Source organism: Drosophila suzukii, chromosome 3, assembly GCF_043229965.1.
Source record: "Drosophila suzukii chromosome 3, CBGP_Dsuzu_IsoJpt1.0, whole genome shotgun sequence".
In the NCBI taxonomy this organism is placed as follows: domain Eukaryota; kingdom Metazoa; phylum Arthropoda; class Insecta; order Diptera; family Drosophilidae; genus Drosophila; species Drosophila suzukii.
Window position 1 is genome coordinate 58953451 of NC_092082.1, and position 72089 is coordinate 59025539.

The window sequence follows — 72089 nt, forward strand, 5'->3', positions numbered from 1 at the left end:
ACTCAAACCCTTTGTTATAAATATTTAAATTATACTACATATTTCCCAGTAGCACATGAGTATAAAAAAAAACGACAACAGTGAAGAGTAAACTTTTAGAACAGTTGACGAAAAGTAGAAATTCATTAAAAAGAAAATTTGATGAATTGAAACAAATAAAAAATTAGAACGTATCAAATTTGGAGGAAACTTTTAAACCTATTACAGAACCTTTACATGAATTACTCACTGAAAATAAAAAATTGAATAAAAAAGAATATATTAATGATACACATGATATTAAAATAAGAGTACCTAAAAGTTAAAAAGAAAAAAGGGTTGTTATGTAGATAGTCTAAGGTTTTACAGGTAGTTATGAAGTTTTACCTGTACTTAAACCCTGAATCTGTTTTCAGTTTGAGTTGATATTCATATTTCATAATATTTATTATCATCATTATATATAATCACCATTTTCAACAAATATCATATAAAATATAAATAAATAAATGCATATTAGTATAAGTTCACTACTATCGAAATAGTAGTTCCTTTTAATCTGGTAATTATTTGAATGCGATAATTGAATAATTTTCTGAAATAAATAATTTTGAAAAAATAATTTGTGTATTATTCTTGGTGTTCGGGTGGGGTGGCTTGATTGCTTAAATTAGAACAACGGAGTCCCAAGAACGCAGGTACGAAACACACGGGAGTACGTTGGGGTTCTTATTGTCACTTTGAAAATTGAACTAGTAAAGCCTTACATAATTAAAGCGCTCCAGAGCGGAGCATAGCTTAGGGGAGAGATGGTGACGGAGAGCAGAGGGCAGTGCGAGCACGCGAGTTGTAGACATCTGGATAAATCTGCCGCTCGTCACTGCCCCCAGAAATTAAACACCCTTTTGGTTTGAACACTTAGGATATTAACACAAAACAAAATGATAATATATTTCTCTCTCTCTATTGGTTTAATGATTTTTCCTAATTTAATTATAAGAATGAAATTATCTCCAAAAGTAGTCTTAGACATTTTTTAACATTGATAGAAAAGAGACGGAAATATTTTGTTCTATGACGCTGTAAATCATGATTCAATTTAGGAGTAAATGTGTCTAAATGGGATGGAGTTGGCAACCATCCTTGATATAAATTGGTATTCATCGGTGGGAATCTGTGAAATCAATAAATTAGAAAATATAACTGCAAATATTAAACGGTTCTTTTCTTTAATTGTCTGATATCTTTGATTATATTCTGCTAACTACATGTTATGAGTTAGTATCTAGGATTTGGGGTGATCAATAATAATATAAAACAAGAACGGAAGTTAACTTCGGCTAGCCGAAGTTTGTATACCCTTGCAGTTATAATTATTAAATTTAATTCGAAATTCTGAAAAATACAAAAAATGATATTCCCCAAGTATGTCAAAAATACCGAAGCTGTAATTTGTTTCATATTACTTTCCCACAAATTTTCCGATCGCAGCTATATGATATAGTCTCACGTTTCTGAAATCAATTCTGGATTACATAACGTAGTGTTCACCATAATTCGTAGTCTTGAAATCATGTCACCTCGATTCATGAACATAGTTTTTGTGTTTAGAAGGTATTGAAAGTGCTGACCAATTATCTACCCTTTAAATTGTATAATAAATTGGTCAATTTCCTCATGAAATTTCATTAAATTAATTTTATTTTCTTACAGGGCCTTACACATCTAGTCTCCACTTCAAAATGACGTATGAAAAAAAATTTTTTATTGTTTTGGGGCTACTTTTAAGAAATGTCAAAATAATGTATGCATTGCTAAGAGCACAAACTCCGCCCTTAAGGTGTGTTTCACAATAGGGAAACCGGTTTCCCTTAAACCTGTTTAATGACGGACAGCCCATTTCCTCGATATTAATGAGCTGACGACTCCTAAAAAACGTCTGTAGAAATCGTTTCTTTTCCACACCTTTACAAATAGTTTGTTTTCCGCTTGTAATTGTCCTTAGATACTTTCGAGTTTGTGGAAAATATTTTCTCCATCGTTCCAAAAAATTTTGTGATGTGTATTGGTTAACCAAATTGCAGTCTTTCGAGATTTTGTATTTAGCAAAGTAAAATCATATGGTGGTTCTATTAAAAAACTATTATTCAAGCTTGGATCTTTTTGAATACAATTCCAATTTCCTTTAGAATTAAATTATTATTATTATCAAAGAAACCTTGAACATCAATCGAAACAGTATCTTTCAACATTTTTCTAATGTTAAACAACTCGTTGTACTATTTGGGTATTTTCATGACTTGGTGTCTTTAGTTCTATTGAAATTCTCACATCAATAAGACCAATTTTTACTGATTCGTTTTGATATGGAAGATCAACCACAATAATAGGGTTCTTCAATTTAAATTCATTTGGGGTCAAAAATGGTTGTGATTCACGACTATAGTAACTAGATTAAAATCTTGTATACATTTCATACAGCTGAGCATACTGATTCTTACTAAAATCAACATTCAGATTATCATATGGATATGACTCAGAATTCAAGTGAACTTTCAAGTTTGATAAGTTATTTGTGATAAGTTCTCCATTTAGTGTAAATCCAAGTATGGAAAATCTTGGATTTCGCGGTTAGCCGACAATTTCACATTCCAGCTCTGTTGACTCCCATACCCAATTTGGGGTTAACATGTAAATCCCAACTCTGGAATGCGATTGGTAGGTTTAGACCACCTTTAATAATATCGTACATCTTAATTTTTGTAAAATCGCTCAGAGTTACATGGGGAATTTTCCAGGTTTTATTCGTAATTTCCAGTTTAAAAGTTTGTTCATTTCTGGTTTGTTCAAGATTTACCGAGATTCTTAGTTAGCATCAACACTAGTTCGTGTTTACAATTTAACAAAACTTTTTTATAATCCTCAGCAAATCCCAACAAATTTTTTAATGGTACAGAAAAGTTAAAGGTGGGTCCCGTACAAAATTTCATTTCCACTGCTCCATCCGGAATTTAATAGATTTTGACTTTGAAGATTATCCAGAGATATATAATTTTTTAGGGTAGTACTCATATTGACATCGACTTGACACGTTGAACACGTTGTATTTAGTTGTTACCTAGCAGTATTTTGATGGTTACTTTCTGTTCAGTCTTGTTTTTGGATGGTTACTTTTGTATAGTACCTGTACAGTACTTGGTTTTGGATGGTTACTATCTGTACAGTATCTGTAAAGTACTTGGTTTTAGATGGTAACTAAATGTTAACAAGTATTATAGTTGCTATAGTCTCTTATTAAGAATTATCAAAGTACACAAGTTAAAGTTTCTAAGATGTGTTAGTCAATCACACTTGCAGTGAACTATCATTACCTTACCGTCATCAAAGTCACATGTCCAAGACCCAAGGACATTGAATAAAATACTTCCCCTTCATTTGTACCTGTAGTTTTAATTACAGTCAGCAACAAAATTTTTAGGATCACTCAATATTTTTTTATATATTTTATTATTGTAAACATATTTCATTAAATTCATAAATAATTATATTTAATATATATTTGTATATAATTAATTTTCTTACTCCATCGCTCTGTAAGAAACATGTCGGTTATTAATCTTCGTTCCAAACGCAGATTTTCGCTTGGTTCCCATAGATAGATGTAAAATAGTTCTCACAATGTAATCTTTCTCAGATGTCAACTATTTTTCTAGTTCTAGTTTTCTAGTTCTATTCTATTTGTATACTATTTGTATGAGTATGACATCATTGTCTAAGATTCTGAATAAGTTTAATAAACTCTTTAATTACAATACTCATCTGGTTTTCGTGATTCATGATGAGCTGCTTGGACTTTGATTACTTGCTGTTATAAACTGTTATGAGCTATTCTTAGATGGTTACTATCTGCTTGGTAGATGTCTATTAGTTGCTTACTAGTTTATATTAGCTGGTTACTATATGTTTAGTAGATGTATACAAGATGTTTAGTATCTGGTTTCTATATGTTTAGTAGATGTATACAAGTTGTTTACCAGATGTATCCAAGTTGCTTACTAGCTATTTAGTATCTGGTTTCTATATGTTTAGTAGATGTATACAAGTTGTTTACTAGCTGTTTAGTATCTGGTTTCTATATGTTTAGTATCTGTTTACTTGATGTTTACCTATTATTATTAGCTGGTTACAAGTTGTTATTAACGTCTTCGAGCTTTTGTAGTCTTTTGTTAAGAACGATCAAAAATTCCTGATCACTAGACGACTTTCGATGTGAAGTAAAAACTTACACTCTGATTTTCAATGTGTTTGCTATGTACGTGAGAAAGAACGCAAAGCCAAAATATCTCAAGATTTATATATAAAACTTAGAGGAACATATCCGATTATGTTGGGGGAAGATGTATCCTGTGATTGTAAAACTAATTAAGAAATAAATTGTTCACAAGCTGTCTAAAAGCTGTTTAGAAGCTGTTTTGATAAACAATTTTGATTCATAATGACAGATACTAAGAATATATATTAATATCATCCACTTTAACTAGTATATTGTTAAAATAAAACATTTCCATTTTTAATGTTCTTGCATCTTATGTAGGTATAATAAATTAAATCTTAACTACGATAGCTAGCCTTACATCCCATAACTATAGTTATTAGCTACAATAAAATGTCTAGAAAGAACAAAATATATGAATGTCAAAAACGATTTAAAACTAACTATAATTGTGAAAGTAATTGAAATCGCTCCGACGTAATACAGTAAAAAACAAAAAACACTGTGATTATCCCATTTTCTATCACCATAACAAATGTGTATACCCACACCTAAATGACCAATTGTATCCTTTCTCCAAAAATGTCACCGATAATTTAAATCCCATTAAGCAAACCACCCATTGCTAACCGTACCATAACCCCAGAGTCAAGTTGGTTACCTACAATAAACACCGATGGTGGTGTAAAGGATTGCTAAAATGCCTCGACGCAGGCGCAAAGGTCATAAAAAAAGGTCATAAAATATATAATTAGGAAAGTATTTTTTATTTGCGAACAATTTATAACTGTTACCAACAACACTAATACTTGTTCCAAAGGATTTGCTTAAATGCCTCGACGCAGGCGCAAAGGTCAGGTATTGGAAAAAATTCATGGAATATTATCCCTTCTAAAAGAGGTCATAAAATATATAATTAGGAAAGTATTTTTTATTTGCGAACAATTTATAACTGTTACCAACAACACAAATACTTGTTACAAAGGATTGCTAAAATGCCTTGATGCAGGCGCAAAGGTCAAGGTAATGGAAAAATTCATGGAATATTATCCCTTGACCAAATACGAAATTTCTTCTATTTGGATAATAAAAAAATATATATTAATTCAATGCTTTGATTTTTCCATCAAAATGCTTGATAAATCTAGTTGTATGATATTCTCTAACTAACTAACTCTCTAACTATTCTCAACTAACTAATGAAGTAATAAGTTTTCATGTGTCTATTTAAATTACCAAAAACAGTATTAGTCTTCTCTCATAAAATTGATCTTTTGGATCCCTCTTATTCCCCACCGGTGAAATGTATGTTCCTCATATTTAATAATGATGGTTTGTCAACCCCGACCAACCTCCGCAACATAGATGGATACTTGTAATTCATATTTAAGATATTTCCATCCTTCTCTAACTAACATCCTTTTATCCATCATGTAAACAGGTTTAGAATTGTATTGCATGCTTCAACCCCTAGCCACAACCACCACTGTAACAGATTTCACTTTTCCAATGGCTGCCCCAGCTACCTAAACTGTACATTTCTTTTGATTTTCTCTTTTTCTTTCTAAGCAATGAACACAATTTGTAAACTGGTTCTGACCTCCCTCTTTTATGGCATCCTCTACTTTATTTTCGTTATATTTCTGATCTTTTCCTAACAGTAGGTTGTTAAACTTTTATAATTTTATGGGATTATTGAGCACCCGAAATCCCAGATAATAACTCATAACATGTAACTAGCAGAATATAGTCAAAGATATCAGACTCTAAAAAGACAAGATTTACCTACTATTCAATTTACCATCTACAATCCCTGGAGAAGAGTTTAGTATTTGCAGTTTAATTTTCTAATCTATTGATTTCACAGATTCCCGCTGGTAAATACCAATTTTTAACAAATGGCTGCCAACTCCATACCATTCAGACACTGAATTACAACCTCATAGAACTGACTCTCAAGGTATCTGTAATGCACAATATATTTCCGTCTCTCTTCTTCTAATCAATATTAAAAAATTTCAAAAACTGGTTTTGGGGTTCATTTTATTCTTAGAATTAAATTATTAAAAATTATTAAGCCAACAGAGATAATTATGTTTTTGTGATAATATCCCATGAATAATACATAATTCTTCTTTGTATATTTTCAAAATTATTTATTTCAGAAAATTATTCATTAATCGCATTCAAATAATATTCATAATATATCTTACAATTTTTTTGATTTATCAATAGAGTTTCCCAATTATTAATATTACATGATATTGCATCATATCTATTTTTAAGATTAAATATTAAGATAGGGTCGTCCTCGCGAGACATAGCGCTGACCAACTCACATTGGTCTGCCTCACCATTAAGTTTAAGACATTCTAAGTCTGATATTGAATCCCTTATACGAAAAATCATCTCCTTAACTTCCAGTAGCAGTCGTGACAGCGGATTATTTTCGATTTCCGCATCGTGAAGATCAATTTGGTGTTGTAATTTGGTTGTCTCCATCATAAGCTCGGTGATTCGATTTTCCACGTTTTCAATATCAAAGAGATGGGAATCGATATTGTTTTCGCTCTGCAAATCCACCAAGCGCCATTTCAGGATTTCCAACTCTTCTATAGTATCGTAAAAGATACTACCGAATTCCCGTCGCAACTCCTTGGAAACCTTTAAAATTTCCTTAAAGATTTTTATTTCAATCAACAAATCTTCATTTATTTTAAAGTCAGAGTGGTTGATTTGGCTGTTGATTTCAGTCATCTTTTGTCTTTCGATTTAAATTTTGTACTGTTTTAGGTTTTGTAAACTCATCAACCAGGAAAAGTCAGAACGTAGAACCACATTTCTCCTTAACACATACATTTTTTGAAAACTTAAAAGGAAACCGTTTTCTCTTTCTATAAGCGCGTGAGAAAAAATTTTCAAATATGATTAAATAAAAACGTATTTGACTAAATAAACGATCTCATTTGTTTTTATGTATATTCTGTTAGGAACCACAACCACCACCACCATTTTGACCACAAGACCGTAGACAGGTTACACTAATAGATTTCATCTAAAACCCTAATTGAAACAAAAAAAAAAAAACGCCCACGCATAACAAAACAACGTTTTTGTGTATATTCTGTTAGGAACCACCACCACCACCAACACCCCTCTTACACTCCTACGCTCACTTTCCCATCTAATGCTCGCTAAAGAGGGGGAGGTTATCGAACTCACGCTTGTTTCACACCACAAAAGTATGCGGTCTAATATCCCTCAAACCAACACCTTTTGACCACAAGACCGTAGACAGATGTCACCTACAACCCTAATTGAATCAACAAAACGCCCACGCATAACAAAACAACTTCCCTTCCTCCTCCTCCTCCGCCTAAATATAATTTTACAAATTCATACGCATGACAAAACACCCCTTGTAAAACGAATAGTTTTCTAAAACTGAACTACTTTCCACATTTCTCCTTAACACATACATTTTTTGAAAACTTAGAAGGTTACCGTTTTCTCTTTCTATAAACGCATGAGAATAAATTTTCAAATATGATTAAAGAAAAACGTATTTCACTAAACAAACGATCTCATTTGTTTTTGTTCTGTTAGGAACCACCACCACAGTCACCATTTTGACCACAAGACCGTAGGCAGGTTACACTAACAGGTGTCACCTACAACCCTAATTGAATCAACAAAACGCCCACGCATAACAAAACAACGTTTTTGTTACACTCCCACGCTCACTTTCCCATCTAATGCTCGCTAAAGAGGGGTAGGTTACCAAACTCACGCTTGTTTCACACCACAAAAGTATGCGGTCTAATATCCCTCAAACCAAAACCTTTTGACCACAAGACCGTAGCCAGGTGTCACCTACAACCCTAATTGACTCAACAAAACGCCTTCTAACCCAAGTTAGAAGCAACATAGTGACCTGTGTGCAACCATTGCACTCCACAAAATCCTACGCATGACAAGACACCTCCTATCACACACGCAAGCCAGGTGTCACCTACAACTCTAATTGACTCAACAAAACGCCCACGCATAACGCCTTCTAACCCAAGTTAGAAGCAACATAGTGACCTGTGTGCAAACATTGCACTCCACAAAATCCTACGCATGACAAGACACCTCCTATCACACACGCAAGCCAGGTGTCACCTACAACCCTAATTGACTCAACAAAACGCCCACGCATAACGCGTTCTAACCCAAGTTAGAAGCAACATAATGACCTGTGTGCAACCATTGCACTCCACAAAATCCCACGCATGACAAAACACCCCTATCACACACGCACCTTTAGCGTGAGAAAAAGACAAGACAAAACAAGACATCAAAACACCACTCTCTCACACTCCTACACACCACTTTCTAACCTCATTAAGTGACCTGTGTGCAACCATGCTCATCTAACTAGGGTCAGCAACACCCCCCTTTTTGACTTAATTATGCTAATTAGGTCATAAGAACACCTGTGTGCAACCATGCGTGACTAATTAGGGTCACCCCCACCTCCTTTTTTGACATGATTTATTACCTAGTGAGCCAGCTCCCGTATTACCTATCTACTCATTGTTGATCTGCAAAATTTAGTTCACACAATCACACTAGTAAAAATTGAAGTTTTTAATACCAAAAAATATTTTGGTAGCAAAAATTGACGTTTTTAATACCAAAAAATAATTGATTGTGTCAATTAAATTTTGCAGATCAAATGTTAATAGTCGTTAGCGATGTTTTCGCAGTGGTAAATCTTGATCAATAAAAACATTTTTAGGATCATCAGAAAGGGATTCTATTTCTTTGAACAATTTGGAATTGATAATAAATTGCTTATTATTATTTTCAATTAATTCATTGATTTTGTTCTGAATTTTAATAAAATCATCATGATCCGGAGTTCCAGCTAACCATTTCCACACAGTATTAATTGTGATAAAATTAATTCGATTACTTCTGTGTCATATTTAATTTTCCATTGTGACCTTTTATTAGTATCCCTTTTTATATCATCTGATTCCAATTTTATTATTTCCTTATAAAAACTTAAGTTATTTACGTGGAATAATTCTGCGTATGAATTGTACGTCAATACGTCTTTATTGTCCTTATTATCTGATTTTGTTAGTAAAATAAGGAAAAGGAAAGAAATAGTAACATATTATTATTAAGAATTTTTTATTATCTTTGTGAATAATTCTATTTCTATTGTTCATTATTATTTTGTTAGGTAAATTCTCTTTAACTACTTGTTTTTTATATCTAGTTTTAAGTTTATTTCATTCCCCGTGTTTCTTTTCATGAACTATCTGTCCTACATGATATACTTTCTCTTTTCTGTTTTCATTATGTGTTTCTTACATTTGGTCTTATATATTTTTTTAAATTTGAGGAACGTTATCGTGCTCTATTTTATTATATAGTACGTCTAAAGGTTTTTGGCTCGTTGCATTATTATGATTATATTCTTGAGCGGCTCTTATTAATATTTTGGAATAGTCGGTTAAATTAAATTCTTCTTTAAAATGTGCCCTTTAAACTTGTCCGTTTGAGGTACTGTGCCTCGAGTCTGCGTAATATAAAGTTTAACCGCACCTTTGTGCAAAAGATTTAAATTGGACCGAGGTAAATCTCGGTTCATTATCGGTCTTTATTACCTTGTCTTGTGGAAATTGCTGACGAAGTGCCATTACTTTGTTTTCAATGTTTAATTTATTTTGGATTTCTTTTACTACTAAAAATTTTGAGTAAGCGTCAATACAAGTTATGAAAGTAAGACTTTGCGCGTAATATATGTCGATGTGTAAATTTTCGCCTTCTTTACTCGGGATTGGGGCTTCTCCAATTGAAATTTTAATTGGGTGCCTGTTATATTTGTTTTCATCGCAAATTCTAAAATTTTGTATATATTCTTTTAATTTTGTTAGTAAGTTTGGCCAATAAGGCAATCTACTGATTTGTTTATAGTTTTCGTCAAGTCCCCTGTTTGCTCTGCAATGTGTTTCTTCGATTATAAGTGCTCTGTCTTCAGAAAATTTATTCATAAAATTATCTTTAAGTGGTTTTTGAATTCTATAAAAGTCTGCTAAGGTACAATTAATATCTGCCGTTAAATTAGGAGGAATATATTCCCTTAAGATTGATATCAAATTTTCGGGAGTGTCAAATTCTATTATATGTCTGGTATTCTCGAATATATTAATCGACTCATGTATTGTTAAGTTAAGTTAAGTTGTTGATTTGAATCCTTGATAGGGCGTCTGCAACTACATTAGTTGTACCTGGCTTATATACGACTTTTGGAGTGAAACTTTCTATGAAGGAGTACCAGCGTTTCATTTCGATATTATGATTTTTATCAGAGATTGCGAAAGATAATGGTTGATGATCGGATTGAATTTCAATTCCAATCACTCCGTATAAGTAGTTTCTTAGATTTTTAAGAGCCCATACTATGGCTAAAAGTTCCTTCTTATTCGTTGCATAAACTTGTTCCGTTTTAGTCAAGGTTTTCGAAATAAAAGTAATTGGTTTACCTTCTTGAGATAATACTGCACCAATTGCGACGTCCGAAGCGTCGGTGGTCAGGGTGAATTTTTTATTATAATCCGATTGAACTGATTCTATTGAGCAATGCGATTTTCTTTCAGCTCATTAAAAGCTTTAATAGCTGGTTCATCCAGCTGAATTGATATTTTTGTTGACATTCTTGTTGAAATTTTGCCATTATTACCTTTAAGATATTTTGTTAGAGGTTTGGCTTTAGAGGCTTAATTTAAAACCAATTTTCTATAATAGCCCGTAAGGACTAAGAAACTTCTTAGTTCCCGAATATTTTTTGGGATCGGATATTTAATAATGGTGTCAATTATATCTGGTTCTGTCTTGATGACGTTATAAGGTACGATGTATCCTAGAAAACTGGTTTCGCGTTTAAAAAACTTTGATTTTTCTAAAGAGATTTTCATGTTTGCCCTTGAGTCGCGATCAAACACTCCCCGAGTTAAGACGTGCCTAAAATTTACGCGGAAGCTGCGCTAGCGCTAAGGCCATTATTAACAGAACACAAAAAAAAAAAGAAAACGAAGCAAATCAGTGGTTGATGACAAGCACCATCAAAGTGTTGTTGTTAACATGAACGACGACGAAGAAGAAACAACGGTTTGGAGCTGGCAGAGAGTAAAACCGAAGCCAAAGTCACTCAAGAGACCAAACCAAGTCTCTCCGATTCTACTAAAGAAAAAAATCGCTCTGGACTCTGCACCTAGCACCAGCTACAATCAATTTGCCATCCTAAGCGAAAGCACACCAAACAACGGAAATGAAGACGAAACCGAAGAACTGGACATGATAACTGAAGACACCTTAGATGAATCTGCCAAGCCGCCACCTATATTCTTATCTGAAGTTAGTGATATAAAAGGAATGTTAGCTTATCTCGAGACTAAAATCAAAAAAGAGCTTTTCTTTTATAAAGTTCAACGCGATGGCCATGTGAGAGTTATGGTAAAGACTATTGAGGAATACAGGAAACTTGTTAAAACTCTTAATACAGATTTTGTTAAATTTCACACATACCAGCTTAAACATGAGAGGGCTTTCAGAGTTGTTATTAAGAATTTACACTTCTCAACGGACATAGACTTAATTAAACAAGATGTGGAGTCCAAAGGTCACGCTGTTAGAAACATTAGTAATATTAAAAGTCTTGTAACCAAAGAGCCATTGAATTTGTTCTACTTAGACATTGAGCCCAACAATAAGAATTTAGATATTTACAAAGTTAAACACATTGGTAACGCAGTTGTCAATATAGAACCACCCCGTAAAACCAAAGAAATCGTTCAGTGCTATCGTTGCCAGGAATTTGGACACACAAAGTCATATTGTGCCAAATCTCACAGATGTGTGAAATGCTCTTTTAACCATCCCAGCAACATTTGTCCAAAAGATAAAGAGCAACCAGCAAAATGTGCCAACTGCAACGAAGATCATGCTGCTAGTTACAAAGGGTGTAAAGTCTATCAGGAACTTATAACAAAAAAACTAGTAAGCGGACGCAACCACCTGAAAAACACCAAAGATGACAACAATAAAAATGACCCTGCTACCTCTCAATCATTTGCTCCGTTTAATAATTTTAGCCAAGAACCCAAAGATTATCAATCATACGCTCAAGTTGCTGCAGGAAATAGTATCTCGAACACGTCTTTAGAAAGAATAGAACAGCTCTTAGAAAAACAATTTCAGCTCACAAATAATTTACTTAACATGATAATGTTACTTGTAAATAAGCTATGCAAATAAATCTTAACTTAGGAATATGGAATGCCAATGGGCTTTCCAACCATGTCAATGAAATATCCTTATTTTTAAAAACAATGTCATGCTTGTTTCAGAAACACACTTCACTAGCAAATCTTTTTTTAGAGTTATTGGGTACGACACAGTAAGGGCTGATCATCCGTCAGATCGAGCTCATGGAGGTGCTGCAATCATTGTCAAGCAGGGCCTTAAATTTCAAATAATGGACAGTACTAGGGAAAATGTTATGCAGGCTGCCACAATTAAAATAAAATGTATGCACGCAGATGTATCAATAACAGCGATATATCTCCCACCTAGATTCACAATAAAAGAACTCGATTTTAAAAACTTTTTCCAAGGGCTGGGAACAAAGTTTATCGTGGGAGGCGACTTCAATGCCAAACATCCATGGTGGGGATCCAGATTGACTAACCCGAAGGGATCGGAGCTATATAAATGCATACGAAACAATAACATAACAAGTTTGTCAACTGGTAAGCCCACATACTGGCCAACTGATAGTCAAAAAATTCCAGATTTGATTGATTTTGTATTATTCTCTGGAATTCCTTTATCACACATGCGAGTAATGGAGAGCTTTGACCTTAACTCAGATCATTCTCCAATAATAGCAACATATAGCACAATAGCCCATATGCTGGAAAAGCCCTATAAAGTCATAACAGCCTCTACTGACATCAACGCATTTAAAAGCTATTTAGAATCAGCTATAAGCCTGGACATTTCGTTAAAAACAGGAGAGGAAATAGACTATGCTGTGGAGCACTTTACAAATACAATTCATACAGCAAGCTATAGAAACACGAATCATGCTCTTAACCATCAACAACCAAATCAATTGTACCTTTCAATCGAACTTCGACAAAAAATACAAAATAAAAGGAATCTGCGAAAACGCTGGCAAGAAACTCGCTACCCTGCTGACAAAAGATTGTACAACAAGGCTGCTTCAGAGCTAAGGCAACTGCTGTCAAACTTACGCAATGAATCTCTAGCTGCGTATCTGAGAAATTTAGACCCTAATTCCTGCAACAACGAATACAACCTGTGGAGGGCGACTAAATACCTAAAGAGACCAGCTAAAAGAAACATAAATATTCGTAAAAGCAATGGAATTTGGTGTAGGTCTAATACTGAACAAGCTGAAGCATTTGCACAACATCTTCACTCTGTATTTCAGCCAAACGAAATAAATAATTCTACAACCGAGACTGAAGTAGAACTTACTCTTGTATTTAACGCGATCCTCAGACTAGACCACTTTCCAAGTCAATGGAAATGCGCAGAAATCATTATGATCCTAAAGCCAAACAAAACAGAAACTGAATTAACATCATACCGTCCCATTAGTCTGTTGACAATATTCTCGAAAGTGTTTGAAAAAATACTATTGAAGAGAATGTTGCCAATTTTGGACGAACTTTCCATCATTCCTGAATACCAATTCGGATTCAGGAGAGGTCATGGGACCCCTGAGCAATGTCACAGGGTCATTAATGATGTAGTATCTGCATTTGAAAACAAAAAATACTGCACAGCTGCATTCCTTGATGTTCAACAAGCGTTCGATCGAGTCTGGCACAATGGCTTATTGTACAAGATAAAGAAATGGCTACCTGCTTCGTACTTCTTATTGATCAAGTCGTATCTGACTAAAAGATGCTTTTACGTGCAACAGAAAAACGACACATCAACACTTTTCCTCATCAACGCAGGCGTCCCACAAGGAAGCGTTTTGGGACCAATTCTCTACACCCTATATACGGCCGACATGCCAGTTACAAATAACTGCACTGTTGCAACATATGCTGATGATACAGCCGTTCTGGCCACAAGCAGATCCAGAATTGAAGCTTCTGAACTCCTGCAGTGTGAGCTAAGCCTAATTGAAGACTGGTTTCTTAGATGGAAAATTAGAATCAACTCCCTCAAATCCGTCCAAATAACTTTTTCGTTAAGACAAGGTAGCTGCCCAAATGTTACACTTAACGGCTCACCACTTCCACAAAGTAACTGTGTGAAGTATCTCGGCTTGCATCTCGACCGCAGATTAACATGGAAAAACCACATTAAAGCAAAATGCCAGCAGCTCAGACTTAAAACACTAAAAATGTCCTGGTTGATAAGTCGAAAATCGGAAACCACTTTGGAAAACAAAATTCGCCTCTACAAATCCATACTGAAGCCTGTTTGGACCTACGCTATACAGCTCTGGGGAACTGCTAGCAACTCAAATATTGAGATACTTTAGCGTTACCAATCAAAAACTTTGCGACAAATTGTCAATGCTCCTTTTTACGTATCCAATGCAAATATTCATAAAGATCTTAATATTCCAACCATAAAAGAAGAAATAAATAAAACTAGTAAGAAATATATCGACAGACTTCACAACCACGAAAATAATTTAGCCTTAAGTCTAGTAGACAACAGTTTAACAGTAAGAAGACTGAAAAGATATCATATTCTGGATCTCCCTCATAGATAAATTCAACAAACAGGAAAGATGTTATATATAATAGCAGGGCTCACTGGAAAACTGCTATTTCTGTTAATTTAATATAAATTATACAATTTACTTATTGTTTAAACAAACAGATTGTAAATAAAAACAAAGATAAAAAAAAAAAAAAAAAAAAAAAAATGTTTGCCCTTAATAATATATTTATAATTTTTTTTAAGGGGGTATTCTAGTCTAGAGGCTCTAGTTTCGAGCCTTTTTTTAACAATTAATTAAAACTAAACAATTGATATTTTTAATGTCGGGTTTTTTATCATTTGTTTATTTAACTTAGAAGAGTACATAAAATAAAATTTAAAAAAAAAAATATTTTTTTTTTCGTCGAGTTATGCGTCCTTGAAGTAGAGGGGGAAAAAAAAGGCCGTGTCCTCGTCGCCATGATTTCTACCCTTGTGGTCATTTGAAAAATAAAAAAAAAAAAGATTCTTAGTCAGTACGAATGTCGCAATGTCATGAACCAGCCAAACTAAAAAAAAAAAATTTTTCATAAAATGGCGGCCACTCAAAAAAAAGGTCGATTTTTTTACTAATTTTGTAATTTTATCGAATTTTTAAAAAATATTACAAATTTTAAATTCCAATTTTTTGTTGGTTCATGCGATAGAGAGATATTGAAAGAATATTCATGCCAAATTTTAAGTAAATCGGCTGATTAGAACTTGAAATATTATGGCTACCGTATCAGAAAACGTAGTTTGGAGAAAACCGCGTTTAAAGTTTTACGTTAAATTTCAGGCAGTGTAACTGATAGAATAGCACGTATAACTTACATTCTCTTAATCAGCCATAATTTTAAAAATAATTTGAATTTTGAATAATCCGTTTAGGGAGATATTTTTAAATATCTAAACTATCGAATTATGAAAAAAAAAAATTTTCGATTTTTTCAAATTTCTAGACTAGAATACCCCCTTAAGTCTATATAATGTTGTTTAATCGAGTTTGGGAATATTATAATGTCGTGATGAAAACCTGATTCAAAATCTATTGTTATAAAATATCTTGCTTTTCCCAAATTAGATAGAATTACCGATGGGTCTTGCAATGGGTACCTGTCAGGTATGGTACTTTCATTTTATTTTTTATAGTCAATGACGAGTCTTAATTTATGGATGTCGCCTTGATTCTCTCCGTTCTACCAGAACTGGTGAATTATAGGGGCTTCGGCTAGACCTTATAATTTCTTCTGCTAACACTCTACTGATTTCGCTATTCATCAAGTCGATGACATATAAAGCATACGGATATTATTTCCCGTATGTTCACGCCAAAAGGGCGTTTAATTTCAGGAGGCAGTGTAGAGCGGCAGTTTTATCCAGATGTCTACAACTCGCGCGCTCGCACTGCCGTCCGCTCTCCCTCTCCATCTCTCCCCTAAGTCTCCGCTCTGCTCTGGAGCGCTTAAGTTAAGTTAGGCTTAAGCAGTTCATGTTTCAAAGTGTACTAATAAACACCTACGCACGTCGCGTAAAAACCCAAAAGTACCCGCGTATTTTTATGCGTACCACTCGATCTTGGGGCTTCAATTATTTCATCGATCAAGCCGCACCGCCCCAACACCGTATATTGGCCTGACGTGAATAAGATTTATTTCCCCCTTTATGACTGTTTTAAAAAGAATTCGCATATTTATCTTTGAATGGTCTTTTTCGATATAGTGAACTGTTTTTTCCATTAGTCCGTCTTATTGATCAGTACCTATATTATTTGTCTGTTTTTTGTCGGATAACTCAATAACGGCGGGCTTGAAATTTGTACATTTCAAATCATTTTTATTTATTTGATTTTTGACGGTATTTACTTCGTCGGCACTTTCAGGATTTTTAATTCCCAAGATATTTGTATTTGTATTGTATTATCGGATATTTCTACGTCGGCACTCTCAGAATTTTTAGTTCCCAAGCTTTTATCATTAAAATATTTCTTTATAATGAATTCTTTTAACGAAAGAATATTATTTTCTTCAATTAAACTTATTTCATTTTTTCCTCATTATCATAATATTTTAACTTTTCAGTTTTCCCTTTATATACCAAGACTCCCTTCTCTATATTTATTATAGCTCCAGTTTTTCTTAATAAATTTAATTCAATTAGAAGATCAGATTCTAATAATATTATAATAATATTTTAACTTTTCTTTTTTCCCTTTATATTCCATGACTCCCTTCTCTATATTTATTATAGCTCCAATATTTCTTAATAAATTGATTCCAATTTGAAGATCAGATTCTAATTCTTCAATTTCATAAAATATTTGTCTTGTTTCAAATATAATAATAAAATGGTAGTACCTAATTATTGAATACCCATGAACTGTAGTTACCTTTTTGTATATTGATAACTCATTTTTATTTTCGAAAATTCCGTTTTTTATATAACAAGCAGTGGCTCCTGTATCTATTAAAATCTTTAACTGCTTCTTGGTTTTTCGGTCTATCCTATTTTAATAAGACATTCCCCTGTAGGGGTCTGGTCTAAAAAATGATCTTCGTTGATATTGTTTAATCTGGTTACTTTATTAGCTGGCTGATTTACTGTTCCTTTTAGTTCCCTTTTCTGAGCTTGAGTTTGCTCTTTATTTTGATTAGGGCGATAGTAATTTGATCGATTATTATTTTGATAATAATTATTATTGTATCTACCTCGATTATTATTTGCCTGGCAATTATTATTCAGCTTCTGGTGGATCTGGTGGATTTAATGAGAAAAGAGTTTCTGAGATAGATCCGTTTAGCCCGGATATAAATATTCGTATAGCATTGCCCCTTATTGTTTTGTTTGTTTCCTTTATAATTACGCTGTCTTTTCCATATGTCATTAAGGTTTTGTTATACCCGTTACTCGTAGAGTAAAAGGGTATACTAGATTCGTCGGAAAGTATGTAACAGGCAGATGGAAGCGTTTCCGACCCCACAAAGTATATATATTCTTGATAGGGATCACTAGCCGAGTCGATCTAGCCATGTCCGTCTGTCCGTCTGTCTGTCCGTCCGGATGAACGCTGAGATCTCGGAAACTATGGTAGCTAGGCTATTGAGATTTGGCGTGCAGATTCCTGAGCTTCTTACGCAGCGCAAGTTTGTTTCAGCAATGTGCCACGCCCACTCCAACGCCCACAAACCGCCCAAAACGGTGGCTCCTACAGTTTTGATGCTAGAATAAAAATTTTAACTGAAATGCATTGTTCTCATCAATACCTATCGAATGACCCAAAAAAAAACCGCAAAAACCTGTGACGTCCACAATTTTCATGCTAGATAAAAAATTTTATCTGAAATGTATTGGTCTCGTCGATACCTATCGATTGATCCAAAAAAAAACTTTTGCCACGCCCACTCTAACGCCCATAACGCTTAAATCTGTATACCGCCGGTAGGTGGCGCATTTTAATCTCGCTTTGCTGCTTGCATATCTCCATTTAGCTGAGTAACAGGTATCTGATAGTCGAGGTACTCGACTATAGCGTTCTTCCTTGTTTATTATTAAAGTCATTTTTGTATTGACCATTATAGTATTCTGTAACTGTCATTCGTGAGGATACTTAGTTTTGACTCGAGAATATGTATTGGTCGTTTATCGCTATATAAAGGCCAATCTAGATAAGATTGCTCGAAAGTTTAAAACGGAGCCAAGATTGGTAAGAGCATCATCGGCAGCTCCAATAATTTTATTTCGTAAAATTGTTAGGGCGATAAAATATTGTTCACTTTGAATTCTATAAAGACTCATTACAGTTTCTGCGCCTTCCCTTCACTTACATATTGTGTTGGTTCCTCGGAGAATTTTGGTAAAGATTTTACCACTTCAAGTGTTGTATCACATTTCATAGTTGGGTCTATTGTTTGTATTTTATAATCCTCCACAGTGTTTGCATCTCCTATTTTCCTGCTCACTTTATTTAATTGAACATTTATCAATCTATTTGTTAATTCCACTGTTAAGCCGCCGGCTGTGGCTATACTAACTGCAGAAAAATTTGGTGCTGAGCCTCCGGTTGCCATTGTTAAATTTAATTCACCAAGGCTATTTATCAAATCTTCCAGATTGTTACTTGATATTATTTATTAAATCGCGAATCTATCTTATTTTTTATCAATGTTTAAATAATATATTATTTTTCTCAAATTCCCTCTCTTAAATTATAATCTTTAATTTTTTATTATTGTACATTAATTCCTCATGAGACTGTCCCGATGGGGTCTTCCGTCTTTGAGCTTGTGGGTTGATCTTCCTTCCTGGATTTAGTGTAGATTAATGACGATAGAGTGCCTTTCCTTCCTTCTTCAGTTTTTCTTTTTTTAGCGTGTTGTGTTTTTTTTTGTTGTTGTTGTCAGTTCTTGTTTGTTTATGTGTTTAAGTTTAATGCGTTTCTGGTTTTTAATAATTATTTGCGATATTTTTAAATTATTTTATTTATTTTGTGTTCTTGTATTGTTTGATTTAAGATTTTGGCCCACCTTTATTTTAAATTCACCTTTTAATGGATTATTTCATTTATTAATTTCCATTTAATTGTTGTTAACGATCAATGTCACTTTGTTGTGTCGTTTGTTGGATTTTAAAATGTTTCCACTAAAAATTTTTGTGTTGTTGGCCGCGCGAGCTCCGTTTATATTTAATTTATTTTTCATTAAACAATTTTTGGAACTTTTTTTTTAACGCGGCCCCACGTTGATCGCCAATTAAACTCGTTGTTTGAAAATGATTGTAAAATATGTATTTTTTATTTTAAAACTCGGGTGTTAACCTTTATTCTTAATACAAAATGAATACAAGACACTTTTAATACTTGTGAACCGATCGCCGTCTCGGACAAAATAGAACTGACTTCTTCATTTCTTAATCTGATCCAATGAACCTCGGCCAGGAGCTTATCTTTTTGAATTTTTAGAAATTCAATTTATTGAATTCTCATTGTGAAATTCAATTATGCTGACCGATGCAATTTAGTGGGAAGTTGAAACGCAAAAGGCGCAATTGATTGGGCTTCGAAAGGAAGCTGATGTTTACTTTAATTTTGATTTGTTAAACTTAGCTGGGAACCAAGATCGGACCTCAAACAAAGGCAATGCAGAGTTTGAAAAGGCGCAATTGATTGGGCTACGAACGGAAGCTGATGCTTACTTTAATTTTGATTTGCTTAACTAAGCTGGGGAACCATGATCGGACCTCAGAGCCAAAGGCAAATACAAAGGCAAATGCAGAGTTTGAAAATGTTGTTTATAAAAGCCATAAGAGGCCTAGTTTCACGGGTTGGATAACTTGCATGAATATGTTTTTTCTTTTTTTATACCCTTGCAGAGGGTATTATGATATCAATGAAAAGTTTGCAACGCAGTGAAAGAGACGTTTCCATTAAGTATATATATTCTTGATCAGCATCACTAGAAGAGTCAATCTAGCCATGTCCGTCCGTTTCTATGCAAACTAGTCTCACAGCTTAAAAGCTATCGGGCTGAAACTTTCCCAAAAGTGTTCTTTCTTTTGCAGGTAGTATATTAGTCGGAACCAGCCGAATCGGGCAACTATATCTTTTAACACCCATAGAAATAATCGAAAAAGGATTTTAAAAAATAATATCTTTGGTGTTTTTATACCTGTTTCTCGTAGAGTAAAAGGGTATACTAGATTCGTCGGAAAGTATGTAACAGGCAGAAGGAATCGTTTCCGACCCCATAAAGTATATATATTCTTGATCAGGATCACTAGCCGAGTCAATCTAGCCATGTCCGTCTGTCCGTCTGTCCGTGTGTCCTGATGAACGCTGAGATCTCGGAAACTTTAAGAGCTAGGCTTCTTACGCAGCGCAAGTTTGTTTCAGAAATGTGCCACGCCCACTGCAACGCCCACAAACCGCCCAAAACTGTGGCTCCTACAGTTTTAATACTAGAATAAAAATTTTAACTGAAATGTATTGCTCTCATCAAAACCTATCGATTGGCCCAAAAAAAGTTTGCCACGCCCACTTTAACGCCCGCAAACCACCCAAACCTGTGACGCCCACAATTTTCATGCTAGATAAAAAATTTTAGCTGAAATGTATTGGTCTCGTCAATACCTCTCAATTGATCAAAAAAAAAAAAAAATTAAAACGCCCACTGTAACGCCCAAAACGCTTAAATAAGTCCACCTCCGGTAGGTGGAGCATTTTAATCTCGCTTTACTGCTTGCATATCTCCATTTCCGTTGGTCCCTTTAGCTGAGTAACGGGTATCTAATCGTCGGGGCTCTCGACTATAGCGTTCTTCCTTGTTTAACATAAGATCTACTACGCTTGGAAATAACATTTTCTAAAAAGATCTGAATTTCGAATGTAATTTGATCAAAATTGGACGACTATATCATATAGCTGTCATAGGAACGATCGGAAAATTGGTGGGAAAATAATATGAAACAAATTATAGCTTCGGTGTTTTTTGACATATTATATTATACTATTGGGAACTTCATTTTCTGTATTTTGAGAAATTTCAAATAAACTTTTATAAACATTGGACGACTCTAACATGTAACTATCAAAGAAACGGTTTGAGAAAAAATGAAATAGTATTAAAAAAAAATTTTTTTTCTTTGTTGATTCTGATTGTATTTTCTTTTACTCTGGGATATGGAATATTTAAGCTTTTCAGTATTACGAATTTAATTTTACTCAAATATTACTGAAGCTAGCAACAATCTTTAAAAATTATACATAATGTTACTCACATTGATTATTTCTTATAACTGCAAGGGTATACAAGCCTCGGCTTGCCGAAGTTAATTTCCTTTCTTGTTTAGAGGTGGTATTAAACACATAAATGCCAACTCGGAGCTAAGATAGCTTACCGTAGGTCTTAATTCGCCGGGGGGTACAGCCGGTAGTCAATCATGACACCCAAGATATTTCTGCTTGGGTGTGATGTTATTGTGGCTTCTCCAACGTAGATAGTAGGTGCCTTCATTATCTCCCTGCTACTAATATGGACTGCCTCAGTCTTGTGCGCTGCCATGGCGAGTCCTTTAAAATCGAGCCTTGCGCTTGCTCGTTTCCCTGCTTCATTTCAGGTTCTTTCTGCATCCAAAAGCTGCTTGGCAACCAAGGCCAATAAGTCGTTCCCCTTCAGGTATCGTGGTCAAAAAGATCCCGTCGGACAAGGCATTCCACAACAACAGGTGTAGAACTAATCATTGGGGAACCCCCAACGACTCTGTGGGATGCTTGCCCACTGTCAGTTTCATACAGAAGAATACGGTCCTTAAAATGACTTTAAATTACTCTCTGTACATACATTATAATATATTAGTTGCTCAATACGTTTAGTTTGTGGTTCCAACTAACATCCATCGTTGTCCCAACGCAGTAGTGCTTAGTGCCGTACAACAACCTTTTTCCCTCGTTCCCCTATTTTCTGAGTGTAGGTAAACGATTTCATCGACTATGTCTCTTATTGGGTTGGTAGTGGAACGCTTCCCAGGTCTATCAGCTGTTTCAGATCATCCGTCTTTTCTTTTTCGGAAGCTTTTGGGCCGCTTTATTTTCCTGCTGAGGAGACGTTAAGCTACCTGTTTTGTACTCCACCCTTCTTCCTAATGGGCTTGACCTGCGGCGTATGAAACTTCAATATTTTAATTTAATTTTATGCTAAAATTTTCAAAATTTAATAGTTTAAAACAAGGAAGAACGCTATAGTCGAGTACCTCGACTATCAGATACCCGTTACTCAGCTAAATGGAGATATGCAAGCAGCAAAGCGAGATTAAAATGCGCCACCTACCGGCGGTATACAGATTTAGGCGTTATGGGCGTTAGAGTGGGCGTGGCAAATTTTTTGTTGGATCAATCGATAGGTATTGATGAGAACAATGCATTTCAGTTAAAATTTTTATTCTAGCATCAAAACTGTAGGAGCCACAGTTTTGGGCGGTTTGTGGGCGTTGGAGTGGGCGTGGCACATTGCTGAAACAAACTTGCGCTGCGTAAGAAGCTCAGGAATCTGCACGCCAAATCTCAATAGCCTAGCTCCCATAGTTTCCGAGATTTCAGCGTTCATCCGGACGGACAGACAGACGGACAGACGGACATGGCTAGATCGACTCGGCTAGTGATCCTGATCAAGAATATATATACTTTGTGGGGTCGGAAACGCTTCCTTCTGCCTGTTACACACTTTCCGACGAATCTAGTATACCCTTTTACTCTACGAGTAACGGGTATAACAAGGAAGAACGCTATAGTCAAGTACCTCGACTATCAGATACCCGTTACTCAGCTAAATGGAGATATGGAAGCAGCAAAGCGAGATCAAAATGCGCCACCTACCGGCGGCAGACAGATTTAAGCGTTATGGGCGTGGCAAATTTGGATCAATCGATAGGTATTGACGAGACCAATACATTTCAGTTAAAATTTTTATTCTAGCATCAAAACTGTACGAACCACAGTTTTGGGCGGTTTGTGGGCGTTAAAGTGGGCGTGGCAAACTTTTTTTTAGGTCAATCGATAGGTATTGATGAGAACAATACATTTCAGTTACAATTTTTATTCTAGCATAAAAACTGTAGGACTTATAGTTTTGGGCGGTTTGTGGGCGTTAGAGTGAGCGTGGCACTCTGCTGAAACAAACTTGCGCTGATTAAGAAGCTCAGGAGTCTGCACGCCAAATCTCAGTAGCCTAGCTCTTATAGTTTCCGAGATCTCAGCGTTCATCCGGACAGACAGACGGACATGGCTATATCGACTCTTCTAGTGCTCCTGATCAGGAATATATTTACTTTATGGGATCGGAACCGCTTTCTTCTGCCTGTTACATACTTTCCGATGAATCCTTTTACTCTACGAGTAACGGGAATAAAAACTATGCAGAGGAAGGTCGAGGGTTTGACCCTGACTGGTAAAATGTAGCATCTGAGGCATCAGGAGAAGCAAATGATGGTTTCTATGGTATATGACTTGAGCTACAAACGTTATACAAACGCAAGTTCTTGCAATACACACCTGCTAAAGATGGGATCATTTGGTCAAGATGGCGTGCGGTCAAGAAGCCCAAAAAGAGTAACCTCCGCTGAAACTTCTGAAATGTTGAAAGAGTATTCGAGTGGATAGCATGTTGAATTGTTGCATAAGTTGCAGAAGTCTACCAACTTCCGTAAAGATTTGAATTATATTGGTCATTGGTTCGCAAGTTCGGCATCAAACTTCAAAGCTTCTACGTTACCAGTTTCTTTTAATTTAGTTCCCTTCGCATAGGAAGTACCAGTAACCCGGTAACACTTATTTTTTTCAATTGTATTTATCAGTCCGATATAACTGTTATGACAAGCCATTTTACTTTATTTGTCACAATATAACGGTTACAATAATACATTGATATATTTCACAGAGAATGGAGTAGAATAAAAACGTTTTTAATCCCGATTTTAGTGGACTGTACTTCCGGGGGGTTCAGTCGTCCGGGTCGTTCAGTTGTAGTCCTAACACGAAGTCCCAAAAGATCTCTAAAGTGTGACGCAGCACCAAAATATATAAAAAAAGGGCAAAGTTAGTATTTTATATACCAAAAGGAGATTAAGATTCAAATTAAAATAACGGCTAATGTGTTCATCAATATCCCGGGCCGCCCTGAAACAAAGTTTCAGAATTAGGCAGTACAGTTAACTTGGTGATGGGCCGGGTCACCTCTCCTGTAGACGTCTTAAGTTTTACAACGCCTATAAGTCCATCTGGTCCAGTATGAGCTTCCACTACACGGACTAGTATCCAAGCTGCTGGAAGGAGATTTGAGTCCTTGACGAGGACTACATTGTCTACTGCGATGTTACGTTCCTTGATGCTCCACTTTTGACCTTGCTGCATAGATGTTAAATACTCTTGGTGCCTGCGTTTCCAAATTTACATCCATTGATACGTCGATTGCAAGTGTTGCCAATAGTCCAGACGATTGATCGACAAATGGGTCATATCTCCCTCTGGAACAGTTGTGAATGAGCGTCCAATTATAAAGTGGGCCGGAGAGAAGTAGGTAAGGTCAGTGTCAGTTGTGTAGCATAACGGACGCGAGTTTACCACTGCACTGATCTGAGCAATTAGAGCTTGCAATTGTTCAAAGTCTAGAACAGTTTTTCCCACAACTCGACGCAAATTTAATTTAACGGAACGCACTGATGACTCCCACTTCCCTCCCTAATGTGGCGAATTGGGAGGTCTTCACTTGATTCCATCATTGGCCAGTGTTAGTGTTAGATTGCGTTGATGTTCCTGCGAAGATACGAATTGCTGCATCTTATCTAATGCCCTTTGGCCCCAAGAAAATTCCCCCCGTTATCGCTGAAGATCTGTGAGCATTTTCCTCGAAGGGACATGAAACGCCGAAGAATTTCCATGAATGTGCCTGTGCTTAGATCGGTGCCCAGTTCCAAATGTATGGCTGATGTTACAAAGCAAACAAAGAGGAATATGTAGCCCTTAGTTTTTCGGAGATTGTGCTCTCTCCTTTCCTTTAGTATAAATGGTCCAGCGTAATCACAGCCTGAGTGCTGGAAGGGTAAAGCTTCTGTTATACGGATGGCTGGTAGATGAGTACGTTTACGTTGGTGAAAACATTTAATGCGGTTGTGAACCAGAATCCTTATCAGGCTACGAGCACCAAAGATCCATTATCTTTGACGAGGAATTACAAAAAGTGCAGAAACTCCTTGATCATGATTTGAGGTATGCTCGAGTTTTAAAGTCATTCTTGTGAAACGGTTTGACCTTGGAAGCAGTATAGGGTATTTTACATTAGCTGGAAATTGTGAGTTCTCCAGTCGACCACAAACTTGAACAAGGCCATCCTTGCAGATAATCGGCGAAAGCTTCACCAACTGGGAGCGGCTGTGAAGTGACTTATTTTCCGTGAGTAAAGAGCCTCTCGCAGGCAAAGAATTGCGAGCAGCCTGAATCTCCTCAAAGGTGAGCATCTTTCCATTTGGCAGATTTAATGGCCTTTGTCTTTTGGATGAAGCTACAACGCGCACCAGCTTTGTCCAGGACGAGGCACGTTGAATCAAAGCTTCAGTCGGTCCCAATGAGCAGCTTTCCTGTGCGGTCAGTGCGGGGAAATGGGGAAGTTCTGAAGCAAGCATTTCTCGTGTGGCGCAGTCCGCCGGATTTTCCTTTGTGTTTACATGATGCCATGTGTTGCTCGATAACGAGTATTTCTGATGTTCTATTGACCACAAATGTTTTAAGCTTAATTGGTGGATATGCAATCCAAGCCAAGACTATGGTTGAGTCACACTATGCATGTACTTATATGTTCTTGTGTTGACTGATAAGAATTGCCGGCTCAGTAGAGCAACTCAGGTTTTTCTTGCTATGCCATCTGCTCGCACCACTCTGCTATAGGTGACTGCGGATGTTCGATGTGATCTTCACTGTTTTGGACACTTGGCAGGCGTAGAATTCGAAGGATGTGTAGGTCGTTACCAGTTCGCAATTTTGGGAGGAAGCTCCGTGTCCAAGCCGATATGGAGTAGCCACAGTTCTAGGAACCGAATTTTAAGCTACACTACCACTGATGCAGCGAGTCAAAAATGCGTGCCACATCTGACAGCTCTTGGCGTTTGGGGTTGTCCGGAATTGTTGTAAGGCCAACATTGTAGGATAACATATCCTTTTCTGGATGCCAATAGCTTTTGCTGTAGAACTGGATCCTTTGCCTTGTACTTTGGTTGTAGCGAGAGATCTGTCAGCGACATGTGATGAACTGGAAACCCATGTACCAAGTTTCATGCCCGCACATGTCATAAGCTTGATCAACTCATTTTGATTGCGAATGAGCTCCTCCTCAGTATGTGCTTCCGTCAGTACGTCGCCCTTCAAGACCTTTGCAGCGGTTGGAAACTCGTGTTGATGGTCGTGAGCTATCTGGTCAAGGACCCTCACGGCCAAAAATGGTGCGCAGGATGTGCCGTATGTTACCGTGGAGAGTTCTTAGTGCTTGATAGGATTCGTTTTATCTTCTCTCCAAACAATACGCTGATAGCTACAATGGTTGGCAGCCACACAGATTTGTCGATACATTTTGACAATATCTGCTGAGAAGACGAACTTAAACATTCTAAAACGCATACAAATCGAGGAAAGGATTGGTAGAATGCTGGGTCCATTGTGCAGAGTATCGTTTAAGGACCGTCCATTCGTGTCCTTGTATGAGCCGTCAAATAGGACCCGTAATTTTTGGGTAGCTACAGGATGATGTGGAAAGTAAAAGCTCTGCTGTTTTTCAATGTCTTCTGGCGATAGTTCTCGCATGTGGCTTAACAGAAGATAATCTGGGAATGAAGATGTAGTACTCCCTCTAATTTATCCGAAAACTGTTCCTTGCAATTTTTGAACGAAAGCTCGACTACGCAACGCTCCTTAGTGTCCGGGTGTGCATCTTCACAAAGTGCTGTTCAAGTTCATCGACCTCTGGATTCCCATGGAATTCCAGGGTGATATCCTCAAGCTCCCAAAAGCGCCGTAGCTATGCGTCAATGTCAACAGCCGTGTGAAATGTTGTTGTAGATGAACATCTGGTACATCCAAATGTGGTCGAAATGGCGATGAGGTTGCCCTGGTTGCCGAACATCTATTGACCACGGCTTAAACGTAGTCGCTGCCCAGGAGTATATCAAGTGACGAATGCCTTGGGGCTGAGGCGGCGATATCGTGTCTTGCCAACGTGGAGGTAAGTTTGCTAAGTACGTGGGCACGTACTTTCATTGTGTGATCAGAGATCCTTGATTGCAAGTCCAGTGTGCTTCAGTTTCTAGTTGTCTTAGCCTTTATTGACGCAAATCCGGGCACCAATATTCGTGACGGTGAGGTGCCAGTCCGAGTGCCTGTACGCACCTCTCGGAGATATACGACAGTTCCGATCCTTTTGCGTCCCTAACAAACACCAGAGCTATTCGCAATACAGTTTTTCGTAGCCCTTGCTGTTGTGTTGCACAAGGATTCAGCAGTGGGAGCCAGTTTTACCAGTGATGTACGTTTTTAAATAGTGCAACTTTTGTATTGCTGTCAAATGCTGCTTGCTCGAAGATGTTTTTAAAGGCTGGTCACTCCTTGTAGTCCACAGTGAATAGCTTAGTAAATTCTTGGCAGTTCATTATGAAATACATTTGCTGTCAAGTTTGCCCTTAAAAGCGTTGCTTATTGCTTAACCAAACGCTCATTGTGCTGCTTTTGTTGTTCCAGAAAACGAAATAGGTTTTCGTTTCTCACTCCTGATGCCATTGGTGCGGCCACGCCAAGGTTGCCAGATAGTCTGAAGTTGTTCCCTTCTCTTTCATTATCCTGAGATTCTATACAGGTGCGTATGAGGTTGCGAAACAATGTGCTCGCTTGTAAGTACTTGTCCTCGTACCTTTTGTTGTTGATGGCTGGATCGTCGTTCCCTTCCTCATCGTCAAAAAGGGCAATTTGGTTGCTAAAGGACTAACACTTGTATTTCATCAAGCTCCCATTTTGATCCCGCACGTGGATCTTGAGACGCCGTTAGCAAACTCTTAATGCTTGCCCTTGCACGACTTCTAGCTGCCTTCAAAAGTTTATACTGATCCATTTTTATCAGTATCTAAATTTGGCTAGAAGGGCAAATAATATGGTACAGAATAAAAACGTTTTATTTCCCGATTCCAGTTATTTAACATGTCACATTTTCTTGGTGTTCGATGCGTTCAATTGTAGTCTTAACACTTAGTCCTTAAAAAGTCGAGTACCTCGAGTATCAGGGACCAAAGGGAAATGAAGATATGCAAGCAGCAAAGCGAGATTGAAATGCGCCATTTACCCGCGATCTCAATATATGGTTATGTGTTATGTTAAAATATTTTTCAAGCATGGAAATTGTGGGCGCCAAATGTTTTGGTGGTTTGTGGGCGTTAGGGTGGGCGTGGCGAACATTTTTTTTGGATCAATCGATAGGTATTGACTAGACTAATATATTTAAGTTAAAAAATATAACTCTATAGTCGAGTACCTCGACTATCAGATACCCGTTACTCAGCTTAAGGGACCAAAGGGAAATGGAGGTATGCAAGTAGCAAAGCGAGATTGAAATGCGCCACCTACCCGCGATCTTAATATATGGGTATGTGGGCGGTAGACTGATTTAAGCGTTATGGGCGTTAGTATGGGCGTGGCAAACTTTTTTTTGTGTCAATTGATAGGTATTGACGAGACTAATGCATTTCAGTTCAAATTTTTTTCTAGCATGAAAATTGTGGGCGCCACAGGCTTTGGTGTTCTGTGGGCGTTGGGGTGGGCGTGGCGAACTTTTTTTTGAATCAATCGATAATTATTGACTACACTAATATATTTTAGTAAATATTTAACATGAAAATTGTGGGCGCCACAGGCTTATGCGGCTTGTGGGCGTTAGAGTGGGCGTGGCATATTCGCGTAACAAACTTACGCTGCGTACAAGACTACGGAATCTAAATCTGGAATCGCTTTTCTCTATCTTTGATAGTTTCCGAGATACCCCCTTTCATAAAAGTGGGCTTGGAAAATCGTGGCGAATTGGGTCAATCGATGGGTATTGATGAAAACAAAACATGTCAGTTAACATTTTTATTCTAGCATCAAAACTGTAGGAGTCACAGTTTCGGGCGGTTTGTGGGCGGTAGAGTGGACGTGGCACCCTGCTGAAACAAACTTGCACTGCGGAAGAAGCACAGGAATCTGCATGCCAAATCTCTAAATCTCAGCGTTCATTTGGACGGACAGACGGACATGGCTAGATCGACTCGGATAGTTATCCTGATCAAGAATATATATACTTTATGGGGTCGCAAACGTGTCCTTCTACCTGTTACACACTTTCCGACAATTCTAGTATACCCTTTTACTCTTTGAGTAACGGGTATAAAAAGGGCAAGGTTAGTATTTTGTTCACCAAAACGAGAATAAGATTAAAATTAAAATAACGGCTGCAATGCGTTGGTAAACAAAGAGCAATTATTATAAAAGACTTAAAATAAAAGTCAAAAATAAAATATTTATATAGATCCATTGGACATTTTTTTGTGAGCTTTTAAATCTTTAGTTTCTTTTACATTGTAAAATCACTGTAAGAGAACCACAAAAACGGACCTGTACAATGTATGAATTGTCAAGAATATGGGCATACACAGTCACACTACACACTGCGCACAGTGTGTGTAGCTTTTGGAGAGTTTCATGACTCCGCACACTGTCCATCGAGCAAAGACAATCCTCACACTAAAAGGTGCAGTAAGTGCGGTCGTAATCACAACGCTTACTGCAGAGATTGCGCAATATGTAAGGAGTTGAAAAGTCGAATCCATCAGCGAGTGACTACTAGTGACGATCTGCAAACGTATGGTTTAAATCATCTGAATCAAAAAAACCAGACGTACTCCATTCGAACGCAGCTAGATCGTTTTTTGACTTTGACTCCGAGTTTTCCACAAGGCAAATGTAACATTTGCCGGCGATTTGAAATGAGCATAGAGCCTCCTTCGCCATATACATCGCACTAAAAAAAATCAACTCCCCTAGAGGTAAACACGACAAAGCAATATCAGGCAATGGAGCAGCCACAAAACCATTTATAGCCTATTTTCTCTAGGCTACAGCAAAGCCATATGGAGTTTATGTCTTTCATGCGGTGAACCATGCAAGATCTTACACGTAATCACAACCTATTGATACAAATGTTGGTATCACATCAATCCAAATAAATAATGTTGTTCTCAGAAAAAAAAATCTTACAAATAAATATAACTTTATCTTAAGAGACTATTGCTTTTACGCAACAAACCATCCCGATGGTAAAGCACACGGTGGAACTGATATCTTGCTTAGAAAACTTATTAAGCACCACCACTACATGGATTTGGCAACTATCTATATTCAAGCCACATCAACTAGAATAGAACTGGATAGTGGTAACCAACTTACACTAGCCGCAGTGTACTGCCTCCCTCGTTTCACTATAACTGAAAGTGAGATTATGAAGTTCTTCAATTCATTAGGCGAGCACTTCATAGCAGACTACAATGCCAAGCACACACACTGGGGATCTCTCCTGTGACTTCAAAAAGAAAACAGTCTTGTAATGCAACATATTGACCAACAGATCTAAAAAAAACTCCCCGACTAATTGATTTCGCAATAACTAAAGAAATTTCTAGGATCCTGATTTGCGCCGAAAGTCTTTCGGATCTGTCATCTGATCACTCGCCTGTGCTGATTAATCTACTCCATCATCCAATAACCGAAGTTCAACAGACTGAATTGTCTTCACATAACACCAATTCGATCTGCTGTTTAAGCTCGCACGTTTCGTTAAGACCTGTACGCGACTTTGAAGGTGACATCGACATCTTTGTCAACACAATAGAGTCCGCCTCTGTCACCGCTGCTCGCACTTCAACTCCTCAAGCTGCACAAGCGCCTTACATGTAAAATATGAAAAATCAACAAATCGAGTAGCTCGTACTAGAAAAGCGACGCCTATGACGAGAATGGCAGTTTCATAGGTCGCTTCTTGCACGACAATGGTTAAAATAGTCCTCCCGCAAACTCACCAAAGCTTTAAAACAACAAGAAGAAAATACCCCACTACAACGCAAAAAACACTCTCTGTGGAGAGCTCATTCAACCCTATGCTCACCGACACCGGCGCCTATAAGAGCCAGAACTTTTGCAGACCACCTTGAATGTGTTCCAGCTAAGTCCTGCCACAAATGCATTTACAACACCGCCTGTAAAAAATGCCTCTTAGCTTTAACGCGAAATCGCTCATATCATCCACCTAATGACGCCAAAAATGATTATTGAGCTCCCATATTACGAAGTTTGCATTATCGCCCAACTCTTCGATGCCATTATAAGGCCACTTTCCAGAGAGGTGGAAAAATGTATAATAATAATGATCACACGATTGCCTCGTCAGTGGTAGGGAAACGCGGATTCTGGGACAATTATCATATTAATGGCCCCGCCCCTTACTAATTAGCATATTAATGACCCCCGCCTCTAACTAATTAACATATTAATGGCCCCCGCCTCTTTATTAATGTATGCGGGTTCTGGGACAATTAGCATAATCCATAAATTATCTGATTTTAAGGGGTTTAGATGTCATAAAAATGTCACGATCATATCCATAAAGAGTATACTAAATTGCCCCCAACCCCACACCACCATGTGACAATACTGATCACGTGACCTTTTTGCCTCATTATCAGCAATTAATATTCAGCAGGTGTTGCTGTACACGGGAGAAAGGTCGCACACTTTCCCCACATCCCCATGTGACAATATTGACCATGTATCCTTTTCCTCATTATCAGCAATTAATATTCAGCAGGTGTTGCTGTACACGGGAGAAAGGTCGCACACCCAAAGTATTCAAAGATGGTTATCTTAGAGGAACATGTCCGATCATGTTGGGGAATAATGTTTCCTATGATTATAAAACTAATTTAGAAATCAAAAGAACCCCAATCAAATAAATCTCACAAGTTAATGATTCTCAGATGTGGAATATTTTCAAATACACATTTTTGTTTCCGCCCCAGAACGTTTAACTGGTAAATTGTCTAAGATTCTCTCCTTTCCACAAATCGGCCATAAACATGTCATAAAAGGGATTCAAGCAAGAGCTACCCGAACATGCGCACCTGTCAATTACCTGACCGCAATAAAAGGGACACATGCACAACCCAGAAGGCGCACGCTCGTTGACAAGATCATGATCCTCACGCCAACGACCTCATACGACCTCATACGACGGTCCCATAATATGGGACGACCGCGCAACAACTCGCAAGTAGCCGACATATCTCAGTCAAGGAAATATTTTCTATTCTCCGTACCTGTAATTTTAACTCAAAATAAAAAGTCAGAAGTTTATTTTGTAGCATTCATTTATTTTGGTATTGCGAACATTTTTGTTATATATATAAATTAATTTTCTGCTTTGATTCCAGCATTTGCATAGAAGAAACAGGCGCACGTTTCCGACGTCATTTCTGGATTACAAAATGTAAAGTGTTCACCATAATTCGTAGTTTTGAGATCATGTCCACCTCGATTCATGAACATAGTTTTTGTGTTTAGAAGGTATTGAAAATGCTGACCAATTAAACAATTAAACCTTTAAATTGTTCAATAAATTGGTCAATTTCCTCATGAAATTTCATTTTGTTAATTTTATTTTCTTGTAGGGGTTTACACGTCTAGTCTCAACTTTAAAATGATGTATAACAATTATTTTATTGTTTTGGAGCTACTTTTAAAAAATGTCAAAATAATGTATGCATTGTTTAGAGCACAAACCCCGCCCTTATAGGGTCTTCCCACAGAGATCCATCCACCATCTACCATCCGTTGAACGGATGGTCCATAAGGTTTTGCCGTTCCGAAAATTTCCCAGTTAGTTCCCCATCCAATTTTAACGGACTACTTTATCCGATAGTTAGGCGATAATTTTGGGTGAACACCCTAAACTCTTCTTCTTGAAAGTGGAAAGTGGAACATTCACTACAAAAACGTAAACAATGATGACGGGAAACTTTTGAAAATGGAAGGCGACAAAGCAATAGGTATGAACATAAATGCTCTTTATATTTGTAATAATTCATTGCTTTTAATTTTACAGTCAATAATACGCGAACTGCTTGTGGCAAACTGAGGTGGACTAAGCAGATGGAGGTCCTGCTCATCGAGATTTGGCAGGAGAACATCGAGGAGTTGCGCGGAGCCAGAAAAAATGTCCATATATACATGGAGATGGCCCAGACCCTAATGGAAGCTGGGTTTGATGTGTCCTACAAGGACGTCCGAACGAAAATAGAGAACCTGACCAAAAAGTACAGGTAACTTATATGCGCGCAACAACATATTGGAAATCCACTCAACTATACTTTTCCTTGCAGGCAGGAGAAAAATAAAATGGGGCCAAGCGGTGGCGCTCCTTCCTCGTGGCAGCATTATGAGTTGGTCCACTCGTTTTTAGGCGCATACCGCATCCACAATATGGAGCAGAACATACGAGAGTATGTCCCCACACTTATATTTTCGGTTTAACATTATTTTAAAAAATTTGATTATTGCAGATACTAGGGAATACTTTGTGGAGCTCTTGGATGTCGGCCCAGATGACAGGGAAGCCTCTACCTGCAGCGGCAGTCAACGCTCGGGCAGCACTGCGCCCCCTGCTAAGCGCGCAAAGGTGGACCATAAGTCGGAGCTTGTAGAGATTGCTCGAGCCTGTTGCCAAGTTTCATTTATAGTTGTGCTCATTTAAAATGTTGTGCAAAATGCAGCAGGCTAGAATAACTGCATTATTATTCTTGTAGTGGCTGTCAAGACCTTTCCCAATAAACCGAAATCTTGCCTTTAAATGGCCAAATGCATTTTCTACCACTCGCCTAGCTTTAGACAGATTATAGTTAAAATTTCGCTGTTCTTCGAATGCAGTTGTGGAAAATGGGTACGGCTTCATCAGCGTTTGGGAAAATCTAAAGGCAGAGTCCCCAATAAGCAGCACCGGAACTTGAACGCCACAAATTTTCCTTGTTATTTCGTGAAGAAACGAAGAAGACACAATTTTCCTTGCCAGGCTCGACTTTTGAAATATAGTGGAGTCGTTGCAGCGCCCAGCAGAGCCGATGTTTACATAGGTAAATCTGTATCTGTAGTAAATTTAAAATACAATGCGTTTAGAACATTGTTGAGCTCTTAGAAGAACGCAGTTTACCTGTAATCCACGAGAACGAATAATACTATTGATTACCAGCCTTTGTAGTTGTGGTGATCGACTGCTTCTGCTGCTGACGGTTTTATTTCGATGTGACAACCATCTACACATTATACATCTATACATCTATACATTATACATTGCTAAGACCATGAACTGATTTAATGAATTTATGTCTTACCAATTGCACCTAGACACTGGGGAAATCCGATTGCTTCGAATCCTTTGACACACTCGTCCACTTTTTCTGGAGAAAGATAGTCCGGTGACATGAACTCGCTGGCAAACTCAAAAATGAGTGCGCGGCAAAATTCGTGGAGAATTTTGCACACAGTGTTCTGTGCAACTCCAAAAAGCCTTCCGATGGAACGATATTCCGCTGATGATCCCAAGGTGCACAAGGCTATAGCGATCCGCTTTTCAAGAGGAATGGCATTTCGCCAGTTGGTGTCCTTCTTCCGCAAAACACCAAGTCGGTCCACCAAAAACGAAAAGGTCCTCTTCTCCATACGAAAGCTCTCTTTGAAGAACTCGTCGTTGTTTTCCGGTATATCCTTCTCCCAAAATGTCCCGTATCGCTTCTGTTTAATATAATTCGCACTCTTAAATCGTATTTTTAATACATTTCAAGAGCACGTACCAGCATCCACACACTTCGTGCTTTCGTACAGATCCAATTCGTCGTCATTCCACTCCTCTGAATTGGCTGCCAATAAAAGCTGATTTAACTTAAGATTTTGCTGTTGTACAGCAGTCAAAATAATTGGTAAATTGTTCATTTTGGTCTGGCAAAATCCACTTTAACAATTTTTGATTGTGTTTTTATTAGTCACAGCTGAACTGACAGCTGTTGTCGGATGGTAGATGGTGGATGTGCCCTGTGGGAATCGGAGTTTCACATTTGTCAAAAATCCCAACCGTTTCTAACGAATGGACTGTATGGGAAGGGGGTATTAAGGTGTGTTTCACAATAGGGAAACCGGTTTCCTTTAAGCCTGTTTAATGACGGACAGCCCATTTCTTCGATATTAATGACCTGACGACTCCCAAAAAACTTCTGTAGAAATCGTTTCTTTTCCACACCTTTACAAATAATTTGTTTTCCGCTTGTAATTGTCCTTAGATACTTTCGAGTTTGTGGAAAACTGTTCTCTCCATCGTTCCAATAAATTTTGTGATGTGTATTAGTTAACCAAATTGCAGTCTTTCGAGATTTTGTATTTAGCAAAGTAAAATCATATTGTGGTTCTATTAAAAAACTATTATTCAAGTTTGGATCTTTTTCGAATACAATTCCAATTTCTTTTAGAATAAAATTATTATTATTATCGAAGAAACCTTGAACATCAATCGAAACAGTATCTTTCAACATTTTTCTAATGTTAAACAACTCGTTGTACTAGTCCGTTTAATGGGTTGTATTCAACTAAACGGTCATGTATGAGGAGACAGTAAGCTTGGGTATTTTCATGACTTGGTGTCTTCAGTTCTATTGAAATTCTCATATCAATAGGACCAGTTTTCACTGATTCGTTTTGATATGAAAGATCAATAATAGGGGCCTTCAATTTATATTCATTTGGGGTCAAAAATGGTTGTGACTCACGATTATAGTAACTAGATTGAAATTTTGTATGGATATGACTCAGAATTCAAGTGAACTTTCAAGTTTGATAAGTTATTTGTGATAAGTTATCCATTTAGTGTAAATCCAGTTATAGCTAATCTTGGTTTTTCGCGGTTAGCCGACAATTTCACACTCCAGCTGTGCATGCGAATCGAAACGTTTTCACCACGTAAATTCACCAAATCACCGTTTTGATCAACTATGCGTATAGATAGTGTGCTTATTTTGTCACAGTTGATTAGTAAATAAATTAGGTTATGTGGTGTCACTGTCATTTTATACCCAGGCGGAACATTAATGCCAAACTCATGTAATGTATGATTCGGTGTATTATCTACGTATGAACCGCTAATTATATTACATTTCAAACGAATTGTATAAATTTTTAATATGTTCACGGTTTGATCTGATCGATAGGTTTTTGTAGGATGTGGTTCTAGTACTTTTTGATGGAAACCAAACAATTGTCCAACCGATCTTTCCTTATTAAAGTAAACTGACTCTCGCATGGTAGTTATTTCAACTTGAAGTGTATTATTATTACTTTGAATTTTAAATATATTTTCCAGTTTATAGTCTTTTAGTTTATTGTAAATAACATCGGTGATATCATTCAATTCATATGATCCAGTTGGAATTGTAATAACCTTGTCACCGATGTGGAAGAGGTTATTTTTTTCATCAATATTTGGAATCGAATTATACATATTAAATCGATAAGAGCGCATCGACCATTCAATTCGATAGCTGGAAAAAAGTTTGTATTTATAATGGAACTATTTCCATTCAAGGATAATGCAAGTGATCTTGACATATTGAAATCTCTTGATAAACTGTGGGATTGTAAGTATCTAACCAAGATTTATATTGAAATTACTCCTTAAATCATAATAAATTGATCAAATCCTTTTCTGTATCTTCCGTTATTCATTTCGTTATCCTTGCTAATTAATAGCAATCCGTGCTTGTCCTCCCAACATTTTTGACAAATTTTCACAAATGTTTCATAATTCATATCAGTGTTAATATGGTCCCGATATATATGTCGCATACTTAAATCATCTTGCTTAATCATTATAATAAAGTTGGCATTGTCACGAATCAGATGTTTAGGTATATGAATATACGTTTGACATAAATAAAAAGAGTCGATATTTTTATGTCGACCCATACAAAAATAAGATCTTATGTTATCTTGTTTTTCACAAGCTACGTCATCGAATATCATAATGGAATTGTTTTTAGCTTCACTGGGGTCTAGTACACCCTCATTATGGGAGAATGTATGATATCCCATTCCTTTAATCGGTTTGATTAATTTCTCCAAGTACTCATATTTAGGTTGATATAAACTTTTTGAAAATATATAAACATTTTCGAATTTTAATCCATAAGGACTCTCTATTAGACTAAACATAATATTAGTTTTACCACAATTCGAAGGTCCAACAATTAGAGCCCTTATTGTGTTCGGTAAGAGAGCACTATGTCGTGGCGGTAGATTCTTCTCGTTTTCATCGTTAATATTTCTAACTAAAATTTTTTGTTTTTGACTTATTAAACGCATCTTTTTACCTAGTGTACCTCATTCAATGAGAAATCTTTGATTATTAAACATCAATAAAATGGGGAAACGTTTTTATAATCGCATTAGTCATATTTTTAATTGTAAACACGGTGGTGGTCTTGTCGATAAGCTAATCAATACATTACCGTTTGAAGCCCATATTCCGGGATATAATTTTTGTGGACCGGGTACAAAGTTACAGAAACGGTTGGAACGTGGTGATCAAGGAATAAACCCATTGGATGAAGCTTGCAAAGAGCACGATATTGCATATTCTCAAAACAAGGCATTGAGTGAACGACATAGGGCAGACTCCATATTAATTGACAAAGCCTGGTCGCGTGTCAAGGCACCAGAATAACAGGGAAAAGAACAGGGGCAAAAAGAAATTGAAGAACAAAATTAAGAACACAAACCTTTCGACTGTTATTAATGTTGGTACTAAGAAATAAAAAAAAAAAACCATTAGACAATATGAGTGCAATTAAAGTTGCTTGTAAATCAATTCATCAATCAATGGGTTCTAAGAAAAGCGTTAAAATACCTCGTGTAATTAATGTACCCAAAATTGGAGGTTTTCTACCAATCGTGCCGATCTTGACAGCCCTCAGCGCTCTTGGTAGTTTAGCAAGTGGTAGTGCAGCAATTGCAAAAACAATTAACAATGCGAGAATGGCTAAGGAAGATATGGAGGAGAAAAAGCGTCACAATAGGAAAATTGAAAGTGTTGCTGTAGGAGAAGGATTATATCTCAAGCCCTATAGAAAGGGTTATGGTTTCTTTCTTAAGCCCTATAGTAAGGAGAAAGAATTAAGAAGCGAAAAAACTAATTTCTCTGCTACCCAATAGACCACTATCAAATATCGACATTATACATTTTGCTAAGAAATATATCGCACATTTTAAGGGGTGTTTATGAGAGATCTACTCCCAGAAGCACCAAAAAGTAGGGAGTGTGGTATAGTAAACTTAGATAATTCACGATCAAGTGGTACACATTGGGTTGCATATAATAAAAATAAAAATAATATACATTATTTCGACAGTTTTGGAAATCTTCAGCCACCTAGATAAGTTGTGAAATACTTGGGACATAGAATACAACACAACTACGATAGAGTTCAAGACTTTGATACATACAACTGTGGACACCTGTGCCTCGCTTTCTACTTTCTTTCGTAGAAAATGTGGAGTCAAAACCGGTATATTTAAATGGTTAATTTACATTTGGGGGGTTGAAAATCAATGTATGGGTACGTGTATGTGTGAACTCTGTATAGTATAAGAAGTGGACCTGCACGCGTACAATTCACAGTCTAAGTTTTTACTTCACATCGAACGTCATCTAAGGATAAGAATTTGTGATCATTCTTAACAAAAAAAAACCTATAGCTGCTCATAACAGCTCAAAACAGCTGGTGACCAGCTTATAACAACTAGTAAACAACTAGTTAACAGCTACTAAACAGATAATAACCATCTAATAACAGCTATTAACCAGCTAAAACAAGTAGTAGCAACTACGAAACAAGTACTGAACAACTGCTAAACAGGTAGTAAACATCAAAATACAGCTAAAAACAACGTGGAACTACTGTACCAAGCCCAAAAAACTCAACAACCATCATGAATCAGGAAAACCAGATGAACATTGTACTTAAAGAGTTCAATAAATTTAATAAAAAGACACTGCTATCGAAGACAAGGATGCCTAAAAAAGGAAAATTCCCGATCCTCAAGGCGGAGCGCAAAACAACAAAGGTTGGAGAATCTATTGCTCTCGAGTTGGAGGAGCACATTCTGTACATGCCGGAAAGGTACACCTCTCTTCAAGATGATATCATCAATGAAATGGTTGATGGAAAATTTAATATTTATAAAAGTAATGACAATTTGTATTTAGAAATAAGTCAGTAATCATTAAAAAGATTGAGATTTTAAGAATATAACAATAAATACATTTTTTAAAATATAATGAAGAAAATGTATCGAATATTTTTTTATTCGGAAATGGTATATAAATATTACAGATCTTGGCGTTCCCTAAACAGTATTTCTTTAGTAACTGAGGAGTGACTACATGAATTTCGGAAATTTTAAATCTTTCACCTATAAAGTTTGAACAATATACTACAATGAATATTTTGTCACAGTTAACCAAAGCTAGATTTGCTTTGAAGCGAAAATTCGATGATCTCAAACAAGTCAAAAATCATACGAATTTACAATTGGAGGAAACTTTTAAACCTATTACTGAACCCTTACATGAACTTGTTAAGGAAAATAAAAAACAAAAGATTTCTAATGTAAAAGATAGTATAAAAGTAAAGCGTGAAATGAAGCAAATTAAAAAATACGATGATGATGAGAGAGAGCTTGACGATTTCTACTTTACAACTAATGAGAAAGATCCGCGGTCTAATCATCTTCCGATGATAGTGATTCCTCTAATCAATTCTTTTCACAGACAAATATAGAGGAAGATAAAGAAGATGAGAAAAAGGAGACGGAAAAAAGTGAAGAAGAAGGGACAACACCTTTACCAATGTATACAGGAGAGGCAGATATGGGTGTGGATGCAGAGCTAGAAGATAATAACACTAGTTATAAATATGATTTTAATATCAGTAATTTGACCAGAGGAAATGTGTTGGATAAAGGTTATGGACCTAAAAAAAGCGCAAACAATTCATTAACCTTGGGAGATAAAGAATTAAAAATTAAAGATAATAAAATAACATTTTCTAGTGGAATGAGTTGTGATCTGACTCCTGGTCTGTACTCTCTAATTTTTCTTAGTAAACCTGAAAACTATGATGATCAAGACTTGAAAATGTATAAAAAAATTATTTTAGAAACGAATATACATAGAGTAGGCTTTAAACCTAATAACAGAATCAAGGGTACACGAGCATACAAATATAACCACATTACTAAGAAGTTGATAGACAAAGATTTCAGTCCTACAACGTCTACTCCACTTCGCTCAAAAACAGGTTTTGGTTACATGACTCTTCAAAAATCAAATCCAAACTATGAATATTGGAATGATGTAAATGAGTTAGTCGAACGATTGGAAACTTTAGTAGCATCAAAAGGAGCGGGTAACACCAGCCACAACAACGAAATTTTTTCAATATTAGAGGAATTGCGTGAAGAAAGGATTATATATTAATGGGTATAAATAGTAAGGACAAATATGTTTTACATTTATAAACATCATGTCTGTCGACAAGTTTGGACATTTTTCTGTTGATAAGGAACGATCAGAAAATTTGAAAAGACGTGTTAATTCTACTGAGGGATTATTCATCGATGAGGACGGTAATCGAAATGCTCAAAATAAACGTATCAAAAACGGATCTAAGCCTTTAGACAACAATGACCTAGCAATGAAACAATATACTTATGAGATCCTCGGAAAGTTGGGAGAAGACTTAAGAAAAATTATAACTCAAAATGTTAATCGTCGACTCACAAAAATTTCAAGCTTAGAAAATAAAATTGAATTAAATAATAAGAGGGCAGACAGCGCTGACCAAATTTTTGCCAAAATTCTGGAAAAGATTAAAACCATTGAGGACTATATATTTAAATATGTAACAAAACCGATATCATTACCGAAAAAAACCACAATTGAGTTAGAAGGTGTCGCTTTTCAGCCTATTAGAAGAATATGATTAAGCGAGAAATCGTAAATGAGTTGCACGGACCATCTCGAAAAAACTTTCAACGAAGACGAGTGATTACAAGGGGTATAAACGATCTGTGGCAAGCAGATTTGGTTGAAATGGGAGCCATTCAAAATCTAATGATGGGTACCGATACTTATTGACTGTTATAGACACATTTTCGAAATATGCTTGGGGTGAGGCATTAAAATCAAAAAATACAAATGATGTTTCCCAAGCCATGGAGAGAATATTTAAATCGGGTCATGGAACACAAAGAAACCTGCAAACTGATGATGGCACTGAATTCTTTAACAAATATTACAAACATCGTATAATCACCTGAAAATATTTGTTGCAAGTAAATTCCGTGAGGGGGACCACGTTCGTATCAGTAAATATAAACATGTCTTTGAGAAAGGGTATACACCAAACTATACAACAGAAATCTTTAAAATTAGAAAGGTGAAGAACACATACCCTAAAACATACTTACTTGAAGATTTAGATGGTAGCCCGATTCAGGACGGATTCTATAAAGAAGAACTGAAAAAAACATGATTTCCCCACACAAACCTAGTTGAAAAAGTTGTAAGGCGAAAAGGAAATAAAGTTTTGGTTAAGTGGCTCGGGTTTTCAAAGACTAGCTGGATAAACAAGAAAGATATTTTGTAGTATAATAAATGATTTATTTAATTAATTTTTATTTGTATATTAATTTTTATTTATGTATTTATTTTATCTTATATTAAGTTTAATATTAACATTTTTGTACAATGTTTTAAACTAAAATTAAATATAATAAAAATACTTTTTACAAACTCAAAATCATTTTCATTTATATTTTCCAAAGTCTCGATCATATTAAAACATCTCCAATTCAACTGATTTATAAAATAGTTCTTTTTCAATATGTTCCTTTTGAAATTTAATGTTATCTAATGATTCTCCATCGTTCACATAATTATTTTGTATCATCTCAGCCAAGCAAAATGAATTTGATTCTAGCCATTCAACATTTTCTAAAATATCTTTTTCAATTAATCTCTGATGTTTTATTGATGTCGTACCATGGTCTTCATTTCTTAACTCTAAAAATTGTGTTCCATTAACATTACGTTTTCTTTTGTTATCTTTGCCACAAAGAATTTTTATACCCGTTACTCGTAGAGTAAAAGGGTATATTAGATTCGTCGGAAAGTATGTAACAGGCAGAAGGAAGTGTTTCCGACCCCATAAAGTATATATATTCTTGATCACGATCACTAGCCGAGTCGATCTAGCCATGTCCGTCTGTCCGTCTGTCCGTCTGTCCGTATGAACGCTAAGATCTCGGAAACTATGAGAGCTACAATACTGGGATTAGGCACGCAGATTCCTGAGATTCCTGCGCAGCGCAAGTTTGTTTCAGTAGAGTGCCACGCCCACTCTAACGCCCACAAACCGCCGAAAACTGTGGCTCCTACAGTTTTGATGCTAGATAGAAAATTTTAACTAAAATGTATTGTTCCCATCAATACCTATCGATTGACCTAAAAAAAGTTTGCCCAGTCCACTTTAACGCCCACAAACCGCAAAAACCTGTGACGCCCAAAATTTTCATGCTAGATAAACAAATTTAACTGAAATGTATTGGTCTCGTCAATACCTATCGATTGGTCCAAAAAAAATTTTCCACGCCCACTCTAACGCCCATAACGCTTAAATCTGTATACCGCCGGTAGGTGGCGCATTTTAATATCGCTTTGCTACTTGCATATCTCTATTTAGCTGAGTAACTGGTATCTGATAGTCGAGGTACTCGACTATAGCGTTCTTCTTTGTTTTATTTACTTTAACTGTAGTTATTTTATGTGCTTTTGATCTAAACATTGTTCTATTACCATATAGTGAGGCCCCAGTTAATAAATCATTTTTATAGTATTCAATTGTAAAATTTTGTGAACTCACTCCCTTTGCTTTATTATGTGAAGATTCAACTTGTTCTATTTTATAAAAATAAACCTTTGAGCACAGGGCTCATCTTTAAAAAACCCTAAACTTTTTTTGTTAACTCTTTTGAAGTTATATAGATTAATTCTTTCATCTGAATAGTCCGATGTATCAAATTTTGCTTCAAGATCATTACGAATATCTTTATAAAAATCTTCAGTTTTTTTTGTATAGATAAATGAATCAGTATCCATATAATTTAATAGTAACTTTTCCTGAAACTTTGGCTTCATATATTGATAGTGAAAATCATACATTTTCCATTTCGACAAGTCTAATACTGCAAATCCTAAATACATCGGCTTATTAAAAAGAACGGGCAATCTTTTCATTTGAATTGCATAGAAATTATCATTTATTTTAGTTGCACTATGAAAATTGAATTTTGAAATTAAAGTTTTGGCACAATGTGCTTTTCGTCCAGTCTTCGAACTATCCGGAGCTTCCCATGTACTAACAAGCTTAATATCGACCCTGCGCTCGGGATCTTCCATTGTTTTTCCGTAAACAGAATTATTCATTAATTTAAAAAAATCTTTTTCAAATTTATTTTTTGCATTTTGCCTATTTAAAGTATTTAGATCAATTTAGTTCTTTAACCAAGGCTTTTGTAAAAACTGAACACCTCTTTGGATCTTTTTCAATACTAACCCATTCTGTATACATTGTTGCAAATTCCGATAATGTATTACATAACTTTTCTTATTTCCCAGGTCAGCAATTAATTTTTTTACCTTATCCTCTTTTGAGGCCAGACAGTTTGACGGACAAAATGGAAGATCATTATGAAGATCATGTAAACGGTATGGATATATTAAGCCCACTTCCGAAAAATAACCGTATTTGCTATCGATTGGAATATTATTAATATCAAAATTGTCTATATCTGTGGTAGACATCCACTTAAAATCTTTATATGGTAAAGGTTGTGACATTGATCAACCATACAAGTTATTCGCATCCACACACATTAAAAATGAAGACTCCTTCGAGGAATCATAATCTGACAAATATTTGTTATTTGCTTTTGTATATCTATGACAACATTGAACTAAACCACCTCGAATGCTACTTTGAAAAAATCTATACATATCTATATTTGTCAGCAGTTCAAGTTGAATATTTGTAATTTTCAACATTGCCTCCCAAGGTAGACCTGGTGTCTTAAAATACTGAGCTGGGTCAAGTGAATAAATTTGCATACAAATTTTTCGGAAGTTTTCAAAAATGTCGGTTAAAAGAAATACATCAGTTTTTAAATATAATTCTAAATAATCTTTAAGAGTGGAACAAGAGAAATGCGACCAAACTTTAAGAGCTTGATCATAATCTTCCTGAGAGCATTCCCTTTCCGTTAAATTACTATAGAATGCTTCCCTTGGTGGGAGGGAAAATTCCTCGAGTCTACTAGCGGAGTCTAAATATTCATAGGGAAATATACCCTTCTTACGCATTAGTCCAAATTCTATATCATTACTGAAAAACGATTTAACAGTGTTCAATTGATCATCAACTAAGTTAGAAGCTAGGGTATCTAAACTTGATGGCATAAATCTATATGTATCGAGAAAATGAATTTCAAAACTATTTCCACCTAAACTTTTTATTTTCTTTGAGACAGAAATATAGTTTTCCTTATTTATTGGTATTACGGAAATTTCACCGGGAATCTTTCCCAACTCTTGAATAAATAAATGACAATTGTGTTGCGAAAAATTATGAAAAAATATTGGTATGAATTTGTTAACTTTATAATCAAAGTTACATTTAGAGTGGGCTGCACCTCTGAAGCGACCTGTGAAATGACAATGATCTCTAACCCTATCAGTCCCTAAAACTTTCTGACAAATAGAACAATTCGATGAATTATCAAATATTTTCTGGTCATCCAAAGTCATTCTCATAGGAACTATTTTATGTAAGTATTCATCACTCAATTTAGTTAAATTTGTTATCAATGAATTTACAAAACTTACTCCCGAATTTTTTCCTGTTTCTAAACCAAATTTATCTAGTCTAGAATCAAAAGCACACTTTTTATAATACGCATATGATATTGGAATATGTTCATTAATATTAAATAATTTGGGGCTCATTTCAAAATTGTTTGGTTCCAGAATGCATTCAAAATCCGCATAGACAACAAATGGAACTTGAAGCTGATGTTGAACTTGGGTAAATTCAAGTGTGTTGTTCTGGGGGTGCGGCATCTTTGAAACCTTCTTACTGCAGAGCGTCTTGTGTTTTAAGCAGCTTCCTGGGTTCCGGAAAAATTCAAACACACATTGCAGAAAAATTGCGCCCTCCTCTGATTTCCTCTTTGAGCAGTCATTAGTCATTGAAAGAGAAATATATACAAATTAGTTAATTGCTAAAAAAAGATAAAAATGAATAAAAGAATTTACCTTGAAATATTTTTTATGTACATGTAATGTCCATTTCCACCTTCTTCCAAAAACATCATATTGATATGAAGAGGCTTTTCCACTTCCGATTGAAAAAGCGGTCCAATTATTTCCCTCGTCTCTTCATTATATCCGAATACGTTTAAACTCATATGAGTATTCTTCTTTAAAAAATTTGTTATACATTTTATTTCAAGGGGGAAAGTCAACCCTGTGAAATCTTATATTATTTCATCACTTATACGAACTATCTCCAGCGATATATCAATATTATATGCCGAATATCTTTGCGGCCTGTTAACAATTTTCAAGGTAGAAATCAAGGCCCATTTAAAACAATAATGATCATTTTCGTTACAAACGTTAACTATTGCTTTTTTCGTTAAAAGGAAACGAGGTAGTGGTATGAAAGATGAACCAGCCATCGGTGTATAATGATTCACATTCATTTCCAAGCAAATCAATTTTATAAGAGACCATCCACTATCTCTCTCTTGAAATTCTTGTGTTTTTGAAATTATTTCCATGGTATGTTCATGAAAGATATTTTCTAAGTCAGAATCTTTATTCATGATCGTCATTTTACTTTGAAAACTTTTCATATCAATTTCTTCAGATTCTTCTTTAAAAAGTATGTACTCTGCAAACAGTTCAAAGTTTACTTTTGCTGAAGTATAACTTTCTAACAGAATGCTGAGATGAGGTAGCAGGGACAATCCAGCTTCACTCAAGAAACTCTCTGGTAAGATCAAGTCCGATCCATCGTTTACATACATGTAATGTAGTATTCTTCCCTTGAATCCCTCAGAAATTTTTTTGACTCTTCCGTCAAGGGGTTGAATTGCATTTCGCTTATGCAACTCCGAACGGACATGATTTGCCCACTTACTCTTTAGCAAGAAACACTTGCAGGATTGACAAAACTGATTTTGGTTATTCAATTTATTCGTTTTGTTTAAATTCTTTTTTTACGATCACTTTTTCACTTTTACTTAAGTTGTGTTTGACGTAGAAGAGTATTGGGTAAAAGAAGAAGATGAAAACCTGTATAAAATTTTCTTATAAATTGTGTAAGCATATTTAAAAGGGTAAGACGAGATTGTTGACTTAGATAGACAACATGCATTCAGTTAAAATAAATAACTTTCTGAATGTTTTTGACGGAATTCTGTTCAATGCACACTATGTACGGCTCCAGTTCATACAATCCAAACTCTTTGAATGTGAACGAGGTAACATGAAAACATCTATTCATGGAAATCATATGGACACCTGCGTGTATAGCAATGATGCAGCCACTGAGGGAGTTGATACTTGTGTATGCCATCGAATTTCTGATTACAAAAAGGAAGCACTCAACATTATGAATATATACTATAATCTAGAAAAAAGAATGAAAATGATTAAATAACATAATAAAACATGTTCGCAATACCAAAATAAATGAATAAATGTATTATTATGCTACAAAATAAACTTCTGACTTTGTTCACGCCAAAAGGGCGTTTAATTTCAGGAGGCAGTGTCGAGCGGCAGTTTTATCCAGATTTCTATATCTCGCGCGCTCGCACTGCCGTCCGCTCTCCCTCTCCATCTCTCCCCTAAGTCTCCGCTCTGCTCTGGAGCGCTTAAGTTAAGTTAGGCTTAAGCAGTTCATGTTTCAAAGTGTACTAATAAACACCTACGCACGTCGCGTAAAAACCCAAAAGTACCCGCGTATTTTTATGCGTACCACTCGATCTTGGGGCTTCAATAATTTCATCGATCAAGCCGCACCGCCCCAACATTTTGGTCCTTCGAGCCGGATTTCAAAATCTTTGGACTTTCCTCTCCTGGAGTTTCCTTTGATTTTGTCCCAGCAGGCTTGAAACACTCCAGATAAGTTCCGCTTACTATAATTGCCGGTCATACAGCCAGTTTTTCGAACCCTATTTCGACTAACTTTCTGTATGATATATTGTCTAAATCCAAAAGAGATTAATCCGACGCAACGGCATTTAATATATGTATTTCAATTCCGTTACTTGTGCCCGACAATATTCCAGTTTCCTTTGCCCACAGTTGCACACTTGAAACAATTCCAGTAAATATTTCAGTGCTACTATTCAACGAAAATATTTGTCAAATATATTTTCAATTCCAATCGTGTGTAAAATATAACTCAGCCGCAGTAAAAAATTCCCGGTCATAAAATTTTCCCTTAAGATTTGCACTCTTTATTTTTTACTGTGTTCCAGCTGCATGTGTATATTTACAAAAACAATCTAATACAGTCCACTCCAACTACTTTTCTCGACCTACAAATACGGCTAAACTATTTCTAAAATTAAAAACAAAGTGACAATATCCACAAATTTACTCCAGCAAATCGTTTGCAATTTAGTTGTGCAGGTGACAAACAAACGCACCGACATACAAACATAAGCGAAGTCTTTCCAATTCCCGCAACGTTATTCCGCTATTCGCACCCCACATATGTACATATGTACAGTGTACATACATACGTATATCGCCAGTGCACAGTGGGTCAAGAGCTCACAAAAAGTGTTCCTTTCAAACAAACAATATTAAAGTCCTTAATTCCTTACATAAGTCCGACCATCCGATATATTAAATATTTATTGCCTATCCGACAGTGTGACCGTATATATTTACAATCTTAATTGGTTCCTAAATTCCAATTTGATTCCAATCCGTTTCCTTACATCAGAATTAAAATTCTAAATTATTTAACATCATGGCAACATCAGTAAAATCCGCTTTAACCCGATTTATGGCCACAGCTGACTGTCTGATTCACTTTGAGGCCACTGTGAACGCTCCAGGTGCTCCTACCCCAACGTTATCCGCCTATGAAATCCGTCGCGATCACCTCAATTCCTTGTGGCAAACGGTAAAGGCAGCATACGACATATGCTCCGACTGCATTATAGCTGCAGGCGAGAGCGCCGCAGAAACAAAATCCATACTAAAGTCCAAGTATTACCAAACGTACTCCACTTACGAAATATTTGCCGCGCAGCTGATGGAACAAATCCAAAAGGGCTCCTCCCAAATACCTCAATCTCCAGTAACTCCGTCCCAAAATTTCACGTCTTATGGCTGTCGGCTCCCTCCTATCGACACAGAGGTTTTCTCTGGCGATTATCTTCGCTGGCCGACTTTCCGGGACCTTTTCACGGCAATATACATAGACAATCCGAGTCTAACGCCCGTTGAAAAATTATTCCACTTAAATTCAAAAACAAGTTGCGAAGCTCATTCCATAGTTTCAAGATCCCCACTCACCAATGATGGCTTTCGCTCAGCCTGGAATAACCTAACTGAGCGTTTCGAAAATAAGCGATTGCAGGTAAACAGTCACCTGAAAACACTTTTCAATGTGCAATCCGTAGCACAGGAGTCGGGAGCAGCCTTAAAGGAACTTCAACGCACTTTTCAAGGTTGCTTAACTTCCTTAAAATTTTCCGGTGTTAATATTGAGAATTGGGACCCTATCCTGGTTTATATGTGCTCGACAAAACTACCAAAGCTCACTCTCTCATTATGGGAGCAATCCATCCAAAATAAAGCCGAAATTCCTACGTGGCTTGAGCTTGATGCATATTTGACGGAGCGCCATCTAACTCTTGAGGCCGTCGGTAGCTTCCGATCTTCCAATTTCCACCACGTCCAGTCCAAAGACACAAATCGAGAGGCAGAATTTCCAAAAATAAATTCCTTCAACACAAGGTTAGTTCCGATAACCAAAGGCTGCGATCTGTGTTCGAAGAAGAACCACCCCGTGCGTATATGTCCACGCTTCCTACAGATGACGGTAGAAGATCGCTTAGCCTATATCCAAAGGAAGCAGTTGTGCTCCAATTGCTTTGCAAGTAGCCATCAATTCCGGGATTGCACAAGCGCTCACAACTGTCTCACTTGCCAAGATCGGCATCACACATTGCTGCATCGAAACAGCGGTCCTACTACTCCGACGATTCCATCCGACCCTCCAAGGCCAGTATCCGCCTCAGTTCCACACATCATTTCGTCCTATTCAACGCAAGTTTCCGTACCAAAAGTTCCTCCTAAGAATACTCCATCCGAATATTGGGTTCCATACCCCGCCTTGGATGGCAGACGTACTCGAGGTATTAAATCCTACCAATGCCGAGTCTGCCAAAAGATCCATCCTCTACGGAAGTGCCACCACTTTCTACGGCTAAGCCCTCAGAATCGGCTTCAGGAAGTACATATCCAGAAGTACTGCTCCAATTGCTTGGCTCACAATCATTCCAAGGACTCCTGCCGCAGTGGTCATCACTGCCACAAGTGTGGAAAGGCCTACCACACTCTCCTACATACGGACGACCGATCTACACTTCCAACATATTCCTGAGCCTACTATCCTGAGGTTCTTGCTACGGGTGTCCTCGCAAGGGGGGGAGAATGTTCACGCCAAAAGGGCGTTTAATTTCAGGAGGCAGTGTCGAGCGGCAGTTTTATCCAGATTTCTATATCTCGCGCGCTCGCACTGCCGTCCGCTCTCCCTCTCCATCTCTCCCCTAAGTCTCCGCTCTGCTCTGGAGCGCTTAAGTTAAGTTAGGCTTAAGCAGTTCATGTTTCAAAGTGTACTAATAAACACCTACGCACGTCGCGTAAAAACCCAAAAGTACCCGCGTATTTTTATGCGTACCACTCGATCTTGGGGCTTCAATAATTTCATCGATCAAGCCGCACCGCCCCAACAGACTTTTTATTTCGAGTTAAAATTACAGGTACGGAGAATGGAAAATATTTCCTTGACTGAGATATGTTGGCCACTTGCGAGTTGTTGCGCGGTCGTGATTTTAACCCCTATTATGGGAACGTCGTATGAGGTCGTTGGCGTGAGGCCCATGATCTTGTCAATGAGCGTGCGCCTTCTGGGTTGTGCATGTGTCCCTTTTATTGCGGTCAGGTAATTGACAGGTGCGCATGTTCGGGTAGCTCTTGCTTGAATCCCTTTTATGACATGTTTATGACCGATTTGTGGAAAGGAGAGAATCTTAGACAATTTACCAGTTAAACATTCTGGGGCGGAAACAAAAATGTGTATTTGAAAATATTTCACATCTGAGAATCATTAACTTGTGAGATTTATTTTATTGGGGTTCTTTTGATTTCTAAATTAGTTTTATAATCATAGGAAACATTATTTCCCAACATGATCGGACATGTTCCTCTAAGATAACCATCTTTGAATACTTTGGGTGTGCGACCTTTCACACGTGCACAGCAACACCTGTGATAATGAGACAAAAGGGTACGTGATCACACCTTTTCCCAACATGATCGGATATGTTCCTCTAAGATAACAACCTTTGGATACTATGGTTGTGCGACCTTCCTCACGTGCACCTTTCTCACCTGACTATTAATTGCACATAATGAGGGGAAGGATACATGATCAATATTGTCACATGGGGATGTGGGGGCGATGGGGGCAATTAATTTTACTCTTTATAGACATGATCGTGAAATTTTTATGACTTCAAATTCAGTTAATTTATTGGATTATGCTAATTGTCAAAGAACGCGCATACGTTAATGAGGGGGGAGGGGGGACGGTGGCCATTAATATGCTAATTGTCCCAGAATCCGCGTTTCCCTACTACTCTCGTCGGGCAGACCCATAAGGCTACTATCATGCTTATCCAACGTTTCGAAAAATGCGCGTTGGCTCCGATAATTTCGCATTTTAAGAATCCATTATAAAAGCCATCCACACCAATTTTGGTTTCGTGTAAAACAGGGAACTATCAAGCAGGTCAATCGTATAACTTCTGAAATTCGAAACGCATTCGAAAATCGAGAATATTGCACTGCAATATTCTTATATGAAGCGCAAGCACTTGAGTTGAGTTAAAAACTTTAATGCATAAGATCAGAGCAACGCTTCCTAATAATACACACAAACTATTTAAATCCTACCTTTACGACAGAAAATTCGCAGTGAGATGCTATTCTGCTATGTCTGACGAAAACTCGATTGGGGCTGGAGTCCACCAAGGCAGCGTACTTGGTCCAAAGCTATATGTCCTCTTCACAGCAAATATCCCATCAAGCAGACGACTAGTAACATATTCCTTTGCTAACGATTCAGCTATCCTCAGTTGTTCCAGGTGCCCTATGCAAGCATCAGAGCAATTGGCACTTCATCTAGTCGAAGCGGATAAATGGCTAAATGACTGGCGAATAAAATTAAGAGAACAAAAATGCAATCATGTTCCAGTAGCAGTAGCAATATTTACGAGTATGTTATCCAGCGAGCAATCGAAGATCCTGAGAGCCATCACCGGGGCACCGAGGTACACTCGCAACAAAAACATTTAGAAAGACCTCAAAATTTCCAACCAGTCAGAGATGTAATAGGTAGCCATGTTTAATTCGAGATCTATAGGAGTCTTGTTTAGCTGACTTTCAACTTGACCTGTAAGACTGTTTACGGCTTCAATAGTTTCAATAGTTTCATTTGCTTTGTTCTTGCTGCTGTTTTGTTTTTCCATTTATTTTTGTCTTGTTCCGATAGGCAGACAACAGCTTTATGTCCCTTTTTACCGCGCTTGTGAATGATTTTCAATGATTATGCCCACAAGCAGAGCAAGATCTTAGCGAACTTTTCTTTGATCTGGCATCAATTTTTGTTGTCTCATAAGTCTGATCGCGAATCATTTCATGTACACAGTTAGAGGAACAACTGCTGGCATTACAGACGAATTAGCATTTCCGAGTGATCCCGCGTAGGTCGGCTACCCACTCTCCATGTTTTTGTGAATGTTACATCTCTCCCTTGACAAATTCATAGCGCGCAGTGCTCGCAATGTGGCTTTTGTGGTGAATTGGTCCGTTGGCTTTTCCGAGCGATCCCGCGTAGGTCGGCTACCCACTGTCCATGTTTTTGTGAATTTTACATCTCTCCCTTGACAAATTCATAGCGCGCAGTGCCCGCAATGTGGTTTTTGTGGTGAATTGGTCCGATGGCTTTTCTGTGAGCTGCGTACATGTATACGTGTCTAAATTTATATTACACACCACGAAAGGAAATAGGTTATTTCCGCACTAACTAAATACGGGTTAAAGTGCTGGGTTTATTGTTCAAGATATGACTACCAGTTTCGATTGCCTTTGTCGAATTTGTATATTTGTTTCCATGTTGTTCCAGATTGCCTTTTGTGAATTGCTGCTGTTGAGAAAGTGTTGTTTGGATTAAACTATCATCTGTCGGCATTTTGATGTAAATCAACGACTACTCGACACGAGTACAGTTTTTATCATTTGGCTAAGTTTTTCACTTTTTTCTTCGTTGTTAAAATATTGTGTTCAGGTTAAGTTCATACTTAAGACAGCTTTATTCAATGTGAAATTTAAAGAGTTGCCAGATCTTCTTAAATTTACGGTGGTCCGATAAGTACTATCAAAGAGATCATCACCACGGATCCAGAGGGTGATACTCAAATTCGACCAACAGATGTTCAACGCAAGTTACGCCGTACAGCAACTAGGACGCCTTCACCTCCAGCGCATTGCCTTTTTATAAAATCTCGGTCCTTGTGGAAAACTGGATAAACTTTAGGATCGAAGAAATCATTGTCATACAAATTAATGTTCAGCCAAGGATAGTTATATCGCATTCACATTGTGAAGTTGCCAAGTATAGACTGCGATTTGATGCGTATTCCACCAATAGATACTGAAAGATGTAATATTTAGGGCTAGCCTTTATGATCTGGACTTCACTCTTCTCATTTTCTCTCATGATGTTCTCCGTTGTAGGGCCCACGTCCACTAAAGGGCTTTCCAGCAAAGTCCCATAACTTACTTGGGGCTTACACAGAATCTTCGGTAACATTGAAGAGCGACCAAAAACAGGAAGCTGATCATCAATGCCGTCTGTTCTGTGTGTGGCGTGTCCCCTGAGCGAAGAGACCAGTATGTTTCGAAAGTGTCGGCAATATAATCTGGGCAGGTAAGGAAATTGTTACTATGGTTGTCTTTGATAGCATGGATATTTGTAGCTTGTAACATGTCGATGGTAATTAATATTTACTTATGAATTATAATTGCTGTACCGTCATATGGAATATGCCAGGATGTGAAGGAAAATTCGAAATTTACTGGGATTAATATTATTTGATAAAAAGTGATGTGGGTCTCTGGAGGGAATCAATTTAAATACTAAAGCGCATTAATAGAACTAGCAGTTCGTTGTAGTCGCTGAATGATCCATTTATATTCCATTGAAGTATTTAAAGGGTCATTATATCCGTTACTTGTAAAGACCCGTCGTAAAGTATGTAAGTAGTAGGGAAACGCGGATTTTGGGACAATTAGCATATTAATGGCCACCGTCCACCCTCCCCCCCTCATTAACGTATGCGCGTTCTTTGACAATTAGCATAATCCAATAAATTAAATGATTTTAATGGGCTTTGAAGTCATAAAAATGTCACGATCATGTCTATAAAGAGTAAAATTAATTGCCCCCATCGCCCCCACATCCCCATGTGACAATATTTATCATGTATCCTTCCCCTCATTATGTGCAATTAATAGTCAGGTGAGAAAGGTGCACGTGAGGAAGGTCGCACAACCATAGTATCCAAAGGTTGTTATCTTAGAGGAACATATCCGATCATGTTGGGGAAAGGTGTGATCACGTACCCTTTTGTCTCATTATCACAGGTGTTGCTGTGCACGTGTGAAAGGTCGCACACCCAAAGTATTCAAAGATGGTTATCTTAGAGGAACATGTCCGATCATGTTGGGGAATAATGTTTCCTATGATTATAAAACTAAATTAGAAATCAAAAGAACCCCAATAAAATAAATCTCACAAGTTAATGATTCTCAGATGTGAAATATTTTCAAATACACATTTTTGTTTCCGCCCCAGAATGTTTAACTGGTAAATTGTCTAAGATTCTCTCCTTTCCACAAATCGGTCATAAACATGTCATAAAAGGGATTCAAGCAAGAGCTACCCGAACATGCGCACCTGTCAATTACCTGACCGCAATAAAAGGGACACATGCACAACCCAGAAGGCGCACGCTCATTGACAAGATCATGGGCCTCAAGCCAACGACCTCATACGACGTTCCCATAATAGGGGTTGAAATCACGACCGCGCAACAACTCGCAAGTGGCCGACATATCTCAGTCAAGGAAATATTTTCCATTCTCCGTACCTGTAATTTTAACTCGAAATAAAAAGTCAGAAGTTTATTTGGTAGCATAATAATACATTTATTCATTTATTTTGGTATTGCGAACATGTTTTATTATGTTATTTAATCATTTTCATTCTTTTTTCTAGATTATAGTATATATTCATAATGTTGAGTGCTTCCTTTTTGTAATCAGAAATTCGATGGCATACACAAGTATCAACTCCCTCAGTGGCTGCATCATTGCTCCACACGCAGGTGTCCATATGATTTCCATGAATAGATGTTTTCATGTTACCTCGTTCACATTCAAAGAGTTTGGATTGTATGAACTGGAGCCGTACATAGTGTGCATTGAACAGAATTCCGTCAAATACAGTCAGAAAGGTTTTTATTTTAACTGAATGCATGTTGTCTATCTAAGTCAACAATCTCGTCTTACCCTTTTAAATATGCTTACACAATTTATAAGAAAATTTTATACAGGTTTTCATCTTCTTCTTTTACCCAATAATATGCAAATCTTTGATTTTTCCTCTTCTTTTACCCAAAAATGTGCATTCCCGAAATTCAACAAATGAAAATCTTTGTTTTTTCCCAAACTCGAAATGATTTATTCCAAACTGTCCCCTATTGGCTACCTGAGTATGATGGTGTGTATAAAAAATGACCTTTCCTTTCCCACCTCTTCTAACCAACACTCTCCTTTGTTCTATGATTTTGTGTCTCCTCTATCAATACTTCTCATCTCTTCTAACCAATGAATAGTCGATGTAACCTACTAGAATTGCATAAGTTTTTGAATTTAAAAAAATCTTAAGTATGCATCTCTCATCTTCAATATTATTGTTCAATCGATCGAGGACAATAGTTAGTCTTCCTAAAATAGTCTTGAAGTGGGATACTCTGCTACGTCAAACACAACTTAAGTAAAAGTGAAAAAGTGATCGTAAAAAAAGAATTTAAACAAAACGAATAAAATAAAATGAATAACCAAAATCAGTTTTGTCAATCCTGCAAGTGTTTCTTGCTAAAGAATAAGTGGGCAAATCATGTCCGTTCGGAGTTGCATAAGCGAAATGCAATTCAACCCCTTGACGGAAGAGTCAAAAAAATTTCTGAGGGATTCAAGGGAAGAATACTACATTACATGTATGTAAACGATGGATCGGACTTGATCTTACCAGAGAGTTTCTTGAGTGAAGCTGGATTGTCCCTGCTACCTCATCTCAGCATTCTGTTAGAAAGTTATACTTCAGCAAAAGTAAACTTTGAACTGTTTGCAGAGTATATACTTTTTAAAGAAGAATCTGAAGAAATTGATATGAAAAGTTTTCAAAGTAAAATGACGATCATGAATAAAGATTCTGACTTAGAAAATATCTTTCATGAACATACCATGGAAATAATTTCAAAAACACAAGAATTTCAAGAGAGAGATAGTGGATGGTCTCTTATAAAATTGATTCGCTTGGAAATGAATGTGAATCATTATACACCAATGGCTGGTTCATCTTTCATACCACTACCTCGTTTCCTTTTAACGAAAAAAGCAATAGTTAACGTTTGTAACGAAAATGATCATTATTGTTTTAAATGGGCTTTGATTTCTGCCTTGAAAATTGTTAACAGGCCGCAAAGATGTTCGGCATATAATATTGATATATCGCTGGAGATAATTCGTATAAGTGATGAAATAATATTAGATTTCACAGGGTTGACTTTCCCCCTTGAAATAAAATGTATAAAAAATGTTTTAAAGAAGAATATTCATATGAGTTTAAACGTATTCGGATATAATGAAGAGAAGAGGGAAATAATTGGACCGCTTTTTCAATCGGAAGTGGAAAAGCCTCTTCATATCAATATGATGTTTTTGGAAGAAGGTGGAAATGGACATTACATGTACATAAAAAATATTTCAAGGTAAATTCTTTTATTCATTTTTATATGTGCATATTTACAAATACAAAAACAGTCATTACTACAAAATAGAAAACACATGCGCTTTGTTTTTTAATTGATGTATCTATCAGGACCACCTTCCAAGGGAAGTGGGACTTGACAGGAGCACACGCTACACTTCCTCATGGTTAAACTCAGAAACTGCATGAACGAGTCAATTATAAAAAGGTCTGGGGGTGTCAGTGCCTTGATAAATTGTTTAGGAATCTTTCTTTTTCCAAATGTCACAACATTTCTAACGTTCCAGCTAAGTTATGTATATATGTAGGATCGGAAACAGTGAAGACCACACGGCGAGCGCAAAATCCAAGTGTCATTGCATTCAATTTTGCAAAGAAATCAATTACTTTTATTCTGTCAACGGATGTATGTGTCTCTTTTCCGGGACTTGTACTTTTTTTGTCTTGGTCTTGGGAGGCACTTCCAACTCCGACCCAAGACCAATCACCCTGAGCTGCTATAGATAGAGCCAATTACGTCATCATTAGTTTTGATTAGTTTTCAGGGCTCATGTTGATGGGAAAACTGCTCGGCACTTCCGGCACCACCTACTGTTTCCCATTCGGGCTTGATGTCCTGCTGGGCGACGGTCGGGTGCTGTTTTGGTTGGTTTTTGGTTTGATTTCAATGACTGCGCAAAATTGATGGACGTGTTTTTGATTGAGGCTTGATCGGTGCCACCTTTCCTTGCGTCATGCAGCAGAACTCTTCTGAGAGTGCGGATATTATTCAATTGTATCGTCTCCGACCTTCTTCGACTGTGGCTTATCTCGAAAAAACAGCTAAGGACCATGTGGGGGGATTTGGGCAAACCAGTTACCCTGTTTGTGCACTGCAAGCATTATGCGATACGCGGCGTTAGGATTAAAAGACAAATTGCGTATATGTATATATATATAGCCTTGCAGAAACCGCGCCAGGATGGGCTCATTAGGGTCCTAGCTCGGGCGAGATTACGCAGCGGACAATCGAATTATTAACAGTGTTTATGCAGATAAACTCATCGTTTAGCGGCTGTCGGGACATACCCACTTTTCCGCCTAAGGTCTGCGGACAGACCCCTGGAAAATACGATCGCAGACCACTAAGAGCGGAGGAAGGGCGTCGAAACTGGGAATGTTAGGCAACTCCAAGCTCCCGAGGAGAGTCTATGTCAACATACTTAAATGGAAAGTCTCGTAATCTACAGCAGTGGCCTATAAATAGAAATACCTATTCGGTCACCACCCACGTTGAAAAGTGGTTCTATATAAACTGGGGCATGAAGTTGACATTACTTTTTTATAGATCAGGCCCGTCTATTCATCGGAAAAGACTTTCTATAACCGCAAAACAGACAGCCCAAATGAAAGCCATCAAGAAGGCCAGACCAACTGTCTCCTATTCTTGCGGGGATGTTGCTCCTGTCGGCCAATAAATTTTCCAATTAAATGGATCCTCTGACTTTTTGAACAGGAAGATTCTACCCCTGCCTCGGGCATGCCTGTGTCCATTCATCCCTATGCTTGCTGGTAAGGGATGAGGGTTGGTGGGTAAGGGTATGAAACAGTCGCACAGGCTTGGCCAGACCCGTTGAGCTGCGACTCCATTTTTTATTATGCTCACTCTGGGCTTGTTTTGATCCTTGGGTTTTCGCACTGCCCTGCATCCAATTGCTTCGGCCGGCTATTGTAGAAATGCGAAATTATGGCCCGTATATTTCTCTATTAGTGGCACAAAAGACATTTCAATTTCTCACTCTGGGTGGGCAGAAGGTTCAAAGGTGCTGCTAGGAAAGAAGTACTGGTAGTCCTGGCAACTACCTCGTTGCGAACTTTCTTCGGACCACCCGAGGAATCGTGTTTGTCCTTTTTGTGGTCATGAATGGCCAGTGACCTATACGGCAATAGTTCAGAAATGTCAATAGGTTATTGATAGCCAACTACTTTCTCGTTAGGAAATATTGCAATATAGTGGTATGGAACAATGCAGAATTACACTGATAAACCTAGTGCAATTTTATATGTACAATGTACATATTTGTATATATGTATGTACATTAGGGTGGGTCGATTTGGGTGCCTAAAAATCGAATGGGGAACGTAATTTTTAAAGGAAATTAAGCAATATTGCCGAACAAACTTATGGTCTAAAATGGGCTTTGACCCCCCCAAACGAGAATGAAAACAAGGAAGGACGCTATAGTCGAGTACCTCGAATATGAGATACCCGTTACTCAGCTTATGAGTCCAAAGGGAAATGGAGATATGCAAGCAGCAAAGCGAGATTGAAATGCGCCACCTACCGGCGGTAGACAGATTTAAGCGTTATGGGCGTTAGAGTGGGCGTGTCAAACTTTTTTGGGTCAATCGATAGGTGTTGACGAGAACAATACATTTCAGTTAAAATTTGTATTCTAGCATCAAAACTGTAGGAGCCACAGTTTTAAGCGGCTTGTGGGCGTTAGAGTGGGCGTGGCACTCTGCTGAAACAAACTTGCGCTGCGCAGGAATCTGCATGCCTAATCCCAGTATTGTAGCTTGTATAGTTTCCGAGATCTCAGCGTTCATACGGACAGACGGACATGGCTAGATCGACTCGTCTAGTGATCCTGATCAAGAATATATATACTTTATGGGGTCAGAAACGCTTCCTTCTGCTTGTTACATATTTTTCGACGAATCTAGTATACCCTTTTACTCTACGAGTAACGGGTATAACAAGGAAGAACGCTATAGTCGAGTACCTCGACTATCATATACCCGTTACTCAACTAAAGGGACCAAAGGGAAATGGAGATATGCAAGCGCCAACTACCCGTGATCTCAATATATGGTTATGTGGGCGGTAGACAGATTTAAGCGTTATGGGCGTTAGAGTGGGCGTGGCCAACTTTTTTGGATCAATCGATAGGTATTGACGAGATCAATACATTTCAGTTAAAATTTTGTATCTAGCATGAAAATTTTGGCGCCACAGGTTTGGTCGGTTTGTGGGCGTTAGAGTGGGCGTGGCACCTTGCTGAAACAAAGTATTGTAGCTCCTTTAGTTTCCGAGATCTCAGCGTTCATACGGACAGACGGACATAGCCAGATCGACTCGGCTAGTGATCCTGATCAAGAATACATATACTTTATGGGGTCGGAATCGCTTCCTTCTGCCTGTTACCTACTTTCCGTCGAATCTAGTATACCCTTTTACTCTACGAGTAACGGGTATAACTATTGACTATATTGTAATAAATTAAATAATCTTTAATTAAAATGGCACCTACAAAAACCAAAAAGAATGATAGCGCATCGGAGACAGAAGGGGAGATGGAAGATAGCTGCTCCTCGGTGCAATTAACGAAATTATTTTCGCAGTTAGATAGGGTTGGTGAAGATATTACAAGAATGAGGAAAGCTTTCGAGGAGAATACAATTTCGTTTAATCCGCTTTAAATTTAATGTCATATTTATAGGTATTTTCAAAGCTTTTGAGAAAATTAGTAGTAAGGAACCACAGTAAACTTGTAGAAATTAACGCCTTCTGGGTTAACTCGCGTAATAAATGAATCCTTTGGCTTGAATAATCCCAAAATGTTGGTGCCGTTAAACAAGTCCTGTAAAAACTTATATAAGCGACCAAAGTTTTTTTTTAAAAATAAATCCTACTTACTATTACATAATAGCCCATGCGGTTCTGCAAGCCTATTCTGTGCAAGGGTACCTCAAATGTCTGAGGACACAAGGGACAAGCACCAAAGCCTCCTTGATTGACGAAGGCTACTGCAAAAGAGTTCTTTCCAAAGTCACTTACCGGAGTTACAGGCCGAACCCAAACCTAGGCGTCAACATTTATTCAATGAACAAGTCGCATAATAATGTTTACCTGAAGGTTTCGCACCGCAAGAACGAGCCTTCCAGGCTGGCCCAGAGGGTCCTGATCTATTGCTATTACATCAGGGTTCTGAAGGAGTTCCTTTATTTCCGGACGTACGGTATCCAAATCGTTGGTCATAATCAAAGGGGCAGCGATCACTGCCCATATAGCTATCTGCAAACGGCTGGCATCGTAGCTTAATCTAAAGTTTCCCAGGACAAGCTAGAGGATGTCGATTTATAACATAAACGCTATCACAGCTTTTAGATATCACCATATCTGGATCATTCCAGCGACCAGGGCCAGAATGTGCTGTCAGAATATCCTGTTTGCTGGAGTATCGCGACATTATGTTCGTCACAGATGTAAACGAGTCTTGTATGTCAACAGCAAACCTCCAGAGATTGCAATGTTTCGCTATCAACGAGTAGTTTGGCTGAGGAAAAGTGCGGATTGGTACCCTACACGACTTAAAACAGCAAAACAAACCTTTGACTTATAAAAAGGCCAACTGCAGGAGTACACCATGTGCCGGCCCGTTTGGTTCATAGCCGCTCCAAAGGCTGGGTATCCCCAGTCGATATCTTCTTCACTAGCGTAGCAGCCGTCCATCTTGACGTAGTCAACGCCCCATTTAGCGAAGGTTTGAGCATCTAGCTTAAAGTGCCCAGCAGCTCCAGGGCCACGGAACATGCATGTTTTCTCTCCCACATCATGGTAAATTCCAAACTTCAGTCCTATGTTATGAATCTGTTGGAAAAAATAGGTCAGCTCTGTTAAGGGATACGAATCGCCTACCCACGTGATTGCCGAGAGCCATCATTCCACTGGGGAATCGATCGAGGCTGGGCAGAAGCTCGTGAGTCGCTTCGTCTCGAGACGCTTCCATCCAACAGTCATCGATAATCAAGTATTGATATCCTGCAGCAGCATAGCCCTCTGATAACAAGAGGTCCGCCGTACGTCTGATAAGCGATTCACTATGATCAGAATAATACTTTAAAGAATTTATTCAAGACCGCAAAAGTAATCAACCTGATGCAGTCCTTGGGGAAGCGGGCACAGTCCGTCATGCAGCGGAACCTCTCAAATGGCATCCAGCCCATCGGAGGTACGATCGCCAGCCCGTTATTCAGTCCATATACAAATCGAAGGGCATTGCAAATCAAAATCAGAAGAAGAGTCATTGTCAACTGCCAGATGTGAAATAACAATTCTAGTAAGAAAAGAGAACCCGTAAGAAATATGAGTGTGGGAAAGTCAACTTTATTACCAAAGGGCTAGCGAATCTAATTTAATTTATGAGCGTGCAAATACCAAACGATAAGAAAAGCAAACTCAGGCTATGTACTTACGATCTGAGAAACTGCTGATGAAAGTCTTCTTGTATTTTCTTCTATACATTATTGCGTGTGCCGTTAAACACTTAGTATTTGAAGTGTAAGACTTTTTAAAGTAAAATACAATGAAGCTGTGACCAAAAGTCTTACTTGAAGTCTTACTCTTATGGCTCGAATGCAAACTTCTAAACATTTTCAGAAAATCAAAAAAAATATAAGCAAAATGATTTTTGAAACATTTTTTTTACAGTTACTGTAAGTTTTGCTTAGAGTATCTTTAAGCATCAAAAAATTGTAGTTTTGAAGACGAGGGAAAAAGTTTAAGAAGTAGATTTAAAAAAAAAAATCGTATTTTTTAATAAGTACTGAATGGGATAAGAAAAGTCTTGTATCATTCAAATGAAATTTAAATGATCTTTCCATTGATGTCAAAATGTATATGAAGTAAGTTCAAATTACGACTATAATTAATTTTTGTTTTGTGCAAATGCTTTTGATCACCCTTTTCATTAAAAAGTTATAAAAGCTAATGTAATTGCATTAATGGAAAACTCGTCATCGTTCAGCAGGTGATCGAATACTAACGGAAGTCCGGATAAAAAGAATTCCAAGAAAAAAGAAGCTGCTATGAATTCTTAGCCGCTTTCGGTTTTTTTCGGGAAACCGGCGCATCATTAAAAATGTTATTTAGAAACCTTTTTTCATATCAATATAATTAAAGATCTGCACCATAAGTGTATTAAAAAAAATCTTTATTTAATTTTACTTTTACACTGGTTACAATATTTTGGAAGAACACCGACCTACTGTTGATAAGTCTCAAACTGAACTCATTCTCTAACTCCTACTTCACTTACGATCATACCTCGGTTTTAAGCTTTAGAGCTTTCTGTGAGTGGGACTTATTGCAATTGAGTGATTCTTTAAATTTAGACTTTGGACTCCAGACTTGGGTCCCGAAATCTGAGTATCCTGATTCGTGGGAACGTGCCGATAGTCTGAACAGCGGCTCGATCTAATTGTTTAGTCTATAAAGGTTGGGTTTTTGTTTCATGGAAATTTCATCTGGCTTGCTTTTAGTTCGGTAATTTTCCATTGGCTTGTTGACAAATAAATCTGGATTCTTATTTCTTAAAGGGTCTCGAGGGTGACTGCATAATGTGTGCATGTATGTGTGGGTGTGTGGACATGTATATTGGAGTACGTGGTGCTATGGATATGTCACTCCCCCATCCGTTGAATTTGGCCTGTCCTCAGGTCAATAATCTTGGGTATAACATTATGTTTTCTTCTACGTTAATTTGATTGGGTAGATCGTTTACAATTTCTGTACTTTTTGGTGTTTCTTCCTTTGGTTTTATATATTTTACAATAAGTTTTCTTGGTATGCTCTTAAATTTATACCATAAATACAATAAAATGCTTATAATAATGATAACAAAGGTTGTTAAAGTAATTGTTTGAAATACATTATAATATTTTGTATGTGATTCTATTATCTCTTTTGTTTGAATATAAGACAATGGTTCTAATTTTGTTACATTATTATTATGTAAACACACTATGTAACATTGAATTTGAAAGAGTGAATTCATCTAATTGTATCAAACAACTAAGGATTTTAATGAGGTTACTTCCGACTATAGAAATTTCTTTATTAATGCAGTTTTGATTCAGCAATGTTTTAGGGATATTCCATGTCAATAAAATATTGGGTTCAACAAAATTAATTTGGAAATTTTTGTAAGTTTTCGTATATTTGCATTCAGTGTTTTCCTGTATAATTATTCCATTTATACAATCATCAATTACAATTTTTCCTGTTTCTTTATTAAATAATTTATCTTCATATATGAAATATTTATCAAGTATATTTTCTGTTAAAATATTGTTATTTTTATCGGGATAAGGAATAATTTCAAAAACGGGAGATTTGACTATCTCTGAAGGAATATGGGAAATAATCAAAATTTCATTTGTGTCTGTTTTAAGCCAAGTTGATGTTTTGATTCTCACCAATTTCTCAGGGTTCATATTTTTCAAATAATCGTGTTTTAGTAATTTTGTATTAAATAGTCCCAATCTTGTCATTTGCATTCCTAATTCGATATCTTCTACATATTCTGACAGGTGTTGTAAGTTAAATATTAAAACGCTGACGTGCTGATCTCTTTCTCCTTTTTCTTTTAATTTGTTAGTCATTTCGATTCCGTTATTTCTGACATCGGTAATCATATTTAAATCCGTATTTTAAACGCTAGTATCTACCAAATTATTGATTTTCTCATCTCATCTTTATCATCTTGATTTAAGGTTCCGAATAGATATTTGTAAACTGTTCCTACGATATTGAATAGACCTCTCTTACTACGTTTTGCTATTGTAATTCCATTGATTTCTCTTTTAAGATTTTCCACTAAATATCTGATTTGGATAACATCATTGAATTCATCTGCTTCTTTTAAAAGATCTTAAAATGTTTGTTCGGTTTTTGTTCTATTTACGCTTAAGTTATGATATTCATAATAAGTTGGAATTTCGATTGATCCTGTTTTGAATACAAGATATCCGTTTTGTGCCTTTATGGGATTTATTTCAATACTTTGTCCAATTGTCAGTTGAATTACAGTTGCTAATATTATAGAGAAAATTATTGTTTTCACCGAGTTGTTCCTGAGGGCGTTCATTTCCTTTTGTTTGTCTAGAATTATCACCATATTTACTTTTATTAATTTTCTTCTTCTTTTTGAACTTTGATTTATAATGAACAATCTTTCTTCCTCTATTCGTTTCTTCAAAATGTTTTTCATCTACTTTCTTCAAGGTTCCTGTCCTTTTAAATGGATTTGTAGTGTTGGATTTCACTAGAGGACCTTGTTTGTATTTTGGATCTATTTCATAGTCCGGACGTTTCTCGTTTAATCTTTTAATTCTATTCATTTTCTTTTCTTGTGTATCGTAATCAGGAGTTCATGCATACATAAATATGTCAGCTGGTATTTGATTTGTAGCATTATGTTTTGTTTTGTGATTGTAAATGTAAAGGATTAATTGGAACTTAGTATATCTATTTTCAATGTCTGATTCGCTTCCTATAATTCTTAATTTTTCATGTACTGTTTTATGAAATCTTTCTAAGTCCGAAATACCGTTTTTACTTGTTACTTAAATTTGTACTCCTTCTGAATTTAACCAGTTGTGTAAGGTTACACACATGAATGCTGAATCTTTATCTGCTTTGATTTCTTGTGGTTTTCCCATTTCATTGAATACTTTCATAATAGCTCTTTGGCTTCTAACCAGTCTCTACCTGTGACTTCTACTAGGGTAGCCAATTTTGAATATACATCGATACACGATAAAAATTGTTGGTTACCTACCATGTAAAAATCCAGAACAAATTTTTCTCTTATATTTTGAATTTCTGGGGTAAGTTTAAATGTCAGTCTAGTATTTCTATGTTCTGTTCAAGCGATGTTACAAATTTCACATTCATTTATTATATTTTGAATTAACTTTTGATAATCAGGGAAATAATATTTTTCTCTAAACCACTTAGTATTTTTTTCGATTCCTGGATGTAATAGTTCTTTATGTCTTTTCAGAATTGTTTCTTTAAAGTCTGTATATGTCAATATATCTTCGAGTCTGGCTGTACATCTTACTAATTTTGTTAAATGGTTTGTATTTATAATTTCTACGTAGGCTTTTTGGAATGTGAGGAAATCTGAGTCATTATGGAAATAAACTGCGCTCTTTTTAGTGCATAAATATTCTTTAATTATTTCTTTCGCTGAAGTTTCTGTCATTTCTTTATAAATAATTTTGATTTTTAATTTATGGAAATAGAGTGTTATTTCTGTTGTATCTTCATTTCCTTTAATTAGTTCGATCTGTCGGGAGAAGTAGTTAAATGGCCTTTCAGTTATAGAAATGAAGTTTTGGTTATCTTCTTGGGTACTATGCGCTGTTGCGTCTGCGTTACTAGCAGTTTCTTCTGGTACGTTTTCTTCAGAATTTTCTGTGTACATAATTTCTTCTATTTTGGTTCTAGATAGTGCGTCGGCTACATAATTCTCTTTCCCTGGCAAATATTTAATTTGATAATCGTATTCATTTTGTTTTATCTTCCATCTTTGTAATTTCATATTCGGTTCTTTAATATTGTTTAACCAAACTAAAGGTTTGTGATCACTTAATATTTCAAAAGGTCTGCCGAATAAATATGACCTGAAAATTTGGTGGCCCATACAATTGCTAAGAGTTCTTTTTCTATGGTGGAATAATTTATTTCGTGTTCGTGAAGGGTTCTGCTGGCATAACAAATGGGTTTATGATTTTGAGATAATACTGCTCCTATCGCCATGTTGCTTGCGTCTGTTGTCAAAGAGAATGACTTACTAAAGTCGGGGTAAATTATAATGGGATCGGATGTAATCAAGATTTTTATTTTTTCGAATGCTTCTATGTATGGTTTGTCTTTAATGTTAATTATTGCTCCTTTCTTTAGTTTTATTGTCATGGGTTTTACAACATTTGCAAAGTTTGGTATGAATTTCCTATAAAATCCACAAAATCCTAGAAATGATTTTATCTCCTCTGGGGTTTTTGGTATCGGGAAATTTATAATGGCACTTATTTTTTTCGGGTTTGGTTTTATGCCTGTCGTTGTTTCTATATGACCTAGGAACTCTGTTTCTTTTTTCATAAATTCGCATTTATGCAATTGTAGTTTTAAATTCGGGTCTCGAAGTTTTTTGAATACCTTTTTTAATGATAGAATGTGTTCCTCCAATGAAGTGGAAAAAATTATAATATCATCTAGATATACTAAACAATCTTTATAGATTAAGTCCTCTAATAAATTGTTCATACATCTTTGGAAGGTAGCGGGGGCATTTTTAAGGCCAAATGGCATTCGGGTGTACTCGTAATGGCCATGTTTGGTTGAAAATGCTGTTTTTGCTATTGACTCAGGTTCCATTTGAATTTGATGGAATCCTTTAGCTAAATCGATGGTAGTGAAATACTGACATCTTCCTAACTTGTCCAATATTTCATCCATTCAAGGTATTGGGAATTTATCGTTGATTGTGATTTCGTTTAAATTTCTGTAATCTACAACTAGTCTGAATTTTGATTTACCTGATGCATCACTTTTTTTTGGAACTATCCAAATTGGTGAGCAATAAGGGGATTTTGACTTGCGAATTATTCCTTGTTCGATCATTTCGTTTATTTGTTTATTAACCTCCTCATCAAAAGTTTGAGGGTTTTTCTATGGTTTCCTATATATTGGGTCTTCGTGTTTCGTTTGTATCGAATGTCTGATGGTACTTGTGAAAGTCAAATTTTCACCTTCCTTGTACTGGATGTCATTGTATTCGAACAAAACCCTTTTTAAATTTTCGTTCTCTTCCTCGTTTAAATGTTCTAGTCTATATTCATTGCATTCTTTTAATTCATTATTAATAGCAAAGTTAAAAGATTTGATAAGGGCGGATCAAGGCATTCTAATGCGGTCTTATCCTCTTCAATCTTGTCCTTTACTATATCGTTTTCGCCATATCTTACATAAAGTAGTGTGTTTCCTAACATAACTGTTTCTTTTTCGTAGTCTATTTTTGCTTTACTGTCCCTTAAATAGTCTCTACCTATTAGGATGTTGTAGCTGTTAGAAAATTTATGTAAATATAATTTTTGTTTAGTCGGACAAATTTTGGAAGGATCTAATGTTATGCTTTTATTTATTTCCATTGAACCGTTTATTGTAAATACTTTTAATTTCTCTATTTGTTCTTTATTATGTCCAAAATTTTCTGTCATTAAGTTGATAGATGACCCGGTATCTTCCATTTCTCTAAGGAGCTTTCCCTTATTCATCACTCTTACATATGGGCAACATCTTCTAAATCCGAGGCAGTTTGCTGAAAATTTACGTCCATTCTGTTCTGTGCACTCTCGTTTTCTCTCTGTCTTTTGACGAGTGCATTTGGAGAATTATTCGATGTAGATGCCTGAAAATTTAGGGGACTTAGGGCCTGCCTTGGTCTAAGTTTCTCCTAAACTCATGATGATTTCCCTGGTTTCTAGGGGGAACTTGATTTCTTTTCGTCGAGACTTGAGAATTTGTTGAGTTGTTCAGGTTGTTATTGTAACTATGTCTTGGGTATTTATGTGTCTGAGAATTATATTTTTGGTAATGATTCTGGTGTGAAAGGTTACTTCCCGAATTCCTTCGGTTATCATGACGTTTTGGTTTATAATTGTCAAAAGGGTCTGAATCCCAGTGACCTAAAATCATTGCCGATTCTTTTAAGTTAGAAAGTGTTGAGATATCCTTTTTGGGTAGGGAATTATATAATCTGTCGGGAAGTTTTCTCTCAATACAATCTTCAATTGTTTTGTTTAGAAAATTTGTATAAATTGATCTTTCTATTTGATCCAATTCTAACTCTAACTTATTATTTACTTTTGAAGACCTAAACTTTAGTTCATTAACGAACTTACTTATGCTTCCTTGATATTGGGTGTCCCGCACATGTTGTATAATATCCTCGTATGGTCTATGATCCTTGAAGGCCTTGATTAGGGCTGCTTTAGTTGTTATCCATGTATTAGATTTCTCCTCTTCGATGACTCTCTGGGCTGAGTCGACAATGGTCCTCTCTATAGCTCCGTATATGATGTGAGTTTGTCGGACGTATTGAGTAGGGTATAGTTGTAAAAGGTACTCCACTCTGGCTATATATCGACTTAATTCCGATGGGTTTCCATCGAAATATGGCAATTCCTTGATTTGGCCGATTAATTGATTCAAATGAATCTCGGACAACTGGGGTAACGTTGAGGGGTTTGCCATTTTTATTGTTCTTTTCAATATTTGAGTTTAAGTTTTCTTCGATTTGGATTTTAGTTTAGTCTATTGGTTGTAAAAATTACACATAGACTCCTTTGTTTTTCAATATTGGCACTTTTTATTTTGAGTTTTTTAAGCGCACATTGACCGAATTGGACTTTGTTATTGTAAGTTCTTCGTGCGAAATTGGCATATAGATTCTTATGCGGATCTCGGTGATTGTCTTTTGTTTGTTCACTGATTATTCGCTGATCAGGATAAACTAGTTGTTTAGTATTATCCTTGTAGTGGGTCAGTACCGGTGACTTTTTAAAAGGACTTTTGAGATCCTACCGACTGCGCCAATTAAAGATCTGCACCATAAGTGTATTAAAAAAAATCTTTATTTAATTTTACTTTTACACTGGCTTCAATATTTTGGAAGAACACCGGCCTACTGTTGATAAGTCTCAAACTGAACTCATTCTCTAACTCCTACTTCACTTACGATCATATCTCGGTTTAAAGCTTTAGAGCTTTCTGTGTATGTATGAGTATCCTGATTCGTGGGAACGTGCCGATAGTCTGAACAGCGGCTCGATCTAATTGTTTAGTCTATAAAGTTTGGTTTTTTGTTTCATGGAAATTTCCTCTGGCTTGCTTTTAGTTCGGTAATTTTCCATTGGCTTGTTGACAATTAAATCTGGATTCTTATTTCTTAAAGGGTGTCTCGAGGGTGACTGCATAATGTGTGCATGTATGTGTGGGTGTGTGGACATGTACATAGGAGTATGTGGTACTATGGATATGTCACTATATATATATACTTTTGTTTAGTTGTTAATCGATTTGAGTGTATATGTTCTTGATATGGATTACTACCTAAGTCGACCTAGCTAGTCTGTCGGGATCTCGGAAATTATAGGAGCTAGAATGTTTGGATTTATCATACAACTTCTGCTGGCTTCTGTGCAGCGAAAAATTGTTATACCGATATGACCTAACCGCTAAAACGGACGATTCATTAAGAAGATACGCGTACATAATACATTAAAAAAACGCTCGATAGGTTTAATAAAATATATATGCCGTGTTTATTATCTAAAGTTTGGAGATGCACTGATAAATACACATAAGCTTACAAGTAGTCGGACTGAATAGACAACGCGATAGGTTTAGGCAGTGTCCAGGTAGTACCCCTGCGAGCATCTGACTAGCTGCTGGCGATATTATCTGAACATACTCCCCCCGAAAGAGGTACGACTCCAACTATATAAAAATCGATGGGCAGAACCGTTAATTTAAGGTCGCAAGCTGCACTGCATACATTCCTGCTCAGGATCTGATCCGTCCGTCCGGATGAACGCTGAGATCTCGGAAACTATAGAGCTAGGCTATTGAGATTTTGCGAGCAGATTCCTGAGCTTCTTACGTAGCGCAAGTTTGTTCCAGCAGCGTGCCACGCCCACTCTAACGCCCACAAGCCGCCCAAAACTGTGGCTCCTAAGGTTTTGATGCTAAAATACAAATTTCAACTGAAACGTATTGTTCTCATTAATACCTATCGATTGACCCAAAAAAAAGTTTGCCACGACCACTTTAACGCCCACAAACCGCCCACAAACTTCAAAAAATCGTAAATATGAACGTGGATATCTCAGAAACTATCAAAAATAGAGAATTGAGATCTCAGATTTAGATTCCGTAGTCTTGTAAGCAGCGCACGTTTGCTATGCGAATGTGCCACGCCCACTCTATCGCCCACAAGCCGCCCAAACCTGTGACGCCCACAATTTTCATGCTAGATACAAAGTTTTAACTGAAATGTATTGTTCTCGTCAATACCTATCGATTGATCTAAAAACACTCTAACGCCCATAATACTTAAATCTGTCTACCCCCGATAGGTGGCGCATTTTAATCTCGCTTTGCTGCTTGCATACCTCCATTTCCCTTTGGTCCCTTTTGCTGAGTAACGGGCATCTGAGTCGAGATATTCGACTATAGCGTTTTTCCTTGTTAAGTTTGAAAACTTTATTAATAATTTTGTTATTACAATTGATAAGATGTTAGATATATTTCCTAAAAGCTTACAGCGCACCTGCATCGGTGCGTACTTTAACCGGGGACCCAGCGCATAAGAGACATACACCTTACCAATTGGTCTATCGCACAACGTTTCCTGCGGGTCTTAGGCTTAAATGTCATGCTAACCGATACTTGAGTGACGTATTGTGACTAGCGTATGTGCGATAAGCAGCGTTCGAAACAAGCCATTATCGATATCGAAGTAACCACGGTTGTTATCAAAATAACACTGTTTAGGGTCAAATAAGATTTTTTTTAATATTGCTACTGTTGAAGCGCAGAACGCTAATCATAAAGTTTAAATTATGTTAAGATACAAATAAGTAACAGCTTAAGAGAGCCCAACAGCGTTTTGTTCACCGCTTACAGGCCCAGAACTATTATTTTAGATCTATGCTAAGATCGGATTCAGCGGGCCTGCAAAGGCTCTCACAAAACTGCGTTGCTGGGCACAATAAACCTGTCTTGTCAGTCTTGTATTCTCTCTTACCCCAAATTTTGCAGCAGCCAAGCCAAAGTCTTTTCACTTTTCGGCGTTCTCTTGGCATTTATTTTGGACTCGCAAATTTCGGCGCCATTAATTGACATTTTTCGGACATTGCGAATTTCGACTTGGAATTTTTTGGACTTTCTTTCGGAAATTCTTTATTTATTCTAGCATTTATGGACCGAAGCGCCAACTTGAGGGAAGTGGATTCATCTGATGACCAGGTA

At 36.8% G+C, this 72089-nt stretch overlaps 2 protein-coding genes across 4 annotated transcripts; one reads left to right on the forward strand and one right to left on the reverse strand.

Moving 5' to 3' along the window:
• Positions 1-9722: 9722 nt before the first annotated feature.
• Positions 9723-34486, forward strand: LOC136117686 (myb/SANT-like DNA-binding domain-containing protein 1). Of its 2 annotated transcripts, none has more exons than XM_070996502.1 (6): positions 9723-10005; positions 33077-33209; positions 33314-33691; positions 33748-33964; positions 34025-34144; positions 34205-34486. In XM_070996502.1, exons 3-6 carry the CDS (start codon positions 33670-33672, stop codon positions 34209-34211), a joined length of 366 nt encoding a protein of 121 aa, XP_070852603.1. In that variant the 5' UTR covers positions 9723-10005; positions 33077-33209; positions 33314-33669; the 3' UTR covers positions 34212-34486. The 2 variants fall into 2 exon arrangements, with proteins under 2 accessions (XP_070852603.1, XP_070852604.1); XM_070996503.1 differs by having other exon boundaries at positions 9723-9883.
• Positions 34487-60657: 26171 nt separating this feature from the next.
• LOC108006656 (alpha-N-acetylgalactosaminidase-like) lies at positions 60658-69326 on the reverse strand. 2 transcript variants are annotated; one of them, XM_065868671.2, is made up of 8 exons: positions 68960-69326; positions 62145-62325; positions 61912-62089; positions 61599-61859; positions 61384-61545; positions 61119-61331; positions 60906-61070; positions 60658-60849 (listed from the first exon to the last, which is right to left on the reverse strand). In XM_065868671.2, exons 1-8 carry the CDS (start codon positions 69309-69311, stop codon positions 60733-60735), a joined length of 1629 nt encoding a protein of 542 aa, XP_065724743.2. In that variant the 5' UTR covers positions 69312-69326; the 3' UTR covers positions 60658-60732. The 2 variants fall into 2 exon arrangements, with proteins under 2 accessions (XP_065724743.2, XP_016925681.1); XM_017070192.4 differs by lacking the exon at positions 68960-69326 and adding an exon at positions 62465-62623 and having other exon boundaries at positions 60660-60849.
• Between the last annotated feature and the right edge of the window lie 2763 nt (positions 69327-72089).

What these genes read in the sequence shown, in the direction of transcription:
- LOC108006656 (XM_065868671.2), bottom strand. Translation starts at nt 69,311, where the DNA reads ATGGCAAACCCCTCAACGTTACCCCAGTTGTCCGAGATTCATTTGAAT. An exon ending in CCAATATCAAGGAAGCATAA is followed by an intron (nt 62,326 to 68,959) that starts GTAAGTTCGTTA and finishes TTTTCTTACTAG; the next exon opens with AATTGTTATTTCACATCTGG. An exon ending in TTCCCCAAGGACTGCATCAG is followed by an intron (nt 62,090 to 62,144) that starts GTTGATTACTTT and finishes TTCTGATCATAG; the next exon opens with TGAATCGCTTATCAGACGTA.
- LOC136117686 (XM_070996502.1), top strand. Translation starts at nt 33,670, where the DNA reads ATGGAAGGCGACAAAGCAATAG. An exon ending in GGAAGGCGACAAAGCAATAG is followed by an intron (nt 33,692 to 33,747) that starts GTATGAACATAA and finishes TTAATTTTACAG; the next exon opens with TCAATAATACGCGAACTGCT. An exon ending in AACCTGACCAAAAAGTACAG is followed by an intron (nt 33,965 to 34,024) that starts GTAACTTATATG and finishes TTTTCCTTGCAG; the next exon opens with GCAGGAGAAAAATAAAATGG.